The sequence below is a fragment of the Limanda limanda genome, chromosome 16 (assembly GCF_963576545.1).
Source record: "Limanda limanda chromosome 16, fLimLim1.1, whole genome shotgun sequence".
In the NCBI taxonomy this organism is placed as follows: domain Eukaryota; kingdom Metazoa; phylum Chordata; class Actinopteri; order Pleuronectiformes; family Pleuronectidae; genus Limanda; species Limanda limanda.
The window spans coordinates 22,215,633-22,276,580 of NC_083651.1; the positions used below are offsets into that span (position 1 = coordinate 22,215,633).

General features: G+C 41.2%; 7 protein-coding genes and 1 pseudogene across 8 annotated transcripts; 6 read left to right on the plus strand and 2 right to left on the minus strand.

Moving 5' to 3' along the window:
* Window positions 1-17,063: 17,063 nt before the first annotated feature.
* LOC133021828 (UDP-glucuronosyltransferase) lies at window positions 17,064-20,910 on the plus strand. The gene is made up of 5 exons (XM_061088818.1): window positions 17,064-18,050; window positions 18,895-19,026; window positions 19,291-19,378; window positions 19,537-19,756; window positions 20,019-20,910. The coding sequence occupies exons 1-5, from the start codon at window positions 17,181-17,183 to the stop codon at window positions 20,299-20,301; spliced, it is 1,593 nt and encodes a 530-aa protein (XP_060944801.1). The 5' UTR covers window positions 17,064-17,180; the 3' UTR covers window positions 20,302-20,910.
* Window positions 20,911-21,226: 316 nt separating this feature from the next.
* LOC133021829 (granzyme B-like) lies at window positions 21,227-24,691 on the plus strand. The gene is made up of 5 exons (XM_061088819.1): window positions 21,227-22,356; window positions 22,598-22,745; window positions 23,087-23,228; window positions 23,550-23,810; window positions 23,927-24,691. Exons 1-5 carry the CDS (start codon window positions 22,305-22,307, stop codon window positions 24,077-24,079), a joined length of 756 nt encoding a protein of 251 aa, XP_060944802.1. The 5' UTR covers window positions 21,227-22,304; the 3' UTR covers window positions 24,080-24,691.
* On the minus strand, window positions 24,415-26,028 carry LOC133021280 (rab-like protein 3; annotated as a pseudogene).
* A 754-nt stretch (window positions 26,029-26,782) lies between these two features.
* On the plus strand, window positions 26,783-30,645 carry LOC133021830 (granzyme B-like). Its single transcript, XM_061088820.1, has 5 exons — window positions 26,783-26,971; window positions 27,180-27,327; window positions 29,018-29,156; window positions 29,477-29,737; window positions 29,853-30,645. Exons 1-5 carry the CDS (start codon window positions 26,815-26,817, stop codon window positions 30,003-30,005), a joined length of 858 nt encoding a protein of 285 aa, XP_060944803.1. The 5' UTR covers window positions 26,783-26,814; the 3' UTR covers window positions 30,006-30,645.
* A 1,390-nt stretch (window positions 30,646-32,035) lies between these two features.
* LOC133021831 (granzyme F-like) lies at window positions 32,036-33,650 on the plus strand. The gene is made up of 3 exons (XM_061088821.1): window positions 32,036-32,161; window positions 32,482-32,742; window positions 32,858-33,650. Exons 1-3 carry the CDS (start codon window positions 32,036-32,038, stop codon window positions 33,008-33,010), a joined length of 540 nt encoding a protein of 179 aa, XP_060944804.1. The 3' UTR covers window positions 33,011-33,650.
* A 2,423-nt stretch (window positions 33,651-36,073) lies between these two features.
* On the plus strand, window positions 36,074-38,799 carry LOC133021281 (granzyme B-like). Its single transcript, XM_061088063.1, has 5 exons — window positions 36,074-36,269; window positions 36,473-36,620; window positions 37,053-37,203; window positions 37,523-37,783; window positions 37,875-38,799. The coding sequence occupies exons 1-5, from the start codon at window positions 36,218-36,220 to the stop codon at window positions 38,064-38,066; spliced, it is 804 nt and encodes a 267-aa protein (XP_060944046.1). The 5' UTR covers window positions 36,074-36,217; the 3' UTR covers window positions 38,067-38,799.
* rabl3 (RAB, member of RAS oncogene family-like 3) lies at window positions 37,825-40,992 on the minus strand. Its single transcript, XM_061088823.1, has 8 exons — window positions 40,936-40,992; window positions 40,360-40,451; window positions 39,993-40,122; window positions 39,786-39,900; window positions 39,496-39,649; window positions 39,146-39,217; window positions 38,755-38,793; window positions 37,825-38,651 (listed from the first exon to the last, which is right to left on the minus strand). Exons 1-8 carry the CDS (start codon window positions 40,979-40,981, stop codon window positions 38,595-38,597), a joined length of 705 nt encoding a protein of 234 aa, XP_060944806.1. The 5' UTR covers window positions 40,982-40,992; the 3' UTR covers window positions 37,825-38,594.
* Window positions 40,993-41,182: 190 nt separating this feature from the next.
* gtf2e1 (general transcription factor IIE, polypeptide 1, alpha) lies at window positions 41,183-51,648 on the plus strand. 2 transcript variants are annotated; one of them, XM_061088440.1, is made up of 6 exons: window positions 41,183-41,309; window positions 42,496-42,791; window positions 43,350-43,507; window positions 48,430-48,625; window positions 48,912-49,144; window positions 50,225-51,648. In XM_061088440.1, the coding sequence occupies exons 2-6, from the start codon at window positions 42,502-42,504 to the stop codon at window positions 50,677-50,679; spliced, it is 1,332 nt and encodes a 443-aa protein (XP_060944423.1). In that variant the 5' UTR covers window positions 41,183-41,309; window positions 42,496-42,501; the 3' UTR covers window positions 50,680-51,648. The 2 variants fall into 2 exon arrangements, with proteins under 2 accessions (XP_060944423.1, XP_060944424.1); XM_061088441.1 differs by having other exon boundaries at window positions 42,499-42,791.
* Window positions 51,649-60,948: the final 9,300 nt, after the last annotated feature.

The window sequence follows — 60,948 nt, forward strand, 5'->3', positions numbered from 1 at the left end:
AGGGTTTTTTACAGATATTAAGAAGAAGGTCTTATATGTCTCCAATTTGAAATAGTCTTTACCTCACATCTACATGTTCAAGCAAAACTGAATTTGCATTTTTAAATTATTTTTATGGTTTACTGTCGTTTTGTGATTTTTCAAAGATCCTCCTGACAAAATGAAGGATTGATAAAACATGCACACATGTCCCTGCTGCAGAGCGGTGAGGATTCATACCGGCTCCATCCCTGCGGCACCTGTACTGTACCTTTGATTTAATGCCGTGTAAATCTATACTATCCTCAGGTATTAGCGGCATTTCAATACTGACAGCGGCCGGGGCCACACACACACACCGAGTCCGGATGAACCGGCCTCGACATTCGTCTGTAATGAGCATTATGGAGCTGGCTGTCTGCTTGTCCCGTGGGTAGACATATCTTTTAGAAGCCTGACATAAAGGTAATTGCCACGGTGACCAGAAGTAGCCTCTAGAAAGTTATTAAGAAGCCAGTGACATCTGGCGTCTGGATCATCCGAGGAGATGCCGTTAAAATGCATTTGCGCCGAGCAGCCGGGCAACATTGCGCTCGGCTGTGATGGGTTCTGGGCCGCGGGCGAGGCTACAGTGCTGTTTTGATGGTCGACGCTGGAATCTGATGGGAGTAGCCATAACCCCCCCCCACACACACACACAAACACACACACTCATCATCTGAGATCTGCAATTCCGTTTCTTCTCCTCTTCTTCTCTGTGTACGTCTCCTGCATCGTCTCCATTATTCAGCTCCTTGTGCTAAAATAATCAGTTTTTGGAGCTTTCCATAGTTGATCATTTTTGTTCTTTCCCCAGCACATAAGGTATATGGGGATATGCGTCGGGGGGGAAATTGGTTTCAGGCATCTTTCTCACAATAAACAAAATGGGCAATTAACCTGCTCACCGGTGCAGGCAGAGCAGTTCCAATGATGCACTCCACCGTTCTTCATGGATTTATCTGTGCAAATTGACCTCACTTTGGTGGTGCAATTCATTTCTCTGCTAATTTTCTGTGTCTGAAGCTTCATTAACTTGATGCGCTTCCACGTAGTAAAAAATCTGGACGCCCCACGGAAATTACCCCGGCTTCGCCACCGCCTCCCCTAATACTTCCACTGCTCCCGAACACCTGCCATATTAGAGCAGCTCAGCCGCTCGCTGCAGCTCCAGCGTCAGACTCCGGATTGACTGCGGCTTCTTGCTTTTCGAGCACCTAACATGACAAGCTGCTCCACTCGCATTAAAACAATTCTCTGCCTGCAATCCCCCCCGCCCCACATCCTTCCCCTGCCATCCACCTGATGTTACAAGGCATATCATTTGTAATGATTCACACCCAGAGCCGGCTCCAGGAAAGAAGGCCCCGGAGGCGCATAGGCCGCACGGAGCGAGAGTCTACACGTTGCAGAAGAATAGATTGGTGCTCTGATCGCTGGAACAGCTTCACGCTCCAGAGCCATCACTTTTAATCAGAGGCTGTCCAGGGAAACACATGGCAGGCGCTCCAGCTCTGTGGTGGATCGCAACGGCAAATCCACACCAGGGGCACCTTACCAATCACAGGCTACGGTCAGGGTGTGTGGAGTGTGTGTGTGTGTGTGTGTGTGCATATAGCATATCTACTCCCCTCCAGTATAATCCTTTAGGCCATAACCACCTGACCTCTGAGAGAATGAGACCGACTACAGCCTCTAATATCTTAACACTTGTACTTAAGATCCCATATTGAAACTGTGGCTCAACTCATCATCGACATACTCGAGATTATTTCAGGTGAATAACGAGAGCAGCAGGGATCTAATCATCAGCCTTATTGTATATATTTTCTAATTGTATGTTTTGATTCAGTACATCATGTATGAATATATGCAATAATAACCTTCACAGAGAGGGTTGTGTTTTCACCCTGTTGTTGGCTGGTTTGTGTATTTGTTTGTGTGTTTGGAAGATCACACAAACACAACTAACCAGATTTCTGTGAAACCTGGTGGAAGGATGCTGTGTGTTTCAGGGAAGAATCATTAAACCTAATTATGCGTCTGGATCACTGGGCGGATTTTTTACTTTCTACAATATTTGCTAGATAGAGTGTTTTTCAACATTTTCTCATTTTTCCCCTGAACATAATTCATTGATCTTAATTTTTAAAAAGCATATTTAGGGAACTGAACTCTACATGTGTGTGTGACATTTGCCGCAGCTTGATTGAATTAACGGTGACTGTTGGGCCTTGGTCTAGTTTGTTTGTCAGCAGGATGAAGCTAAAAGCCCTGAACAAATTTCCATTAAAAATAGTGGACGGATGGGATGTGACCCTAACCCCAAAAGAACCCCCTTCAACTTTTGGCACAGATCCGGACAAGGGTGCGGATACAGAAATAAAATGTTTACTTTGTTTAACATCGTGAGATATGGTACATTTGGACATTTTGGGCACTCCACATCCATTTTGGTGTATGAGCACACACTGAATTATGATTTATCTCTCAAACTGCGGCCACGATGATTTAATGGCAGGGAAAACATTATAATGCATCAAAGGTATAATGCATAACACACGCTGTGAGGATTCTACCTATAAACGATGTGCTGCTGCACCTGATTAGTTCAGCTCCTGTTTTCATGTTGCTCAGAGTTGAGAGCTCAATGCAGCCACTTAGGAAACCAACGCTCTCACTCCACAAGGTGTGTCGTATAGTTTTATTACAATCTTATTCCAGCCTGAAAATTAAACAGCCAACAGGAAATATATAGTGTATCAATTTTTAGTAACGCTTACTTCTAAGTCCCCCTATTAAGTCTACAAATAATAAATACATGTTTTATGATACAGTATATAAGTATATAAGGTGATTTTGTTTTATGTAAAAATATACTGTTTTCTTTCAGGAATCTTGGCTATTGATGAGTTTCAAAGATTTGTCCTTGAGCAAGGCACTGTATGTCTGTCACTGTCACCAGGCTGTACATGACCTCTGACCTCTCTTATGGAGAAATATAAGGAGCAACTTTGAGTCCTGCCCAGTTACCTCTTCAGCATATTGGGATTATGCAGATCACTATGGACATATACCGACATATTGAGCTCTAATAGTCAATATAGTATCTTAAAAGTAAATGAAAGTTGTTTGAGGAGCTGTTTTTGCTATGGACTCGATATTAAAATGGACGACGCATCTAAACTTCCTCCCACTATCCAGAAATGAAGCTAAAATATCCCCGATACGAACGCTACTATCTTGCATATTTGAGGCTGTGCAGTAGCCATCAGGGGGTGTGGCACCGAGGTCCTTGACCAATCACAAGTCTCAGTCCCAGCTGTCAATCATGATGCTTCAACCAGTTTAAAAAGCATCAAATAACTAATTAGAAACAAACTTAAAGGAAATACAATAGCACATACAAGACTGTGGTGAGAACTATCCTAAATGACAGAAACCCTTTTTCAGAAAAATGTATTTGATTTTTTTTCCCATTCACTAACGTGGAGGAGGCGGGATTTAGGACCTATACAGCAGCCAGCCACCGATGGGCGATCAAGACGATTTGGCGGAGCTGTCATGTCGTCCATCTTTGTAAACAATCAGTGGTTTAGGCAAGTGTCGTGGCAAAATATCATCTGACTGCTTAAGTCGTCGTCTGAGGTTGCTCGCCTTCCATTATTAGCATAAATCATGACTCGACTCATTAGTCACGTTTCTGGCGTTCAGGTTCTTCCTGTGACTGACAATGAGGCCTCGCGACTCCTTGTTGCCCTTTAACAGACTTTCACTTGCACGCCGGTTCGAATGGACCTTCACACTGAAACATTTGGCGTCATTAGAGAGTGTTTCCCTACAGGAAGCGCGCCACTCAACTGTGCAAATCACACACAATTACCTCGTCTGCCGTGTGGAAGCTGCCAAAGCAGAAACGTGCTTCAGTGTTTCTTTATAATATTATATCATTAAACTACAGTTAGCTGCAACCTCGCTGACATGTTTTCTTTGAATTCTAATGAGTGTCAGTCTCCTGTTTCCTAACAAGAGCTCTCAAATGATCAAGTCGACTCCGTGGCCTGCCCTTTAAAACCTCGTAACATAGCAACTAGTCTCCAGTCACCTTTAAGTTTACATGTAACCACATCAGCTTTTTCTCTAACGGGGAAAAACATAAATGTCAGTGATTTTGCCAAACGTATTAAGAAAAGAAAAGTCTGAAATGTAATTCAAACCAGCTTCAGTTTAACAGGCACCTGTGTTGGATGCAGATCTCCGGCCTGATGCAGCAAACCAGTGTCATCATCACACAACACCGCACTGCTGTTGTATTATTGTTGCTGTATTAAAGCCAGAAGGGAACAGTGATCGTAGCATTTCATTATAACTTAATTTATCTATGCTCTTCACTGTGTATTATCATATTAGTCTGTAAATAATAACCTAAAACAGCAGCATTGTTTTTCTTGGGTTAGGCCAAGATATGTTTTTAGGACTACTGCTAAAATAGTTGATAGGCGCACTGCTGAGCTGCAGCATCTTTTTTAAATAAATTCTAAATGGGACCATTCATGTTCTCCCAGGGTGTTTCCTCCAAACTACACATTACCAGGAGAGACCAAACCTCCACAACAGCAGGGAATAATGGTTCAATCTACAAGAAAGAAGTTCAAAAACATATTACAATTCTTTACTTAAGCCAAAGTAGAATACCACACATTAAAACACTATTATACGTTTATACTGCAGAAATGTACCAATTTTATGATAATTATTATTACACATCATTAAGAGAGAGCTAATCAGCTATCTATAACTATAAGTCTTTCTCTCTCCCTACATATGTGTTTGTGGACACATACATATGTATGTATAAACAGGCGCATTTATTTTTATAAAATGTGTGTACATATGTATACATGTATATATAAACACAAATGTGTATGCAAATCTGTGTGTGTGTGTGTGTTCACTGTAGCCATATTTATAAATGTATAGATAATGTTAATCATTACTAATAATTATATATTTTTAAAGGTTCCATACTCAAAATCTCAAGTAGGTAACCAGTGTCTGTAGCTTTCAAATGAAAAGACTTTAGTAAAACTACTTCTACAATATTAGCAGTGCTAACATCAAATGTAAGTACTATAAAATGCAAATACTGACCAGTAGCAGAAATTTAATTCTAAAATTAAATAGACCTGTAAATTAATAATTTACACACACAACTCTGGCTCTGACAAAATAAGAATTGAAATAAAATTGAAGGTAAATTGAGAAATGTTTGTGAATATTAACAGTTGACCCAAATCCACTGAAAGAAAATGAAAAAGTTAAAATCTAAATTGTACCGCTGCCTTAACTCAGTCACAGTTAATGTGGCACCAGAGAATTTGTGAATTACCTGCTGGAGATCACAGAAATTTTATTTTTGACATACGCTGATGGCAAAGCCTGGGAGGTGAAGGTGGGATGCAAGTGAGCGCGGCTCGGTGCGACAAATTTAAATGCAGCGGTGATGTCAGGTGTTCCGAGAGTGTTAACAACGATCTCTCCCGGCAACAAGATGGAGAGCGAGCGGCGGCTGTGGGACGAGAGCCTCTCGGTAATCTGGATACTTGTGTTATCTTACCACCTGCCACATGTGACAGCAGCAAAGCCCTGAACACTTCACTTTTAGACAGGCGTTACCTTTCAACACATCATCACTTTCACAATCCCATTACATGGTCAGAGCACCATCTCCTGCACCGGCTCCTGACACCTGCAGCACACCTCAATGCGTGTGATAGCAGGGATTTAGGAGGATTATTCCACAAATCGTGTTGGACTCGGTGTAATTATCATTGGCTTGACCAGACCACCTTGTACTTTGGTATTCATGCTCATAAAACTCCTCTGCGTGGTTTGTTATTCTCAAATCAATACTGCTTTTCTTATTATATCTCGGGAAGGCATAATATAAATGTTCCTCTCGCTGTTTTTTTATTGACATTTTCCCTGTTTTTCAGATCCATGGTGCGAGTGTTTGATTCAGATTTTTATTTTCTTTTTCTTGATTTGCTCAAACACGCGTCCACTAAATTTGACAGAGAAAACATTTTTCCGCTCTCGCAGCCGACTGCGCCGCGGCTGATTTCACAGACTCAGCTCCCTTTGAAGAGGAAACACGAGTTGGAAAGACGTTGCCTCATTTTTCCTCTGAGTGGCTCTGAAGACAGTTACTTCACAAGAAATATACAAAGACAGAGGGGAGCTGACAGTGCTTTGTTAGGGCTGAAAATGACAAGCTGAAGAAAAAAACAAGAAGAGAGAGGGGCCTCAAAGCCCAGAGGCAGAGGAGGGAAAACGCAAAACTGAGAATAATCAGCGAGGAGATTTACTGTACATATTCTACAGCTGTCACATGTTTCCTTTTTACAGGAGAGCAACACAGCTCTGATTAAAGAGGTCAATCATTTCCTGCACTCTGACGTAGAAGTGGGTTTTTCCTTTTCCAAAAAGCAACCAGGTGGTTATTAAGAAGTTTATGTGTCAGAGTGTTTGGGAAAATATGAAAGGGCTCGGCTTGCAGGAACTTTGAGGTGGTGGCTTTGTGCGATTACACAGCTTATTCCTGAGTTTGGCAGTTCAAACACAAATGGAGAATTCTTCGGCTGCACGCGACAGAAACACAACAACTCTTTGCAATATTTGACAGAATAAAAGAACGCGTGATACCATGATTTTCCTCAGGCCGCACGCACAGAGACAAAGTACCTGTTGTAGAGGAGCTGCTCTCCACGTTCTGCTTTGTTGCAGCACAGCAGTAAAGAGCAGAGCAGGGAGTTAAAAGAGATGCTAAACATTGAGGTTGTGCATCAGAGGCTGCTGGATGTCTCTGACCCTGCAGAGCGGTAATGACAACGCTATAAGGGAGCAGAGCCTCCAGATCTCACGCCGCCTCGGGGCTGCGGAGAGCTCCATAAAAATTCATAGCTGTGGACCAAGATCAGGAAGACTCCACATCGTATTAAACATAATGTTTCCCGCTCCGGAGCCAGCGGAGTGGGGTGTGACTTCATGCGAGAGAGAGAGCTGCTCGGCACCTCACTCCATCCCGATGAGCTCACATCACAAGAGATGCTCGGGGAAAGTAATCATAGGTGTTTTGACTCTCATCTTTAATGGTCCACTCAGCAGCCAGATTAGGGTTATTGTCAGTGCAAAGGGCAATTGTGTCACAACTATCAATCACCAGGAGCTTCTTTTCTCTTCATTCCAAGACCTTTATCATGGATTTATTGTCAGCACGCACCGCAATTATGACTGATGATTGGGAAAAAGGGGAGGACAGGCTCCAGGGCTCGATACGGGCGACACGAGTTGGAGTGGCCGCGAGCTACATTTGAGGGATTTAACCTGCGGAAACAACAACCTTTTCCTTAAGAGCTCTGAGACAACACGCAGGCGGAGGACGGCAAATGCCACGGACAGTATTGTTTGTGAGGGATTATCTAGTCGGGCCTTGTGGCGAGAGAGATTGTGACCCCAATATGAGAACAGATACACATCAGCACCGTGTAAGCTCCGAAATGATTCCTGTGGGGGGGCAGCCCATGCATACAAGGCCCCTCTGCTCAGTCAATCCATGTTTAATCACTTCCACAGAAAAAAAAAAATGTCTCCTCTGGTCCGCCTGACATTTCCTCTCATTTTTCTCTCTCCACCCAATTTCTCCGGTGGGTTTTTGAAGACTTAAGTTCCACTCTTTTCTCTCCCTCTCTTCCTCCCTTTCTCCCTCCTTCTCTCTCCCTCTCCCGCTTTCTTACAAGGCAAATCCTGAGAGAGGTTGAGATGCGAGGACCAGGCAGAGCAGAAGGGTTGTGAAGAATATAAACACACATTTCTTTTTTCTCTCTTTTTTTTTTATTGTCCAGAGGGAAAGGAGGGATGTGGCGGTGGGGTGGGGTTTGGGGGGGGGGGGGCGGGTAAGGGGTGCAGGGGGCTGGGCGTTCGGGGTCTGTAAAAGAGACGAGGACCTTATCACAGCCCAGCAGCTCTGTAATTCGCTGCCATGATAAAGTGGCAGCGAGGAAAACCTTACAAGGCTGGCACAATCCAAAGACGGATTAGGTTTTTCTGACATAAGCTTCCTGAAAAACTAATCAATCAGCCCATGCGGCATTATCAGAAGCGTGAGATTAAAGCGGCCGCTCCTAATCCCCCCCACTGTACATTTTATTACACTTTCCCAGTGTTACTCGCCTTTAAATATACAATAAATAAATAATAATCAAAAAGAAAAAGCCAGACCTAATTGAGCGTAGGGGGGAGAGGGAGAGGGGTTAAAGAGCCCTGAGAGAGGGAATCTGTGTAGAATGTGTGTTTTGTTATGAAGACAGGGATAAAAGTGTTGTCCTTGCCAGAGCCCCCCCCACCACCACCCCCCCTTTGACTTTGCATAGAGCCTCACTGTCTCACTCCAACACTGCAGAGAAACAAACAGTGAGGGAGAAGGAAACACGAATCCTTTTGCCAGAATTTTTACGACAATGTGGCAGCTCAAAACAAATTTGCCATTTTCAAAAATTCACACTCTTGTCTCTAGTGCCGTTGATGGATGAGGAGATAACTCATGACGCGGCTGTATATGCTGCAAAATAAATAACTGTTGAAATTAATGCTAAATCCTCTGGGAAATGACTTGTAATCCCTTAAATCAGTGCACTTCAAAGTTACAGGGATGAACTCGGGGGCGAGCGGCGGATCCAGAGGACGAGACACGTACAGCTTCACCAGTAACCAGCTCAGCTTTGTCTCTTTAATGCGTCACGCCCTTCTATCAAGACCCTTCGCCTACTTCCCCTGCTCGTGTCGGACCCTGGGCGGTGTTCACAGCATCAGAGAAGGTAGCTTCTTCCAAGAGCTCTCACCCCTGTAAGAAGAGACAGTGGTGCAATGGACGTTCTCAGAGTCTTCTCACTCCTAATCCAGACAAACAAACAAAAAGAGCCCTTTTCCCTGCATGCAGTCTGTGGAGGGGAGCGTACAGAGGCAGGGCCGGACCGGCAGGGAGGAGATGGCAGAGAGTGCGGCTCTCAAAGCCATCCACATTGTTCTGCTGTCATTGCACAGAGGATAACTGCAGCAGATGTCACGAGGAAGAATGGATTCTCCCAGGATGGCTGTGACCCTCTTATTTGTCCCTGGGGTACGGCACAGATGCCGGGAGCCGGGGATGCATTTTCACCAATCTGATTCATGTCATGAGCGTATGCGTGTGGAGACGCGAGAGGGAGGAAAGCGGTTTGGTTTTCTCGGTGTTGGACGATTTGGCCTTTTTTCCCCAGAACCCGAAATGTCTGATTAAAAAACAAGGGATGTAAACCCGTCCTCATTACAGGTCTGTCGTGATGGTTCTGGTTGTCTGAGGTTCATCCTGGATTGAAACCTTGCAGTGTCTTCAAAACTTTCCTATTAAGCACACATACTAAGAAAAGAAAAAAGTTCTGTGCACATATTTCACGCTTTCTGAGTGCGCCAGTCTGGAATTCAAGCATTCTTTAAACTACGGAAGGTGAGGGAATACTGATAAGGGCCAATATGTCCCCATTCAGACTGGGGTGAGTCTGCTGGGAGGGGAGCCACCGAGGCCAATGGAAAGAGCCTCTCCGGGGACGCAGCCCGTCTCCCTCTCCTCCCTCCCTCCCTCCCTCCCTCCCTCCCTCTCTGGAGTCAGGCGCTCCCAATGGGCACAGGGCTGATTACAGCAGCAGCCGGGGCCGACAGCACTTTGCCGCTCCATCTGCACAGTTCAAGGCTATCTCTAAAGAAGCCCTCTTCGACGACAGCACAGATGTGAGGGAACTTCTTCAATCGCGTGGCATTTCCTGCTCAGGTGTGATCACGGCGAAAGAGCCTGTTAAGCGAGGATGATCCCGATAAAAAGAAAAACACATATTCAACCTTTAGATTTCCCTATACAGAGCTTGTGTTCTTTCTTTGGAGAGCTTATCCCTGCAATAAAAACAGAATTAGACTTCGGGAAAAGATTAGGTCCAGAAGCTTATGAGACAATCAGGATCTGGTGAATACTAACAGTTTCTCTCTCAGGGACACGGTTTCATCACATTTGTAGTTACAGGTTATTATAGAGGAAGCGCAGAGGCCACGGAAACCTGTGAGTGCTGCAATTTGCACGTATTGTACTCGGTCGTCACTTCATTCATTAATTAATTAATGAACATTTGTTTTCCCTCTCTACACTTAGATGTATAAATGAAAATGATCCTTTACGGGTGTCAAGGTTTTTTTTCGACATGTGAGGTTAAACCTTGTTCTTGCCTGATGGAAGGAAAGTAAATGAAAAATGATTGTTAACCACAAATGTGCACGAGATGCAGTTGAAGAAAGGAGGAGCTCGATTGTTTGGTTGAGCAATGGATGACAAACGCAAGATAATAATATATGACATTTTTTTTTAAAAACACTCACACAGTGGAAATGAACCATAAACTTTGCAAGCTTGCACATCAGTTTCTAATTTGATTGATTTTTAACCACATTAACTCAACCTCTTAAATAATAAGTGCTGCAGAATTGTTAATTATAAACTATGATCATGCTCATTAAGTAGGAAGGTGATGAAAATGTTTTTTTTATATATATATATTGTGGCTACGTGCATTATTTTTGTACCTGAGAAGGTTGAATGTCCTAAGAAAAAGTCAAAGTGTAAGAATAATAAGTCTAAGACAGTTTATATTTATTAAATAAATAAGTGCATGCTATTTTGCAAATATATTGTTTATATTCCACCAAATGAATTACAGTCAGTTGGAATTGGAATGTACTTTTTAAAATCAAATATTTCAGATAAGAAAACACATCATTAGTGGAGCTGTTAAGGTCCATTAAGATACTTGTTTTAATGAACAGATTTTACATTCAGGTCGATAAAAAAGGAAGCTTACTCCTTAATTTCTGAATTAAAATGCTGATGCATCACCTGAAATTTCAAGGCGAATCCTTTTACTTCATTATCATTTGGCACATGTGTGGTTATTGATAGATCTTGCATTGCGTAAAAAGTCTGGAAAAACCCCTTCGGATGTGTCCTGTGTTCAGTCCGCAGGGACTCGAACCCTCACCTGGTGCAGGAGAGCCAGCAGCAGCAGTGTTTGCAGGGCACTCATCTTCAAGGACTTCTCGACTTTATTCACGACGAGCGGCGCTTAAATCCTCGGTGGAAGCTTTGGAGAGGGACAGACGCACATGCCGCTGGAGCATCGCAGTGATCAACCTGCGAGAAACATTCACCACGTTAAATCGCTGCCAATACCCCCCACCCCACCCCCCTGTGGTTCTCCATTTGGGAGAGGACCCCCGGGACATTTTGGAAGAAAAATTAAACTATGAACTTTTTTCTTACCGTTTTCCAAAGGCTTAGTTGGAGGAGGCGACTGGAATCATCCCTGTTCAATCCACTTTGGGGCAAAGAGTCCTAAAATCCTCTCAGCGCGTCCCCGTCTTCCTGGGACTCTTGAGTGTCTCTCTGCAGACTCGGTCTACATTCACTGGTCTAACATGCGCGTAAAACCCCAAAACCTAAATGAACTCTGCTCAGTCCGGAGCCGTGTGTTCGATGCTGAGACGTCGACGCGCCGTGGTGAAGTGGAGACAAGTGTCTCCCGGAGTCAGGGCTGCAGTGTGTGCGCTCCCCTCAGCCAGAGTGCTTCAGTGCGCAAAATCCATCCATGCAAAGAGTCAGAGCCACAGATTTCACTGGAGAAGTCTCACTCTCTCCATCTCTGAGACAATATGCGCCTTGATGTGACTGTTATCGGCTTTTTGTTCAGCAGCACGTCCACGTTTTTCCTTTTTTTTTTCTTTAACCCTGTGAGGGACCAAACCTGAGATCTCACTTTTTCACCGTGTTGGGTGATTTGGCACTTTGACCTCCAACGTGACACCCACACGTGGCCGTGGCTGCTGCACCTTACCAGAGGGTGCTGGAGGTCTGCAGCTTTATACAGAACTTTGACACAACTCTTTTTAAATTATTGATTTCCAGTTTGGAAACACAGATTTCCAGTTTGGAAACACAGTCACATTAATGTTAGAGTCCTGCAAGTGAAAAACACCCCAGTGAGTGAGATGCATTCATTTGAGAAGCAGCTGACGCAGCAGCTCTGACCACAAAGTACAGAGAAGCAGAAAAGGTCAAACGTTGACTGAGGCTGAACAAAGGCAACATGACTTTCTACTGTGGACAAGAAGCCATCTGTGAGACTCTGCTGCCCCCATGTGGTCACAGGCAAAGGTGCCTCTTCACAGAGAAAGACCAGGGAAATGAAATGGCTAATTTGTTCATACCCAAACATTTTCTGTTTAAAGTCTGATTGTTTGCAGGACTAACCACCAGGGGACGAAATATGTTCACATTTGAGCTTTAAATGCTGAGTGACAGATGTCATAGATGCAGTTCAGTACAGGTATCAACAGTGAAACACTAGAGGAGCAGCTCAGGACACAAGTTTCAGATTAAACTGCTGAGCTGGAATCAGTTCAGAGAGCCCAGATCTCCACAGACCTTTAACTCTCAATCCCCGTATTTAACATCAAACAGCAACGAAATATAAATGTGTATAGAACTGGTTTATAACACAGAAACGTAGGTCTAAGAGTTAATATATTTGTTAACAACTGGATTCCATTTCATAAAATGATAACTAATAACAATACAGTAAAACATATTTGTAATAACATGTACAACATATTAATATAATTAATTTAATGTACATAAATGAGCGATATATAACTAGTTGTGTGTAATGAAATATGTCTTCAATGGAGTTATAGTTTTTTGACAAATGCTGATCATTAACACTTAAATGTCTCATTTTAACATTGTATTGTGTTACTATCTGCTTACAGAAGCTAAATAGAAGGACTTATAGCGAAGTGATATTTTTAGATAACCCACATACCTCAAACCATGAACAGGTACATGAAGAAGCCAAATGAGCCAATGAATGAGCATTCAGTGTTCAGATTCATATCCATCAGCTCTTATCTGGGTTTTGTGTATCATTTTTTTTTTTTTTTTTCACAAGACCTTTTATTTCCGTTTCTCAAATTTCTTTCACCATGTAGAGTTCCAGTACATTTACTTGTATAAATAAATATATAGCAGAAAGAAAAATAACGTATATATGGCTTTTACACAATATCAACTTGTTAAAGACGAATCAGCTCGCAGATAAAAGGGCTCCTTGGGTTTGAAGGTCGTCACAGCCACTTGCTGATTATGTTAAACTGCTTCACATCTATATTTAACAATCCTGAGAGAAACAATGGACATTGTTACTGAAGAGATTACACTGATATCAATATAGTGCATGGCGGATGAGAAGTCCCCCCCCCCCCCCCCCCCCCTTACTGATGCCCTTCTGTTCACCTCAAGAGAAGCAGCGTCACTGACATGGATCTTATCTATTAAGTCCAGGGAATGGATGAAATTTGGCAAACTAATAAAAACAACGGCCCTCAGGTACGACTCGGTTCCCTTTGTTCACACCGGAGCCGTTAAAAAGAGTTGGATTGTTCACGAGTGACACAACACCACCTGACTTCACTTGAGGCAAACAGTGTATCTGCAAGGCACGGCCCATTAGTTGCAAACAGCCAGGACGTGTATGACTGGCCCCACCTGGAGAACCACTGATATGAACTCTAACTACTGATATCAGATCACAAACAAACCTTCAGTAAGCGGGACTCAAACACTGTCTTAAAGTTTGACACCTTGAAATGTGACGTCCGGCCTCTGGGACGTAAGCTCCTGTAAATAAAATTGTCATTATATCAGTGGTTTTAAATGGTTTCAAACCGATGACAATAATAGTACTCAATAAGAATAATATTTATCATAACAACCAACAGTGAACATCTGCCGATATCAGCTCGGTGGTGATTTTATGAGTTTGGCACCACCCTCTGGTTGAAAGCTAAATCACTACATAGTTTTGCAGCAACATCACAAATACATTGGTTTCAAATAGTTTTCAAAAGGCAGATTTATTTTCTTTTGGAATATCTTCAGGTGTGATATGTTTCTCTTGTTTCAAGGTTTTACAAAAACCAAAAAACTTTCATTCACAATATGAAGACAAATCACAAAAATACTGAAAGTAAAAGAAGCGTGAGCTGAACACAATAGATCATGGCTTTGATGTAGGTGTGCTTGCAGGTGTCAGCTTGCCTCCAAACCAACACATATCTCAGTATAGTATCTTCCTGAATGAGGAAATGACAACGTTTCATCAGGTTGCCAACAAGCTGTCTGCATGGATTCTCAGCTTTAATGAGCACGGGTGCCTTTCATTCATATTGAGATTTGTGAGACTTTTATTACAACCTGCGTGTGAGCTGCACATGTTAACACAGTGAGGTGCTTGAAGCTGGGCAGTTAATTACTCGGGCTGTGTCTTGTGGTGATGGCGTGAACAAGCCCACATATTTAAACTACCAGTCTCTATACAAGGAATGGCATGGTCGTGGCAATTCTGCATTTCCACTTTGACAACGAGGATTGAGACACAAATCTCTTACAGTATTGACACACTAAAATGCTCAGAGCCTGGTGCACAAGGCAAAGGTTGGTTTGTAATATGCAAAACGATGGGAAGTGGTTATTTCTCTTTATACAATTGGCTCCTTCTTCCGCTGGTTGAGGTTGTTTCGAAACCAAATGTCAGGATCTTCTGATGACATCAGGGCAACAATGCCTTAGTTTAGGCAATCAAGCCAAGATTCATTCAGTTGATACAGCATGATCAAGGTTACATTGTATAAGATTCAATCATGATCAATCAAAGGGAAATTACCATGATTACATTGTGCATGATCAAAATGTTACATTTCCCTCACAGCACTCAGAGAGCATGCTCAACTAAGGCCAAACATTCCCCTCTCACTCACTGAAGCCATAAATCACAAGATTTCTATCTAGATCCGTTCCAAATTGCACGCACTCATAAATATCATTCCCCGAAACGTGTCAGATTGATTCAAATCAAGATCCATGAATTAGTCATTGAGAAATCAGCAAAAATGTTGCAAATGTCAATGAAAGGTGAAAAAAATCCTGAATCCACCCACTGATCCGTATCTGCCCATAACGCCTCCATCCACCAATTTTCATGCTAATCCATAATAGCTTTAGCATATTTCTGCTAACTTACACAGCCCACAGACACAAACATAACCTCTGTGGATGAGTTAAATATGGAGACGATAAAAAACCCTGCAGCTATTGCAAAACCTTTTCTTGCACAATTTTCTATATACACATATTACACAGGAAACATTCCAGCCACATTATTTCAGTCTTCTGTCTCCAGAAGAGAAAGATTGCAAGTACGATCAAAGCTGCTTTCTTTTCAAACTTCCCCACATCTGAGTTCCTCCCAGACCCCACACAAAACCATATTTTTCTGTCCGGTGGCAGTGACGGAGGAGGTGGCTGCTGCTGTAGAGCTGTTTTCCGCTTTGTGGCCACTTTAGGACAAGGTCGCAGGCTTTAAAGAGTAACGCTGACCTATACACACAGATACCAAGGCAGCGAGCAGCCCTCCTTCTGTATACTCAGGTGAGGAATCAGCAGAATGAAGTGGAGCGAAGGTCAATCCGGAGAGTCGCTCACATCTGACAGAAAACAGCTTGAACACACAGGTGGCCGGGGAAATTGTCCGATAGCACTTTTCTCAATGATGACATTTTCGTGTGCAGAAGCTCCTGTGTCTGGACATTGCTGAAACATGGAGTAAGCAATTTGTCACGCTGTATTGACATGAAGGACAACGTATGAGCCCAAGCACAGCCCCCCCCCCCCTTTTTCCTCCGACTTCTATGTCGGATGTTTCCAAACTGCTCTCTCATTACATTGTTGTGTTGCTTCGGGAGGCAGGACTGAGGAAAAGCAGAGGAACGTCCAGGAAAACTGGATAAACAAATCAAATTTCATGGCATTCCATTGAAAGATGTTAAGACATTTCATTCCTTCCACCAAAAAAATTTACATTTCAAACCTACGGAAAACAACGTCTGCAGCTCCCTGTTGAAATATACTTGAAAAATACTCTCTGCTGAGGAAATAGTCCCACCCCTCTCCACACACACACACACACACACACACACACACACACACACACACACACACACACACACACACACACACACACACACAAACACAACCTCATTTGCCCTTCGTCCTCATATGTCCTTTTACAATTCTTTCAACTAAATGTGTAAACACCATGTGCGTTGCCCTGGCAGGATTCCAGAGTTACTTCATTATGAAAAATAAAAACAAAAATAAAGCAGTGGCCGCACATTCCAGGTAGTTAGTAAGGTAGTTACAAGCAAGTTGTTACCGCGAGGGTGAAATTCCACACGTTGCATTGTCTGGTTTGATGTTATCATCCACCCCCCCCCCCACCCCCCACCACCTCCAAAGAGGAGGGTGTTGGTTTCATATTACGACTTGCTTCGCACGCCACGGGTCTTTTTTATGGTTACTATCAACAGCAGATAGGTTAAAGAAAAGAGCGTACGCAGCACATGAATAGGCATGCATGTGTCTGGGAGGAGGGAGGGAGTGGGAACAGCCAAGACAAACAGCGTTTCACGTAGTAGCTGCAAATGTGCACGGTCACCATGAGCTGCAGAACCGACCAGGGGATAGAGTCCAGAAAGAAAAGAGAGAGAATAATCAGAAACAAATGCAACGAAATGTACAGAAAGACTGAAAACTTCTGGTTCCATTTCTCACTGTTGGATAATCATACTGTATTTATACAATGACAAATCTGTGTTATGTCCCCTGTGAATTAAAACCCCCAGACAGAGAGAAAGACAAACCACGTCTCATAAGAGAATCATTAACTGGAGACCAGCTGAATGTTAAACTTCTGCACAAAATCCTGTGGGAATCTCCATTCTCTCTGCCTTACATAACAACCCGCCCACAACTGCAGCCTGAACTTCCTGCAGAATTTAAACACACACACTCTCACTCCCTCACACACACAGACACACACACACATACACACCCCCACATATAAAAAGCCACTGTTACCAACAGACACTAGTTGCTCTTACAGCAAGGCAGCTTGCAGGACAGAGAAGAGGCAATGAGCGGCAGGGTGTGGTTTCCAATGCTGGGGCTAGCGGCCTGGCTGTGCTTCCTCAGCCTGGGGCCTGTTGAGGGGGGGAAGGTGCTGGTTATGCCTGCGGATGGGAGCCACTGGCTCAGCTTGAAGATACTGGTGAAGGGGCTCGCCCAGAAGGGCCATGACGTCCTGGTGCTGGTGCCCGAAAGCCACCTGTTCATGGGGGAATCAGAGGACTTCAAGACTGAGGTTTACCCAGTGTCATACACCATGGATGAAATGGATGCAACCTACCGGCAGCTGAAGGACGGACTGTTCCTCAAACCACCAGATTGGACCGAATATTTTGTCAATATAATGCGATTTGTCAATTTTACCTCGATTCATTTGAGAGGTTGTGAGAGTTTGCTACAGAACCAGCCTCTAATGAGTCGGATGAAGGGCAGGGGCTTCGATATCGTGCTGACAGACCCCTTCTTTCCGTGCGGCGCCCTTGTGGGACATATCTTTTCCATTCCAGTTGTCAATTTCCTGCGCAGTCTTCCGTGTGGGCTGGATTTGAAGGTGAACAAGAGCCCCAGTCCTCTTTCATACGTTCCTGTGACATACTCTGGTCATACAAACATCATGACCTTCCCGCAGAGAGTCACAAACATGGCCCTGTCTGTTGTGGAGTCCTACTCGTGCAGCTTACTCTTTGGCCACTTTGATGAGTTGGTCAGCAAGCACCTGGGAAACGACATGGACTACGGGACTCTGCTCAGTCATGGGGCTCTCTGGCTCATCAGAAATGATTTTACTTTGGATTGGCCCACACCTCTCCTGCCGAACATGGTCTTAATCGGAGGCATCAACTGTGCAGAGAAGAAGAAGAAAGATCCCCTGCCAGCGGTGAGTGTGTAAAGAATGTCTGACAGAGTAAACAAGCATGCAGCACATCTGGTTTCACTTTTGGAGAATCACATATACGTATTTTTTCTGAAGTCTGACTAAAGCTTACATCTACAAAGAATCTGGAAAAGCTCCAACAATTGAAAGATTTGTTTAAACAACTGCTCAAATTACTCCCAGGGACGACTTTGTGCAGCGTTCAAACTTGTTTTCAGTTGCATGTCCTGCTAATTCTAATCTTCTTATCCAATGTGTCCAGCAGCAACGGGTAACAACAAACAGGCAACAGGCAAAATAAATCCCTTACTGACCAAGTTAGCCACAAATTAATGAATATTGTGGGTTGAGACCAAAATCAGAGCTAAAAGGAGAGTGATTCACCTCACAGCAACAAACACGACCCCTCATGAGTCCTTATGTTGCCACAAATCTGCATGATGTGTAAATAGGTAACTATTTGCTCACGTTATGGCCGAAATGACATTGAGAGGCGACATTATATTCCCTTTATAGGTGTTGTTTAGATTTGTCTGACCCCATGTCCCCAATTCAAGTGATGCATCTTAAAACTTGTTGGATTGACTCAAAAAAAGTGGAACCAACTTAAAAAAACACTTCGATGGGAAGCATACATATGAAGTTTTTTCAAATAAAAATGCACAAGCTATATCAACACAATTTCAACTTCAATTTGACAAAAAAACAAACAAATGTGTTTGTTAAAGTGACATCATGTGCATTGGTCTCTGGCCACTACATTACCTGTTATTAAGAACGTACGACTACCTTGGTATTTCATACATCTTTTGAGTGACTTTTTGTGTCTTCTTCCACCTCCCTGCAGGACTTGGAGGAGTTTGTCCAAGGCTCAGGAGACCATGGATTTATTGTTTTCACTCTGGGCTCGATGCTGCCCGACATGCCCGAAGAAATGGCTCAACACTTCCTGGATGCTTTTCGGAAAATTCCTCAAAGGGTAACAATAAAGCTCATAGATGAAATCACGCTTCTTAGATTCAACAACTCTCCTTAATCAGCTCTACCTTAATGATAACACTCTTTGTATGTAAAGTTTTCTAAGCACCTAGTACAAACATTTACACATTGGCCAACTCGAGATTTTTTTTGACTAGGCTCTAATCTGGTTGAACCGTAGGACTTTGTCCTACGCCTTGCCTTAATGTCAACACACTCCATATCAAAGTTTCGGGCACATCAAGAGATATTATTTATTTTGCAGGTTGTGTGGAGATTCGCCGGAGCCCCACCTAAGGGTTTACCCAAAAACGTCAAACTGATGAAGTGGCTACCCCAGAGAGATCTCCTTGGTGTGTTAACTTTTATCCAGATTGTATTTCTTTACTTTTGAAAATCATTTGATACATTTTTTGAGTTTAATTAAAAAAAAAAAAAAAGGGGTTTAAATTATTGTTTATAGTGACATATGGCATTGACCTTTAACTTTGACTTTTCCTCTGCTCCTCAGCTCATCCCAAGGCGAAACTCTTCCTCACGCATGGGGGGAGCCACAGTGTGTTTGAGGGGATCTGTAACGCTATGCCCATGCTGATGTTCCCGCTGTTTGCAGAGCAGGGAGACAACGGGCTGCGCATGGCGACCCGCGGTGTCGCAGAGACACTCTTTATCTATGAAGTGACCAGTGACACACTATTGGCTGCAATAAATAAAATCCTCCAAAATAAAAGGTAAGACAACTACATGTTAATTAGGGCAAACAACCACTTGGGTGAATATATGCTTCTCGGTGCATACACAAATGTTTCTGGTGTGCACTGTAAAATTTTGTGTGTTTATAAAAAAAAGAATAGGTCCCCTTGGGGGCTGTCATTATATCTTCACCTAGACATGAGTCGTCTGCATCACTACTTAGTTCAGTAAATAAATTGATGAATGATAGTCACAAAGTGGAGATCTAACTCTTGACTTTTTACTTCCACTCCTCCCCAGTTACAAAGAGAAGATGGTGGAGCTGTCTGAGATACACCATGACCGTCCCGTTGGGCCTCTGGACCTGGCTATCTTCTGGACCGAGTTCGTCATTAGACACAAAGGAGCAGCGCACCTGAAAATAGCTGCACACGAGCTGAACTGGGTTCAGCACCACAGCCTGGACGTCATTGGCTTCATTCTCCTCATCCTCCTGACTGTTCTGTGGGTGACACTGAAATGCTGTCTGCTCTGCACCCGCAGGTGCTGCAGGAGAGGGACTGCAAAGACCAAATCAGAGTAGTTTATTTGGTTTAAAAATGAATCTGTGATGAAGTGAATGAGAGACGTTGAATGGCGGCAGTGAGGTTTCACACTGATGGACAACATGAGTGTTTTTCTGATGTGTGTGTCTGTAAAATCTCAACCAAAGTGCCGGGACTACATGGTCTTGAAATATAATGCTGATTGATTGATTGAAGCCGACTCTACTATAAGCTTAAGACTGCTCCTGACACAGTTTGTTCTCAGGTTGTTAGGCTCCGTATTGTTGACTTCACCTGTTTTACTTCACATTTATCTGCAGGAAGGCAAAATATTTAAAAACCCAAATTACATACCACCTGCAACCCACTGTGTCAAAGCAGACATCCATCTCCTCTGCGTGGTCTACTGGTTCTTTTTGAGCACCAAGCCTAACATCCCCTGTACCTGTGAATACCAGCTCCACCAGTGTGCTGTACACTTTTCTGTCTGACTGTGTGGGAGGAACAAATAACCTTCATCAGGGAGCACTAACATGACAGTTACTTTCTGTATCAAACACTAACCTTCACCTTACATTGCTAGAATAAGTGCTGACGATATTAATTGAAACATCTTCCACTTCACAATAAAAGTTGATTGGGCTGAATTTGTTTGACCACTTGCTTCTGTATCTGGTAACAGGGATCTCTATTATTGCAATTTATAACCATCATCATAAACACTGACAGGTTTTGATTTATACACTAAAATGCTTCTATCTAGTGGACAGTAGAAATAATACAACTCTGTATCAAGCCTTTTAGCTTCCTTCTAAAACAATTTCTTCCCTTTTTGTTTTTTAGGTTAAATAACTCAAGGAAGAAAACACACATTTAGTGGTTTACAAATCTTCGGAGTCCTGTCCTTTTTTATAAACCATAAATATCAATATATATTCATGAAAGATATTATACCATATTTGTGTTAATTGACGTTCAACCCCCACCTGTTCTATTGTTGACAACTCCCTGTCTGAATATTCTGCTTCATCTCTTCCCCTTCCATCTTAAACTCACCTTATAAGGCCCTTTACCCTTATCTTAAGTTGATCAAACCTTCCTGCCCCCTGTTTATTTGACCCTTGAGGCTCTGAGACGGTAAATCCCCTCTTCTTCCTTCCTCTTTGTAATCACAGCACATGTCTGTACCCATTGATCATGCCTACATTTACATACAGCCTGATCACCGCCCTGTCCTTCACTCTGGGACGGTTTACGGTCTCAGATCCATTCAGCACCTCAGACTCACCCTGTTCTGGAAAATTGATAAAATCAGACCTCTAGAGCCAACTCTGGAACTGATGGATTCTTCTTTAACATTTTGGTTTATAAAAAAGACACTTAAGTGAGAAGGGTTACACGAACACGAAGACAAAGGACATGAAGACTAGGAGTGTGTGACCTTGTATTTTAAGGCATTCAACTCCTCACTCGAATTCTGGTCTCAGTAAATGCTTACTTATTTGCTGTAAGTAAACAACACTTTAACTTTCAAGAGCTTATATTAATGTCTTAAATAATCAATAATCCTTCACCAGGGTCCTGAAATCCACAAAGGACACCGGACAGGTCTGCTGGAGATGAGTGTCAGGTCTCCAGAGTCAAATACATCTAAACATTTAAGTCTGTCATTTCGGTTGGCGAAGAACACGGCGTAGGAGTAAGAACATTATGTTTGTGTGTGCAAGCTGGAGAGATCTTTTTGATTGTGGTTAATGTCACCACGTTTCCACTCAAGCATTAACCTCCTTCCATGAATTCCCTTCCATTAGATTCAAATAGATAAAGAATCATCAAGCATGAGTTTAAAACACTGCTTCCCAAATTAAAATCAAATAGTTACTTGACAGTTAAAGGGGGTCTCACTCTTGCAGGAAACAACACCTCTGGGCGATGTTTTTTCACACCTACTCACAGTTTCCTTTGTGCGAGTTGGAAGGTAGTGGAGGTGGGCTGTGCAGCCCCAGTCACACTGTTCAGCTTTCACCTCTGCACAGGGACAATGATTCAAACCTTCGGCATCATATTGTTCTTTCAGTTGTTCTCTTTAAATGGTAAGATGATTCAATTTCGAGATTATTCCTGGAAGAAACTTAATCATTTGCAAATAATCTATACATTCTCAGGGATCATAGCTGATTTTCACAAACCTTTTAATGTCTAAAATAATGTCTAAAATACTAAATCCTCAGCCATCAAATTATTATAGGAAGAATAAAAATGATAATAATTTGATGGCTGAGGATTCAGTATTTTGTAATATGTGTTTTAATTTGCCCACTTTCTTCATATCAGGGGCGACTGAGGCCGGCATCTTCGGTGGTAAAGTTTCGAAGCCTCATTCCAGACCCTACATGGCTTCACTCCAGTTTCAAGGACAACACTCATGTGGCGGGATCCTCGTCCGGGACGACTTTGTTCTGACATCAGCTCACTGCAAAAAGTGAGTGAATTTTGGACCAATGCTCCATCACAGATAACTTTTATTTAAAGGTACAAGTCAAAGGTGTACATAAATTATTTGATTTACAAAAGAGTTGCTGATGATTACTTTTCAAATGACAAACACACATGTTGTGTAAATCCTATTATTACATACATGCGTGTCTGTCATAATTTATGGTTTTAAATAATAAATGGAATTTGTCCTCCAGCGTTAATACCTTTTATAGTTCAATCTTACCTTAAATCTATAAAAATAAAGTGTATATAATAAAGTGTAACTATGTAATCATGATAACTTCATAATAACTTTATATAATATTTTGTCCCCTGGTTTGACAGCTCTCAGACGATGATGGTGGTGCTCGGTGCACACGACATAAGCAAGAAAGAAAAAAGTCAGCAGAATCTCAAAGTGGCAAAATACTTCACACATCCAGAGTACACATCAGGACAATCTGATTATGACATCATGCTTCTCAAGGTAAAACTGTGTAAAAATCCATAGCAAAGTTGATCTGAAGTGTTAAAACAGAAATCAGTGTCTCTGTAAAGTCCTTTTGTAGCTTTGAGCATCATGGTGCAAGTTTCATTTTGTCACCCTGTCTCATGTAGGGTTTAAGACTTTCACACATTTGCAATGAAGCAGAGGAGGATGTGGGGGTGACGCACTTTAGTTAAAAACTTCAGTGTTGCATTTAGAGGATATAAACCACTCAGGGCTACAGACACAATGTCAAGTCCGACAGAAGCTTGCATAATCTTAAAAAGGCACAATAAATAATAATGCTCCGTTTTCTTACAGTTAAAAAACAAAGCAAAACTGAACAAGTATGTGAAGCCCATTGGATTACCGAAGAAAAACGGGAAAACACCTGTTGATGTAGCATGTGTCGTTGCTGGCTGGGGCTATGTAGCATCTAACGGGCCGGCCTCACATGTACTGAGGGAAACCAAGGAGAAGATTCAAGGCCTCAAGGAATGCAAAAATATCTGGGAGGGAGTCTTCAATCCTAGTCACATGATATGCACCAAGTTTGACAAAAAGAAGGGAGGAATTTGCCAGGTAATTAAATAGAATACAAAAATAATGAAACGATACAAAATGTGTCAAATTATTTCTCTAATTCATTAAGAGCATTCTTTCCACAATCAAGTGTTTCTGTTGCCTTTTCCGTGCAGGGGGATTCTGGCGGACCGCTGATCTGCAACAGCAAACCTCAGGGTATCACAGCTTTTACTGCCAAGAATGACTGCGACAATCCCAAGTTTCCCCATGTCTTCATGAACCTACATTTCTTTCTTCCCTGGATCAAGAAAACCATGCAGGGGTAGAAGAGTGTATAACAACCACTATTCAAAGGGCAAGAAGTTATTCCTTTCTTCACTTGATTATTAACGCATCTTAATAAAGCAAAATTCGAATTAATTTAGCCTGAAAAGGGAAACTGGTACATGTGAATGTTTTGCAAAGGTATGGAAAGAAAAATCACAGATGCTTTTATTTCAACCTAACATCTTGCTGTACAGTTAAAGAATGTGCCTTTGTCCTGTCATACATTGCTCAAGCTTGTCTTTTCATTCCTGCAACTTCCTTTTTCAATAATCCTTGTGCAAGTTTTGTCAACTATGTACAAATATCTTTCTTTAACTCATCTAAAACTCTCTTGTCAGCAGCAGGTCTGAGTTATTTCTGTGTGAAAGTGTGTGTAAGACTGAATGGCGTGAGGGAGAAATGGCAGTGTAGCAGACAAGGGCAGATATCGAAAGTATCTCTGTGAGTGTGGTGGTTGTGGTGGAGAAGCCCACAATGAAGTCTGAAAACTCACCTGACTTGGATCTCTTGTGAAATATCTCTTTTCTATAACCTGTTAACAGAGTTTATGAGTTAAACCTGATGAAGAAATCCATCAATTCAACCTTATATTTTTGATGATACAAACTTGTCCAAATCAATTAAAAATGTTAAATGTAATTAAATGCTAGACACAGTTTACAAATTATGTGTTTTTAAAAGTTATTATTATTTGTCTTTGGTAAACCTTTAAACTAGGCCAAGATGATGAAGTCACAGTTGATATTTTGCAATATTTGGAACAGTAATATTCACTTCGACATTCACTTCACCAACTAATAGTATTGGTCTACCCTTAATATAAGACCATCATTTGAGCAAAGCATCATCATCACATTACTATACAGCAGCTGCACAGTATAAACAATATTGAACTTTACACACTGTGTATATTGTAAAGGAAGTTTCTATACAGCTGTGTGTTGCATTGAAGAACTCTCACCTTGTCAAAGAACCTGCTCAGCTTCACTGCATTTGATGTGCCTGCAGCCAGGTATCTGGGGTTAGTGCTGTCCTGGGAAAACAACATTACACATCAGCAACAGGCTTAGTTCAATTTGTAATGATGGCATCATTTTAAATGCCCTGCTGTCTGATGAGACTTCCACTAGGTGTCGCCAAAGTCCCTCAAATTTTCAAATTATACACAGAGATGCATTTTTTGTTTACCGAGTATTAGTTATAGTTTAACAATGTTCTTGTGAAACATTTCTGACCTATATTCAAATTCCTGAGAGCTGTTTTTTTAACACAAAGGTGATGCCAGCAAAGTAACAGATTGAACATTAGACAGGGCCTTAAGGTCAGAGCTTGTGTGAATGAATGTTAATCTACCAGATTAATCTCCTCAGCATTGAAGTCTTCGGAGAGAAAGGCTGTTCGGGTGAGAACTTCATTGTGCTTGTTGTCTGCGATCTGGTCAAACTTGGTGCCAATCAGCAGCAAAGGCACTGGGTTCTCAGCAAACTGCTCTCTATCATAGTCACTGCTGCAAGGACAGAAGAAAAGAGGGATGTCCCTCAGTGAAAACATTTACAGTTACTTATTGGTGTTTGTGTTTTCCATTTGTCAAATCATGCACCAGTATAATTCCTAGAATAATCCAGAGAATGAAAGAACATAGATTACTCGTTATGATTATTTAAGATACTTAAGACATTCGTATCTAATAAAAATTAACTTTTCCATTAATTGAGTTGTAGAAGACGGCTCTGGTGCTCTTGATGCTGCTGGCACTGCCGATAGATCCTCCGCATCCCACAGCTCAATGTAGTATATTTTCTCCTCCAGGGTTCCCTCTTTATAGTCTTGAACCTGTTGTTGAATGAAAATGTCAAATTTTAAATTACATTGAATCAGTGGCAAAGTATAGAACTGCACTTTATTTCCCACAAATATATATATATACTATCAAGTCAGTGTAATACATGTCTATACTTATACTATACCACTACTTTTGAGACCAAGTATGATTCCAACTAAATAAGGGACTAGTGTTTAAAACCCAAATTACATACCACCCCCAACCCACTGTGTCAAAGCAGACATCCATCTCCTCTGCGTGGTCTACTGGTTCTTTTTGAGCACCAAGCCTAACATCCCCTGTACCTGTGAATACCAGCTCCACCAGTGTGCTGTATGCTGGTCTGTCTGACTGTGTGGGAGGAACAACTAACCTTCATCAGGGAGCACTAACATGACAGTTACTTTCTGTATCAAACACTCACCTTTCACCTTACATCGCTAGAATAACTTCTGACGATAATAATTGAAACATTTTCCACTTCACAGTATGACTTGAATGGGCTGAATTTTTCGACCACATGCTTCTGTACCTGGTAATAGGGATTTATTTTATTGCAATTCATATTGTCCGGTCTCCAGAGTAATATACATCTGAACATTTAAGTCTGTCTTTTGAAAAAAGGTCAAATTCATTTCAGTTGACAAAGACCACGGCATAGAAGTGAGAACATTATGTTTGCATGTGAGCGAGCTGGAGAGATCTTTTTCATTGTGGTTAATGTGACCTCGTTTCCACTAAAGCATTAACCTCCTTCCATGAATGCTTTTGCATTAGATTCAAATTGATAAAGAATCATCAAGCATGAGTTTAAACAATGCTTCCTAAATTAAAATCATATAGTAACTTGACAGTTTTAACTGGTTTTGGTAAAGGGGGTCTCACTTTTGCAGGAAACAACACCTCTGGGCGATGTTTTTCACACCTACTCAGTTTCCTTTGTCAGGTTGGAAGGTAGTGGAGGTGGGCTGTGCAGCCCCAGTCACACTGTTCAGCTTTCACCTCTTCACAGGGACAATGATTCAAACCTTCGGCATCATATTGTTCTTTCAGTTCTTCTCTCTAAATGGTAAGATGATTGAATTTCTAAATCTTTGCTGGAAGAAACTTAATCATTTGCAAATAATATACATTCTAAGGGATCATAGCTGATTTTAACAAACCCTTTTAATGCCTAGATTTTTATTCATCCTAAAATAATTATGATAATAATTTGATGGCTGAGGATTCAGTATTTTGTAATCTGTGTTTTAATTTGCCCACTTTCTTCATATCAGGGGCGACTGAGGCCGGCATCTTCGGTGGTAAAGTTTCGAAGCCTCATTCCAGACCCTACATGGCTTCACTCCAGTTTCATGGACAACACTCATGTGGCGGGATCCTCGTCCGGGACGACTTTGTTCTGACTTCAGCTCACTGCAAAAAGTGAGTGAATTTTGGACCAATGCTCCATCACAGATAACTTTTAACTAGAGGTATAAGTCTACGGAGCCCCCCAGGGGACAGAGGGAAAAAAAATGATGGGTGGAAAAAAAAAAAAATAAAAACAGACTTTTGCGAGATCTCCCAAAACTTTTGCGAGATCTGTTAGGAATTTCAAACTTTTAACTATAGGTTGTGTCTGAAAGAACTCTTAACAATAAAGATAGAAGTAGTTTTAGCTATATATTAGGCATTCATACAAATGATTTTAATAATAACCTTTCCTTCCTAGGGTTTAATCTACAAATTAAGAATTAATGTTTCACTAGTTCTCATTTCTATTAAAGCGTTATTCCCTCAGATTCATAAAACTCACATAGAGTTCCAAGAGCTGTCTGATAAGTCTCGAGGTTGGAGTCACAACGATGGTCAGTCTCACAGCTGTCCTGATAGGAGAGTCCAAGAGAGTTTGTTATGGCTCATATGCAGCAGCCGAGATGACTGGAGCAAGACATTTTCTACTCAAGGCTAAATTACGAGACAACATCAGACTGTCAGGGTAGATAGAGTTGCCCTAGCAACCCGGCAGAGTAGCATAGAAGCATGACGTAGAGCGGCTCCCTGTCACTTCCTGGATTCGGTGACAAGAGGCGTGGCACTGCGGCTGGACCAATAAGGGAGATCCAAAGTGATTTGCGGTGACTCCCCTCCAAATATTCATAACCAATCACATCAAATCTACTGTTATAATTATACACGACCCCTGCTGTTCGGGGCCATTATTATCTTCCTACTGCTAACTTAATCAGCATAGGCTGTGATAATTGTCCATAGCTATGAATAACTCTTCATTGTATCTTTAAATAAAAAATTTGATTGAACCAAAATCTTGGATCGGCTTCTCTCATATTATAGGATAAACCAACACGCCTTAACAGATCCCGAGAAAGTTTTGCAAGATCTCGAGATACTTTTGCGAGATCTCGCAAAAGTTTTGCGAGACCTCGAGATACTTTTGCGAGATCCCGAGATACTTTTGCGAGATTCCGAGATACTTTTGCGAGATCCCGAGATACGGGTTGTGGGCGGGTGCCACAGAGCAGGGAAGCCGAGGCTGAGCGGCTGCGGGGACAGCCGCCTTACTCGCGGAAGTGGGCGACTGTGCATCGATACAGAGACATAACAGGATCGATCCATGTTTTCTGCTCCGTTCATTGTCTTAGCGATGTGCTGCCGCTGAATAATTATAACCAGCGCTGCTCCAGGATCAGAACAGACGCTCATTAAAAGTCTGGTCGTCCTGTGTGTGTCGGAGTCTTCCGCCTCACGTCCCTCTGTCCCGCGCTCACTTTACACTTTAACGGTAAACACCAGCACTGATCCGATCGGTCATCATCATGATATTAGGTCCATGCGTCTGTCTGTCATAATTTATGGTTTTAAATATAAATGGAATTTGTCCTCCACCGTTAATACCTTTTATAGTTTAATTTGTTTTGATGGTAGACTTCACCTTCAGTGTTTAAGTCTCTTTAATGGTTTCTTATTTGCTTTTTAAATGTTTGCCTTTTTTCATTTTTAACTTGAAGCACCTTAAATCTATATAAGTAACGTGTATTTAATAGAGTGTAACTATGTAATCATGATAAGTTCATAATAACTTAATATAATATTTTGTCCCCTGGTTTGACAGGCCTCAGACGATGATGGTGGTGCTCGGCGCACACAACATAAGCAAGGAAGAAAAAAGTCAGCAGAATCTCACAGTGGCAGCTTACTTCACACATCCAGAGTTCAATGGACAATATGATTATGACATTATGCTTCTCAAGGTAAAACTGTGTAAAAATCCATATCAAAGTTGATCTGAAGTGTTAAAACAGAAATCAGGGTCTCTGTAAAGTCCTTTTGAAGCTTTTAGCATCATGGTGCAAGTTTCATTTTGTCACCCTGCCTCATGTAGGGTTTAAGACTCTCACACATTTGCACTGAAGCAGATGAGGATGTGGGGGTGACGCACTTTACTTAAAAACCTCAGTGTTGCATTAAGAGGATATAAACCACTCAGGGCTTCAGACACAATGTCAAGTCCAACAGAAGCTTTCCTAGTCTTTAAAGGCACAATAAATAATGATGCTCTGTTTTCTTACAGTTAAAAAACAAAGCAAAACTGAACAAGTATGTGAAGCCCATTGGATTACCGAAGAAAAACGGGAAAACACCTGCCAATGTAGCATGTGTGGTTGCTGGCTGGGGCCGAACAGCAGTTAACGGGCCGGCCTCTCATGTACTGAGGGAAACCACGGAGAAGATTCAATTCCCCAAGGAATGCAAAAATATCTGGCAGAAATACTTCCATACTCTTCACATGATATGCACCAAGTTTGACAAAAAGAAAGGAGGAATTTGCCAGGTAATTAACAGAATACAACAATAATGCAACGATACAACATGTCACACATTATTTCTTTAATTCATTAAGAGCATTCTTTCCACAATCAAGTGTTTCTGTTGCCTTTTCCGTTCAGGGCGATTCTGGCGGACCGCTGATCTGCAACAGCAAACCTCAGGGTATCACAGCTTTCACTGCCGAGAATGACTGCGACAATCCCAAGTTTCCCCATGTCTTCATGAACCTACATTTCTTTCTTCCCTGGATCAAGAAAACCATGCAGGGGTAGAAGAGTGTATAACAACCACTATTCAGAGGCCAAGAAGTTATTCCTTTCTTCACTTGATTATTAACGCAGCTTAATAAAGCAAAATTCGAATTAATTTAGCCTGAAAAGGGAAACTGGTACATGTGAATGTTTTGCAAAGGTATGGAAAAAAAATCACAGATGCTTTTATTTCAACCTAACATCTTGCTGTACAGTTAAAGAATGTGCCTTCCTTTTTCAATAATCCTTGTGCAAGTTTTGTCAACTATGTACAAATTTCTTTCTTTAACTCATCTAAAAACTCTCTTGTCAGCAGCAGGTCTGAGTTATTTCTGGGTGAAAGTGTGTGTCAGACTGAATGGCGTGAGGGAGAAATGGCGGTGTAGCAGACAAGGGCAGATATCGAAAGTATCTCTGTGAGTGTGGTGGTTGTGGTGGAGAAGCCCCCCCATGCACTCTGATCAAACCCCGCAGGCCACCGCTGCAGAGCTCAAGCCTCCTCAGTCGTAGTGCAAACTTTTGAAGTTGAAGCGTTTTTTGTCAGTGAAACCTGTCATCTGCAGAGAGAGGAGACAAAATGTTTACAAGAAACAGCTCACCTTAAATGACATCTCAGTTCTTATTAAGTCCGTTTCTAAAATCAATAAAGTCTGAAAACTCACCTGACTTGGATCTCTTGTGAAATATCTCTTTTCTATGACCTGTGAACCGAGTTTTTGAGTTAACCTTGATGAAAAAAAACTCTTCATTGCATCTTTAAATAAAACATTTGATTGAACCAAAATCTTGGATCGGCTTCTCTCATATTATAGGATAAACCAACACGCCTTAACAGATCCCGAGAAAGTTTTGCAAGATCTCGAGATACTTTTGCGAGATCTCGCAAAAGTTTTGCGAGACCTCGAGATACTTTTGCGAGATCCCGAGATACTTTTGCGAGATTCCGAGATACTTTTGCGAGATCCCGAGATACGGGTTGTGGGCGGGTGCCACAGAGCAGGGAAGCCGAGGCTGAGCGGCTGCGGGGACAGCCGCCTTACTCGCGGAAGTGGGCGACTGTGCATCGATACAGAGACATAACAGGATCGATCCATGTTTTCTGCTCCGTTCATTGTCTTAGCGATGTGCTGCCGCTGAATAATTATAACCAGCGCTGCTCCAGGATCAGAACAGACGCTCATTAAAAGTCCGGTCGTCCTGTGTGTGTCGGAGTCTTCCGCCTCACGTCCCTCTGTCCCGCGCTCACTTTACACTTTAACGGTAAACACCAGCACTGATCCGATCGGTCATCATCGGATAATAACTAAAAAATACATGTGATTATCAGTTTTAGTGAAGAGGAACAGAGACAAGCATACACACACACGCACACAACCCCCCCCCCCCCTAAGTCATAAGACTGTGTGTGTGTGGGGTGTGTGTGTGTGTGTGTGTGTGTAAGGCGGCTGTCCCCGCAGCCGCTCAGCCTCGGCTTCCCTGCTCTGTGGCACCCGCCCACAACCCGTATCTCGGGATCTCGCAAAAGTATCTCGGGATCTCGCAAAAGTATCTCAAGATCTCGCAAAACTTTCTCGGGATCGAGATCTCGCAAAAGTCCGTTTTTTTTTCACCCATCATTTTTTTTCCCTCTGTCCCCTTTGGGGCTCCGTACAAGTCAGAGGTGTATATAATTAATTATTTAATTTAAAAAGGAATTGCTGGTGATTACTTTTCAAATGATAAACATACATGTTGTGTAAATCATGATATTAGGTCCATGCGTCTGTCTGTCATAATTTATGGTTTTAAATATAAATGGAATTTGTCCTCCACCGTTAATACCTTTTATAGTTTAATTTGTTTTGATGGTAGACTTCACCTTCAGTGTTTAAGTCTCTTTAATGGTTTCTTATTTGCTTTTTAAATGTTTGCCTTTTTTCATTTTTAACTTGAAGCACCTTAAATCTATATAAGTAACGTGTATTTAATAGAGTGTAACTATGTAATCATGATAAGTTCATAATAACTTAATATAATATTTTGTCCCCTGGTTTGACAGGCCTCAGACGATGATGGTGGTGCTCGGCGCACACAACATAAGCAAGGAAGAAAAAAGTCAGCAGAATCTCACAGTGGCAGCTTACTTCACACATCCAGAGTTCAATGGACAATATGATTATGACATTATGCTTCTCAAGGTAAAACTGTGTAAAAATCCATATCAAAGTTGATCTGAAGTGTTAAAACAGAAATCAGGGTCTCTGTAAAGTCCTTTTGAAGCTTTTAGCATCATGGTGCAAGTTTCATTTTGTCACCCTGCCTCATGTAGGGTTTAAGACTCTCACACATTTGCACTGAAGCAGATGAGGATGTGGGGGTGACGCACTTTACTTAAAAACCTCAGTGTTGCATTAAGAGGATATAAACCACTCAGGGCTTCAGACACAATGTCAAGTCCAACAGAAGCTTTCCTAGTCTTTAAAGGCACAATAAATAATGATGCTCTGTTTTCTTACAGTTAAAAAACAAAGCAAAACTGAACAAGTATGTGAAGCCCATTGGATTACCGAAGAAAAACGGGAAAACACCTGCCAATGTAGCATGTGTGGTTGCTGGCTGGGGCCGAACAGCAGTTAACGGGCCGGCCTCTCATGTACTGAGGGAAACCACGGAGAAGATTCAATTCCCCAAGGAATGCAAAAATATCTGGCAGAAATACTTCCATACTCTTCACATGATATGCACCAAGTTTGACAAAAAGAAAGGAGGAATTTGCCAGGTAATTAACAGAATACAACAATAATGCAACGATACAACATGTCACACATTATTTCTTTAATTCATTAAGAGCATTCTTTCCACAATCAAGTGTTTCTGTTGCCTTTTCCGTTCAGGGCGATTCTGGCGGACCGCTGATCTGCAACAGCAAACCTCAGGGTATCACAGCTTTCACTGCCGAGAATGACTGCGACAATCCCAAGTTTCCCCATGTCTTCATGAACCTACATTTCTTTCTTCCCTGGATCAAGAAAACCATGCAGGGGTAGAAGAGTGTATAACAACCACTATTCAGAGGCCAAGAAGTTATTCCTTTCTTCACTTGATTATTAACGCAGCTTAATAAAGCAAAATTCGAATTAATTTAGCCTGAAAAGGGAAACTGGTACATGTGAATGTTTTGCAAAGGTATGGAAAAAAAATCACAGATGCTTTTATTTCAACCTAACATCTTGCTGTACAGTTAAAGAATGTGCCTTCCTTTTTCAATAATCCTTGTGCAAGTTTTGTCAACTATGTACAAATTTCTTTCTTTAACTCATCTAAAAACTCTCTTGTCAGCAGCAGGTCTGAGTTATTTCTGGGTGAAAGTGTGTGTCAGACTGAATGGCGTGAGGGAGAAATGGCGGTGTAGCAGACAAGGGCAGATATCGAAAGTATCTCTGTGAGTGTGGTGGTTGTGGTGGAGAAGCCCCCCCATGCACTCTGATCAAACCCCGCAGGCCACCGCTGCAGAGCTCAAGCCTCCTCAGTCGTAGTGCAAACTTTTGAAGTTGAAGCGTTTTTTGTCAGTGAAACCTGTCATCTGCAGAGAGAGGAGACAAAATGTTTACAAGAAACAGCTCACCTTAAATGACATCTCAGTTCTTATTAAGTCCGTTTCTAAAATCAATAAAGTCTGAAAACTCACCTGACTTGGATCTCTTGTGAAATATCTCTTTTCTATGACCTGTGAACCGAGTTTTTGAGTTAACCTTGATGAAAAAAAATCAAAACCACATCAACTAAACCTTATATTTTTGATGATACAATCATGGTCAGATCAATTAAATATGAAATTAAATGTCAAACACTTTTACTTTGGTAAACCTTTAAACTAGGCCAAGATGATGAAGTCATAGTTGATATTTAATATTCACTTCGACATTCACTTCACCAACTAAAGGTATTGGTCTACCCTCAATATAACACTACATAAACATTTAACTTTACACACTGTGTATAATGTAAAGGAAGTTTCTATACAGCTGTGTGTCACATTAAAGAACTCTCACCTTGTCAAAGAACCTGCTCAGCTTCACTGCATTCGATGTGCCTGCAGCTAGGTATCTGGGGTTAGTGCAGTCCTGAGAAAACAACATTACACATCAGCAACAGGCTTAGTTCAAATTGTAATGATGGCCTCAATTTAAATGCACTGCTGTCTGCTGAGACTTCCATTAGGTGAAGCCAGCAAAGTATCAGTTTGAACATTAGACAGGGCCTTAAGGTCAGAGCTTCTGTTGGGATTTCAAACTTTTAATTAACTATAGGTTGTGTCTGACAGAATTCTAAACAAATAAAGATAGCATCATTTAAAATTATATTTGAACTCTTAACAATAAAGATAGGAATAGTTTTAGCTAGATATTAGGCATTCATACAAATGATTTTAATAATAACCTTTTCCTTCCTAGGGTTTAATCTACAAATTAAGAATGAATGTTTCACATGTTCTCATTTCTCGTTCTGTACTTAAAGCATAATTTCCTTAGCAGCATTAAACTCACATAGAGTTCCAGGAGCTGTCTGATAAAGTCCTAGAGGTCAGACAGAGTGACATTGTTGACTTAATGTTGTATGTTGGTTTGGATTCGAGGATCCGAATGTTTACAGTCAGGATTGTTTTGCTGTAGCAGAAAACATAATAATCTTTTCTCCAATTGATAATATTCTTTTGCCCGTCATGGCATCTGCTGAGTGAAGGCCTTTCTTGAAGTAAACAGGTTGCCTAGCAACTATCAGAGTAGTAGGAACGTCATTGGGAGTGTCCCTGTTCTACTTCCGTATTCCAAAAGCCAGGAGGATGGATTACGCCTGCGCACTTCCGAGGAGGAGGGACGAAGATCTACTGCTATAAAATAGACAGGCGCCGGATGTTCAGGGCGCTCTGATACATCTAATGTGTGGAAGCCCATTGCTTTGCTGTAACCTGTTCATTGCTCTCCTAAATAAATACTTGATTGAGCAAACTGAGTTCGGCTCATCTTCTCTTAAAGGATAAACGATCACGCTTTAACACTTCCTAAATTAAAATCATATAGTAACTTGACAGTTTTAACTGTTTTTGGTAAAGGGGGTCTCACTCTTGCAGGAAACAACACCTCTGGGCGATGTTTTTCACACCTACTCAGTTTCCTTTGTCAGGTTGGAAGGTAGTGGAGGTGAGCTGTGCAGCCCCAGTCACACTGTTCAGCTTTCACCTCTGCACAGGGACTGTTAGGAATTTCAACCTTTAACTATAGGTTGTGTCTGAAAGAACTCTTTATAATAAAGCTAGAGGTAGTTTTAGCTAGATATAATGCACATACAAATTAATTTAATAACCGTTGCTGTTTAGTGCCAATAATGTATCTTTTAGTTGTCCTCATAATTAACTTCTTGGATATTAAAGCATATTTTCATTAGCTGTATTCAACATCAGACAGAATTCAAGGAGCTGTCCTTTCTGGGGCAAAGTCAGTATGACATTGTTTAGTTTCGAGGATGTGAATGTTTACACATTCACAGTCAAGATTGTTTTGATGGAGCAGACACAAAATAATAGTTTCTCAAACCATAATGGCACTGACTCTTTTCATAAAGGCGGAAGGGGAGGTAGGAGCAGTGGGTCAATTACATTACCTTATACAAATCATTATTTTCAACCTTTCGGTTATCATAATTAATATTTGGAATTTTCTAATAATGTTTGTGCGTCACAAGGATGGCCAGTCTCACAGCTGTCCTGATAGGAGAGTCGAAAAGAGTTTGTTATGGTTAAGTTGGTGCAGCCGAGATGGCTGGAGCAAGACACTTTCTACTCAAGGCTGAATTACGAGACAACATCAGACTGTCAGGGTAGATAGAGTTGCCCTAGCAACCGGTAGAGTGGCGTAGGAGCATGACGGAGAGCTGCTGCTATGTCACTTCCTGGATTCGGTAACAAGAGGCGTGGGACTGCGGCTGGACCAATAAGGGAGATCCAAAGTGATTTGCGGTGACTCCCCTCCAAATATTCATAACCAATCACATCAAATCTACTGTTATAACTATACCAAACCCCTGCTGTTCGGGGCCATTTTCATCTTCCTACTGCTAACTTAATTGGCTGTGATAATTGTCCATAGCTATGAATAACTCTTCATTGCATCTTTAAATAAAACATTTGATTGAACCAAAATCTTGGATCGGCTCCTCTCATTATATAGGATAAACCAACACGCCTTAACAGGACAATGATTCAAACCTTCGGCATCATATTGTTCTTTCAGTGGTTCTCTCTAAATGGTAAGATGATTTCTAAATCTTTGCTGGAAGAAACATAATCATTTGCAAATAATATACATTCTAAGGGATCATAGCTGATTTTAACAAACCCTTTTAATGCCTAGATTTTTATTCATCCTAAAATAATTATGATAATAATTTGATGGCTGAGGATTCAGTATTTTGTAATCTGTGTTTTAATTTGCTCACTTTTTTCATATCAGGGGCGACTGAGGCCGGCATCTTCGGTGGTAAAGTTTCGAAGCCTCATTCCAGACCCTACATGGCTTCACTCCAGTTTCATGGACAACACTCATGTGGCGGGATCCTCGTCCGGGACGACTTTGTTCTGACTTCAGCTCACTGCAACGAGTGAGTGAATTTTGGACAAATGCTCCATCACAGATAACTTTTAATTAGTGGTACAAGTCAGAGGTGTACATAATTAATTATGTAATTTACAAAGGGAGTCGCTGGTGATTACTTTTCAAATGACAAACATTCATGTTGTGTAAATCATGATTTTACATACATGCGTGTGTCTGTCATTACTTTAGTTTTTAAATAATAAATGGAATTTGTCCTCCAGCGTTAATACCTTTTATGATTCAATTTGTTTTGATGGTAGACTTCACCTTAAGGGTTTTAGTCCCTTTAAATGGTTCCTTATTTGCTTTTTAATTGTTTGCCTTTTTTCATTTTTAACTTGAAGCACCTTAAATCCATATAAATATAGTGTATTATTATTCAACTATGTAATCATGATAACTTCATGATTAATTTAATATAATATTTTGTCCCCAGGTTTGACAGCTCTCAGACGATGATGATGGTGGTGCTTGGCGCACACAACATAAGCAAGAAAGAAAAAAGTCAGCAGAATCTCGAAGTGGCAAAATACTTAACACATCCAGAGTACAATGGAAAATGGGATTATGACATTATGCTTCTCAAGGTAAAATTGTGTAAAATTCCATAGCAAAGTTGATCTGAAGTGTTAAAACAGAAATCAGTGTCTCTGTAAAGTCCTTTTGTAGCTTTGAGCATCATGGTGCAAGTTTCATTTTGTCACCCTGTCTCATGTAGGGTTTAAGACTTTCACACATTTGCACCGAAGCAGATGAGGATGTGGGGGTGACGCACTTTAGTTAAAAACCTGTGTTGCATTAAGAGGATATAAACCACTCAGGGCTACAGACACAATGTCAAGTCCAACAGAAGCTTTCCTAGTCTTTAAAAGGCACACTAAATAATAATGCTCTGTTTTCTTACAGTTGAAAAACAAAGCAAAACTGAACAAGTATGTGAAGCCCATTGGATTACCGAAGAAACAAAAGAACCCCCCCCCCAATGAAGCATGTGTCGTTGCTGGCTGGGGCCGAACAGCAGTAAACGGGCCGGCCTCTCATGTACTGAGGGAAACCAAGGAGAAGATTCAATTCCCCAAGGAATGCAAAAATATCTGGAAGGGAGTCTTCAATCCTAGTCACATGATATGCACCAAGTTTGACAAAAAGAAGGGAGGAATTTGCCAGGTAATTAACAGAATACAACAATAATGCAACGATACAACATGTCACAAATTATTTCTTTAATTCATTAAAGAGCATTCTTTCCACAATCAAGTTTTCTGTTGCCTTTTCCGTTCAGGGCGATTCTGGCGGACCGCTGATCTGCAACAGCAAACCTCAGGGCATCACAGCTTTCACTGCCGAGAATGACTGCGACAATCCCAAGTTTCCCCATGTCTTCATGAACCTACATTTCTTTCTTCCCTGGATCAAGGAAACCATGCAGGGTTATGGGAATGTTATATGAGCCACTATTCAGAGGCCAAGAAGTTATCCCTTTCTTCACTTGATTATAAACGCAGCTTTATAAAGCAAAATTCAAATTAATTTAGCCTGAAAAAGGAAACTGGTACATGTGAATGTTTTGCAGAGGTATGGAACAAAAATCACAGTTGCTTTTATTAAAAAGAAGAAGAATTTGGGGTATATATTCAACCTAACATCTTGCTGTACAGTTAAAGAATGTGCCTTTGTCCTTTTATACATTGCTCACGCTTGTTTTTTCATTCCTGCAACTTCCTTTTTCATTAATCCTTGTGCAAGTTTTGTCAACTATGTACAAATTTCTTTCTTTAACTCATCTAAAAACTCTCTTGTCAGCAGCATAGGTCTGGGAAAGTGTGTGTAAGACTGAATGGCGTGAGGGAGAAATGGCAGGGGGCAGACAAGGGCAGATATCGAAAGTATCTCTGTGAGTGTGGTGGTTGTGGTGGAGAAGCCCCCCCATGCACTCTGATCAAACCCCCCAGGCCACCGCTGCAGCGGTCGAGACTCCTCAGTCATAGTGCAAACTCTTGAAGTTGAAGCGCTTTCTGTCAGTGAAACCTGTCATCTGCAGAGATGAAACAAAATGTTTACAAGAAACAGCTCACCTTAAATGACATATCAGTTCTCATTAAGTCCAATTCTAAAATCAATAAAGTCTTAAAACTCACCTGACTTGGATCTCTTGTGAAATATCTCTTTTCTATGACCTGTGAACAGAGTTTTTGAGTTAAACTTGATGAAAAAAAAATAAAAACCACATCAACTAAGCCTTATATTTTTGATGATACAATAATGTTCAGATCAATTAAATATGTAATTAAATGTCAGACAAAGTTTAAAAATTACGTGTTGGTTATTATTGTTTAACTTTGGTAAACCTTTAAACTAGGCCAAGATGATGAAGTCGTAGTTGATATTTTATTCACTTCACCAACTAAAGGTATTGGTCTGCCCTCAATATAACACCATGTACATTACAAACAATATTTAACTTTACACACTGTGTATATTTTAAAGGAAGTTTCTATACAGCTGTGTGTCACATTAAAGAACTCTCACCTTGTCAAAGAACCTGCTCAGCTTCACTGCATTCGATGTGCCTGCAGCCAGGTATCTGGGGTTAGTGCAGTCCTGAGAAAACAACATTACACATCATGCACTGCTGTCTGCTGAGACTTCCACTAGGTGTCGCCAAAGTCCCTCAAATTTTCAAATAATACACTGAGAAGCATTTTGTTAGTGACCGAGTATTAGTTAAAGTTTAACAATGTTCTTGTGAAACATTTCTGACCTATGTTCAAATGCCTGAGAGCTGTTATTCTAACACAAAGGTGAAGCCAGCAAATCATCAGATTGAACATTAGACAGGGCTTTAAGGTCAGAACTTGTGTGAATGAATGTTAACCTACCAGATTAATCTCCTCAGCATTGAAGTCTTCAGAGAGAAAGGCTGTTCGGGTGAGAACTTCATTGCGCTTGTTGTCTGCGATCTGGTCAAACTTGGTGCCAATCAGCAGCAAAGGCACTGGGTTCTCAGCAAACTGCTCTCTATCATAGTCACTGCTGCAAGGACAGAAGAAAAGAGGGATGTCCCTCAGTGAAAACATTTACAGTTACTTATTGGTATCTTAATTTTAGATCATTGTAATAGTGTCTGTGTTTTCTATACTGATAATATCAAAAACACACATCTGCTTACCCGTTTGAGACAATGACTCCTGTTGGAGACGAATCCTTATTCAAAGCTTCTAATGACCAGCGGTAAAGGTTCTGAGAGGATTTCTTATTTGTCAAATCATGCACCAGTATAATTCCTAGAATATTCCAGAAAATGAAAGAACATAGATTAATCGTTACAATTATTTAAGACACTTAAGACATTCATATCTTATTAAATTAACTTTACCATTAATTGAATTGTAGAAGACGGCTCTGGTGCTTTTGATGCTGCTGGCACTGCCGATAGATCCTCCGACATCCCACAGCTCAATGTAGTAGGTTTTCTCCTCCGGGGTTCCCTCTTTATAGTCTTGAACCTGTTTTTGAATGAAAATGTCAAACTTTAAACTACATTAATGGCTGGCAAAGCATAGAACTGCACTTTGTTTACCATAAATATATATATATATATATATATATATATATATATATATATATATATATATGTATACACTATCAAGTCAGTGTAATATAGGTCTATACTTATACTATTCAATTACTTTTGAGACCAAGTATGGTTCCAACTAAACAGTTTAGATTTGATCTCCACTTACCCGAACATCCACCGAGCAACCAACAGTCCATGATGGATTTCCCAGCACCTGATTCTGACACAGAAGATGGACCAGGGAGGATTTGCCCACACCTCCAGAAAACATGAAATATGGTTAAATGACTGATATTATTGGATGGATTTTAATATACTCAGGTTATGACTCTTCAACAGAAGAACTCACACATTCAGTGACATTGAAGACAGTGATAACAAGCCTCTAGTGACTGAATACGTCAGTGTAACACAATCGTAGTTTCAGTAGATCAGTAAATATATTTATATTTAATATACTAAACTGGCAATACATACGAGCAAATGTGTTTGGATGAACTTTAAACCATTAGTGTTTCTCTGTCTTATAGCAAACATCCTATAGTTAATGTAGCTAATGTAGCTTAGAGTTGCTTTACACAGCCACGGAAACAGACTGTTGACAAGAGTTAAGGTTGATAAAGTTAAGCTTAGAGGAGTGAGACACACGTCTTACTTCTTCCAAACCCAAGTTAACATTTTACTAAAACAAGCGAACACGTTTTTATAAGATTCTGAACTGTCAAAATGTCCCTTAACTCACCGGAATCTCCCAAAACTAAAACCTTCACTCGGTCCAGAGAAGCCATCTTTAGCCACAGCGGCGTCCCGGAAGAAAACAATGGAAAGCCCGCCTACAACCTTGAATCTGTTTGGTTGGAAAAAAATCTACCCACCACGTCTATTGGCTTTTAAATGCGTACATTCCTTATCGGCCAATAGAAATCCAGCTGATCCTTTTTTCTTTAGGGGGATTTTGGGTTTATCTTCCGGGTTGTTTCTGTGACGCCATGAAGCATGCTAGCTAGCTTCGGAAGCTGAGTTTATGTGAAACGAACGTCAGCGTGAGGACTGAACTATCGGAGAGAAGGTGCACCTGTGTGCTCACGTCCTGCTGGAACACAAAGAGAGAGCCGGGTGAGAAGCTGCGAGCTAGCTTGTTATTCTGCTAACATCACTTCCATGTTGGCTGCAAGTTAAAGTTAGCGCTATGTAGCATTAGCAAGCTGGAAGTCAGGGATAATGTCAAAATAAAACATATTGTTAAATCACAACGTCATTAGCCGAATATGGTTCCATCATCAGTAGTAGTGGTGAACTGTTATTTGTCTTTGTGTCAGTTAGCTAACGGTAAGCTAGCGATAAGTTAGCACAGTTTACAGTTAGCTTAGCTTAGCTGTCAGTGTTCTCTTTTAGAATTAACATCGTCACGTCTGAGCTTAAAGCAACTGGACAGGTTTAAAGGTTATCTTACACTTTAACAGACGGTTTGTAATTCGTACTTTGACACACTAATGATGTACTGGAGGATTCATGTGCCTCACACGTTAACCCTGGTTTTACTGTTTTAACTATTCTCGTGTCACATGAGGTAATGAAGGTGTTCGTGTTTCTTTATTTGATTTTTAGCAATTGATTTTACTTTAATTGCTTTTGTGTTCATTCATGATGTACTGTGAGGTGTCCTCGTTGGATTAGAGAGAAGCTGTGAAATAATTTCTTAGTATTATTATTATTTATACTTATTCAATTAAACAAATCCTCTTATATGAAATGATAAAGTCAAAGTGACGTTCTTAGTAGAGACGTGTTCATTTGTACCTTTAGATTTCCCCCTTATTGAAGTTTTGCTGCTTTATTTATCTCATTTACATCAACAATAACAAAAAGAAGAAACAATAATATCTCAGGATGAAGAAGCAGAGCAATAAAAGTGAAAAGACACAGACAGAGATGTGAAAAGAGTGTTTGGTGATGAGAGCTGAAGTCGATGTGCTGTAAACAAAGTCACTTGATCGTCGCAGTGGAATAATATATTACATCCTGCCTCTGCCTGCTACACCCCCCCTCACCTGAATCCTGTGGAGAATGTGTTGCTGTTGTGAATGTGTCTGAACTGAGAATCTCCCCCGCTGTGTTGTGCAATTCTCCAGAGTCCCTCAGCAGGACATGTCTGAAAGCAGCTTAACTGATTAATGTTACTTACCTATTAATATATATGTGTCTTGAGTACTCGTGCCTAAAGTTCCTGCCTGCTGCCTCAGATCTTCATACAAGACAGTTGCATTCCATCTTTATTCAGAGGTGTCGTTTCTTTCCCCAGCAGAAGATGATTGAACCAGATCTATTGACGGAGGTTCCCGCTTCACTCAAGCGGTTGGCCAAGCAGGTTGTGAGGGGTTTCTACGAGGTGGAGCATGCCTTGGCCCTGGATGTGCTCATCCGCAATCCATGCGTACGCGAGGAGGACATGCTGGAGCTTCTCAAGTTTGACCGTAAACAGCTGCGCTCGGTACTCAACACCTTGAAGGCAGACAAGGTTGTCAAGTGCCGCATGCGAGTGGAGACGGCATCTGATGGCAAGACAACGCGGCACAACTACTATTTCATCAACTACAGGTGGTTATTTTTACAACTTTTTTTAGTTCAGATAATGAGCAGTGTCTTAAACACCTCCTGCTGACAGGTGGAGTTTTATTGTGGCTGAAGGCGATGCGTCAGGAGGTGGGTGACACTCGGTATGCACCTTCCAAACCGTACTTTATTTATCTGCTCAATGTTTTGATGACCTTATACCACAACACTTTCAGAAGGCCAAGGGTACATCTGGTGCCATTGAATACTTGAAAAACTGAAAGAAACACAAACATTTGATTTACACAGTGTCTTGTCCTGTCCCCTGCATACTCCTCCTGATGCCACCTTTGGACCAAATGTTCTGGAAATGTTCCTTTTGTTGTGCACTCGTCTTACCCGATCTACTATTGCAATGAAAGGCAAACTCTGGAAATTATATGGAAAAATGGGTCTGGACCTTTTCTGGAGTTGATATCTGAAAATGGCTATGGAGTTCATCACTGTAATGTTTTATATTATATTGTCAAACACATTAAAGTAACTAAATCCTTTAACGTCAATAGGTTGCAGTCAACAACATTTGTCGATCTGATTTCACAGGGTACTGGTCAATGTGGTCAAGTATAAATTGGATCACATGCGACGGCGCATTGAGACAGATGAGCGAGACTCCACCAACCGTGCTTCCTTTCGCTGCCCTTGCTGCCTCTCCACCTTCACTGACCTAGAAGCCAACCAGCTGTTTGACCCTATGACAGGTACAGTTCTGTAGCACATCAGCGATGTTGTCCTTGTTCTTCATTAAACTGTCTTCAATCAATAGTGGCTTTCTAAACTAGTTATTTAAAAGGACATTAAAAGTGTTCACTCATGTATAAGTAGGTTAGGTGCAGCAATTCAGATCTGCAGTAGATGTATAGAAACCGATGTATCTCTTCTAAAATAGGGCTCTTGTCTTTGGGCAAGAGCCATGGCAGAGATTCTTTGACGATGTGAAAATGTTAACTGTAGTCTGCTCTTTATGTTGTATGAGGCAGTGCGCCTCTAGATGGCAGTCGAAGCTCAATTTATCTACAGTGAAATGATGTACTAACATAAATTCATTAAGTCCCTGCAGCACTTAAATGCCTCCCGCCCTTTATTTAAAATGTCACTCTCTATTACCGGCATTGTCTTTACACCACTGCATCAACATAAGGAGAAATGCAAAAGGGTGTCTACAAAACAACTTGAATTGTTTAGTTTGTATTTATTCTGTTTGTGTCCAGCAGTCATGACGGGATGATTTCCCCCTATATTTGTTATCATGTTCATGGGATGACTTGTGTAAACTGTTAGGGTTACTAGCTACTAATTATTACCATGATTTAAAAACAGGAATTAAAACAATAGTACATTATAAATCATCAAAATACTTAATAAAGCTACAGTAATCATTCCAGCACTAATCATTGCTGTGCAGTTATTGAATAATACTTAAATACTGTTTATAGATACAACACAAAGTAGCAACAGTGTATTTTCACTTTAACTAAACATTGTGCATGTTTGCCTCAACTCTGTTAACTCTGCTCATTTTGAGAGAAAATGAATTCCAGCAGGGCAAACAATATTTCAGAGTTTCCCTCACAAACAACCGTAAGGAATTCATTTTGAGAACAAGTCAACATATCAACACCTTTTGTTAGAATAGTAACTGAATTTGATGTTAGTGGAACTCACTCTGTTCCAGACATGATACAAATGACACAATGTAGGATTATCACATCCAGCCACATTATACCTCCTGAATAATGTGTACAATCTAAAAATGGCATCTTGAATACTATATGTTGAAATGTGACCACTTTGGTTAACCTCTGGGACTTGAAAATGAAATTGCTTGCCGTTGCATGCTGCAGTTCACAAGAGGTTGTTTTCCTGAAAATGTTTTTTCACGCCACAGTAATGGAGATCATTTTTTACTTTCCACTGGATAAATTGGGCTTCCTTGTCTCAGCAGAAATGGACAAACAGCCCTGAGGCTTCAGTCCCTCTTTCACTTTGCCAAAAAGTATCTTAACCAAGCTGGAGGGTTCCTTTTGTGCCTTGGTTAAAAATAATAACTTGTGACAATATGTTGGCAGTAGATCGGCCTGAGTGAGACATGCAGCGCTGCTGACAGTTTGACTGACTGTGTTCACAGAGGGCTGAGTAATATCCGGCCCATATTAGTTTATCTGCTGTTGTCCATCATCCTCACCTACAGCACTGACTCCCCCTTTGTTGCTTTCACAACTCCCCAGCTCTGTATTATACACTTTTTCTTTTCTCTCTGTCTTTGCTGAATAGCAGACTTGCATCTTGAGATCATTAGTTAGTTGACTGAACAAACCAAGGCATGACCAGCAGATTTCAGTAAGCAGTGCAATTGAATGGTAGTCCCACTGAAACCTGCAAGGCCTCTGTTGAATTACTCACAACTTTAGCAGGCAGATGCATGTGGTATTCATGTTGTCATAGAAAAGGTCATTTACAGATTAGTTTTCATGGTCTGAGAAGAAGAGATTGCCATCTGCAGCCCACACTCAGGCAGTGCTGAACGCATTTATTAAAGTGTGAGGAGTATATCAATCTAATAGCGTCCCTCTTTAATTAAAATAACAAATGTTCTGTTTATACAAATTTTCCCCTTTAAGGCTGCTAACAGGCCCCGAATATAGTATGTTAAAATATCTGTATATAAAACAAAGCTTTATACCATAATAAATATCTACTGATACTTAATTTTATGTTGGCGTGCCTGTATATAAAACTATCATCCACCCAGAAGATCCTGCTCAGTAAAATGCATGAAAATGTGCTTTGGAATGAGATGATAACTCTATAGAAGAACATTGTGCTTGTCATAAAGATAATTATTTTATATGTTTCATCCTTCCTTTAAACTCTGTTCATTCATAAACTGCATTCATTCTTTAGTCCCTCAGAATGATGCACCATGCTTACACCACCTGATCGCCCAGTGCTGTTGCTAGGATATTCAGATAGGTTGTGCCACATAAATGTTTTAAGCAAGCTTCAAATTCAAGTAAGCCTTATTGGCATGATGGATCAGAGACCTATATATATTCATATACTGGATGATGTTACAGGCAGCATAACGTTCACCACTGTGTCTCCAGACTCTTTCACGCCTGTCACATGTGCTCAGTGAGAACCAAGCTCATCTGTGAAGGGAACAGAGCGCCAGTGGCGGACCTGCCAATTCTGGTGTTCGCACATTTTAATTAATGCATGGTTGATTTATGAAATATATGATAAATCGTTTATTAAGGACTGAAATCAATTTCTAACCTCATATACTACATACAGTTTGGTAAAGCCTGGATAATTTCATCAATGTTATTATTTTAAATTAATTTAAACAGTTCTTAGTGAAAGCAAGAAAGAAAAATACAATTAAACAAAGTTTGAAGCCCAGTAAAAAACCCAGATATAATGTAAAGTAGAAGAACAGAATGTGATTTTGGATAATCTGATTACATGCTTACTGGTTTTATAGATGGATACATACAAATGGAAGAATGTGGACATATCTACCTAAGGGATGAGTCTCAAACCTCAATGCACCAGTTAACTCCTGCAAGTAAAGAAAATGCACAATAATTCTAAATAGAATAAAACATTTCAGCCAAGGAAACCACTTTCCCAGCTTACTGGTACTGTTTTTAAGCCGCTTCCTGCTGACACGTTTAACCCGCTTGCCAATTCCTCTGGACTTGTCTCTGGTTTCGACATATCTCAACCGGTATCAGATCTTGCTGTGAAGGCAGTAACCCTGCACCCTGACAGGCTGACAAAAAGAATACCTGCAGCTCACACAGTGGGAGATGGATAGACCAGTTGCTTCTGCAGGGCCAGCAACACTCAGCCTGCCCTCACAGGGATGGGACGTGACATTACTGCTCTTCCAGCTCATTCTGACCCTCTAAAGGAGAGCTGAACACCCTGCAGCTCTAAATGTTCACAATGCTCTGTGTGAATGTTGGAAGATGGACACTTGTTTACTCATTCTTTTAATATTCCTTCTTTGACATGGCCTGCGCTGTTATGATGATGGGACATTTTCTAACTCTTTGTTGCCCCAACACCACAACAATGCCCAAAGCAGGGTTTTGTAACTAGTCAATTGAGAGTCGGAGTTGGATTTTACTTTCTTTATAACTTCAACAGCAGTTTCTCAGTTTGATTACTTCCACCAAGGAGGTAATCAAGTTTTCATCAAATATTTGATTTCCATTGATTTCCCAAGGATTAATTCATGGATCTTGAGGAGGGGGTTATTGGGCCTTGGTGGAGATAAATGCTCCACTGAGGGGCCATTTTAGTTATTTATGGAGAATGAAGCTGAGGTATCACAGGATTGTTACAAAATGGTACTGTGCCATTAAAGGTTCAGTGTGTATGATTTTAGGTGAAAAGGATCTACTGGCAGAAATTGAATATAAAATAATCCTAGTGATGTTTTTCATCTAAACTGTATGATATGTCATCTGCCATATTTTTTACAGTAGCCCAGACTGGACAATCTAAACACCTTTTTGAGTTTTTACTGAAGGCTGCAGGTTCTCTCTCATGTTTGGAAGGGGAGGGTGAGGCAAGGGGTATTCACCACTAGATTCTATTCACTGAACTTTTCATAAGGTAGACAAAACCCCAATAAGTACAGCAATTTTGGACATTGTTTTATAGTGGCCCAAATTTCAACCTTCAGAGTGGCCAATAATTTCCCAATACATCGAAACACAATCCCAGCGAGTCATTTCTGTAAGAGGTTTTTGAAAAGTTGGCTTTTAATCTTCAAGGCAATGCAACGCCTTAATAGACATGTCTGTAAATTATGGGTGAGAGTCTTGCCCGGGTTCAAAATGTAATTACCTCCAAATCTGATCCAGACCCTTTAAATACCTTTTTAAATAAGAGTCCAGGGACCTGGCTCATACTTGCAGCCTTAATTAAACACACAGGCTCCACAGTCACTCACCTTAAGACTCAATTAGATTGTATCCACCCAGGGTGTGATGGCTGGTCTTAGGTAACGTACTGTTCCATGCAGATCATACATAGCACTCACTCAGTCTGCTCCCTTTGGTTTTTAACATATAAGAGACACCGAAATGTTGTAAATGTATTTCCATACTTTAAGTGTTTCTTCATCTGGATGAATTCGCTGCATTATCACTTCTGCACTGTTGATAAATTGATGGTGATTGAGAGGTTGTGCCATGAGGCTTCCAGGACCTTTCTGTTTAGATTAAGCTTTTTACCACATCTGCGTGGGTTTCTTCCAGATACTGAGGATCCTCCCACAGTTTAAAGATGTTTGATTGCTGGCTGTAAATTGCCCGCTGTAAATTGGCTCTAGGTGTGAATATGATCCTGGATGGTGGGTTGCGTTGAGATACACTTGAGAACTGTACAGGATGTCTTGCCCAGTGTCATCTGAGATTGGCTCCACCAAGCCCTCCCTTACCCGCACAATGATAATTGGTATAGATAATGGATGGATGGAGGCTGTGTCGTTGGAATTATGCTGATTTATATGGTTATAGTTATGATGATATCTGCTTTGGCCTGGTGGGCTCCCTGAACATCTCCTCCCACTCGTTTTAAACCGAGTTGCTTTCTTTACCCACAGGTACATTTCGCTGCACTTTCTGCCAGACAGAAGTAGAAGAGGATGAGTCCGTCTGTCCTGATGCCAGGACGCAGGTGGCACGCTTCAACGAGCAGATCGAACCCATCTATGTGCTGCTACGCCAGACCGAAGATGTCAACTTGTCCCACGATCTTCTGGAACCTGAGCCCGGAGAGATCCCTGCGCTCAAACAGAGGTCAGCTTTGGACAAGTCTCCCAGAAAACAACATATACAGTCCAGACAGTGGGCATCACAAGAGTCAAATCCTGAACCAGTTTTGCTTACGACAGATTTAAGTTTGTCTCTGTTAACGACAACAATTACCAAAGTGCTAATGGCTCCAATTTTGCAACGGTGCCACAATGGAATTCTATTCTATTAAGCCACAGCAGTACCTTAAATACATTATACTCTCTCAATTTTTATGTTTAATTCAACTGTTTAAGTTATTTAAAGGACATTTCCTCAATGTTTCCTACAGCCGTGAACGTGCTGCAGCAGCTGCAGGAATGACTGGCCCACACCGTGAGGCCTGGTCTACCAAAGGCTCAACCTACGGGGACATGTACACCCAGAACGTGGTTATCAACATGGAGGAGCAGGGAGACCAACAGAAACAGCCCAATGAGGGCAAGGCAGCCAAGGAGAGGCCTGTCTGGTTGACCCAGAGCACCGTGCAGGGGGCGTACAGTGAGCCCGACGTCATCAGTAACCGTAAGTTCTCTTTGCAATGTGCTGTCATTATGCTTCTGTGAATAATCTAAGAATTTTTCATAAATTTGGACTTATAACCAATGCTCCTTAACCAATTAGATTACAGGGTAATATAATGAACAAGTATCTGATGCCCCTAAAGACTAGGCAATGGAAACATGCTGGTGGGGAGGGACTGCATCAAGCCCTGTCCAGACCCACACCGTTGGTTGCTCTTCTCTGACCTTTATTGTCTTTGTAGTTGAAACAGGCTGTTACAGATCAACCCGGGTTATTGTTCCCTGCCAATGTTTTCTTTGACCGTGCTATCTTGTTTTGCATCGTTTCTCGACCCAAGGGCACGCAGATCTCAGGCCGGACCAAAATCCGGTTGAACCATTATTGCTTAATTGGAATAATGACATTTGATTAGTGCATGGCTGGGCAAGGATTGCTCATTAATAAAATCATTATTGAGGAAATGGCATGAATTAGGCCTCTCAAATGTCCTGTCTCTGAGGTGTGCCTGTGTGCATCTGCTTGTAATGACCTTGTTCCCCCTTCAGACCTTTTAAACAGACGTCACATCCGAGGGGACGTGGTTTCTAAATAAAGCTTTTATTTATCTACAATAATTAGTGATGTTCCGATTAAGGCTTTTTGGCACTGATAATAATCCGAGTCCTTCAACATTGTGTATCTTCTGATGCAGTTCAGTATATTTACTGACATATTGATTGAGACTCTTCCCTCACACTGAAATAACAACTCACACCCATTTTTTTCTCAAGCTGCTTGATCGAAAGACTCTATTAGTCTGATAAGCTTAAATTATTGATATTGATTCAATTAATGGGAGAAGGTGACTCTTGAATCTGCCATAACACAATCAGCTCGAGAGATATATCGCCCTCTTAGCTGGAAGAACTGCTGAGTCAGAGTTTGGCTGAGTACAGACGAGAGACTGTGATGTCTTGTTCCTGGCATAAATCAAAACATTGTTCAGAATGTTTAAAAGCAGCTTTAACTCAAGTTCCAGTTGAAATTTAAGGGAAGATTTCTCAGGTAAATATATATTTGTAATAATTGTTGTTTCCTCAGGTGGAGACATTGCACCGGAAGCCATCGATGGAGCAGCTGCTCATGGACTCGGTCAGGGAGATGAAAATGAGGAGGTGATGCGCGCCTTGCTCATCCATGAGAAGAGAGGTGCGGCAGCAGCCGAGAAAGGCGGAGCCAGCACCGCTGCTAAGGGACCCAAGTCCACCAAAGCTACCGGCAGCGACTCGGACAGCGACACCAGTGAATCAGACGACAACCTCCCAGCAGGTCCCCCCCCTGCAGCAGCTGCTCAGCACCGGGCCGCTGTGGAGGAGGACGACGATGAGGATGAGTTTGAGGAGGTGGGGGATGAGCCCATGGTGATGGTGGGAGGTCGGCAGTTCTCGTACCGAGAGGTGAGCCAGAGGCCAGAGCTCGTGGAGCAGATGTCTGCGCAGGAGAAAGAGGCCTACATTGAAAAGGGACAAAACCTCTTCCAGGACATGTACTTTTGAATACACACATTCCCTCATTTGAATATAAATTTTGGCTGTCAGAGTTTATATCAGAGGAAAGGTTTGTGGACACAACTCGTCAAGAATAACTAAGATGCTACTCAACCAGTATTGACTGTCAAAAGGACATGTCTTGACAGTTTTGCCTCACTTGTAGTATTCTGTCCAAAGTATTTTTTGAAAGTCACCAAACCAAAAAAGAGCAGGGCAGCTGCTCTTCAAGCAGTTTTGTTGGGCGTTTTTTTATTTTTTTTTAATGAAGCTCTAAAGTTTAACAGATTACCTTCACCTACTATGTTTCAGCTTAGTTTTTTTCAGTTTTCCTTCTCTCATGACGAAGGATAAGGAAACAAAAGCCTAGATTTCACACTTAAAGTCAATATCTTATGTGCGTTAAGCTTTGAGATTGGCTGAAATATGAGTGCAAAGCAACATGCTGCTGCCACTCCACTGTCAGTGTTAAATGAATGTTGACAAAAAGGTAAAACTGTATATAAACGATTGTCTCAAGCATTGTTGAAAAGGAGAGCGAATAAAAGATGTGGGTAAGATGTCGTACTTAACGGTCAAACAGTTGTTGTTTTTGAGCAATCTGTAGTTACACAAAAATCACTGCAGTACAGACAAACACATGTCAGTGTAATAAAGGTGTTAACTTAAGGAGGAACTGATTTCAGATTATAAAACATTTTGTACAGATATTGAGAATTTTCCAGAGCGGAAGTTTGAAAGACATTTGTCTTCTCAGATAGGAGATGAGACTGATTCATCCCTTATGTTTGTATGAAATACGAGTTTTGGAATTAATTTCTGTGCTTATGTGTCAGGATAAGACTTCATCCTCTACATGAGACCTGTCAGCAGATATAAGTTTACAGTGACACAAGATGTGTTCAACAAAAATCAATCCAGTGTTTGCTTGTACTCACTTTGTATAAAATAAACCATTTTCATTCAGTTTTCTCTTAACCTTCCATGACATGTGTGTTATTCTCTACACAGTATAATAAAATACAACTAATTTCTCACTATATTACACTATATTACACTAGTTAAGTTTCAGTACAATGGAAACAAATTAATTTACTTTTCAAATGAACTTAAGAAAATTCTGGGCATAATAAAATGTAGTTAAGTTAAGTAAATTATGCCTTTTTTTTTTTTTTAAAGGACGTACAGCTATCATGCACAATTGCTTTATTCTCTGTTTAAAATTCAAAGACATACATTACCTCTACCACAGGTGGATGTCAGAGGGATTCAAATTTGATTAAATAATTTTGTTAAATAATTTAATAATTGTCTATTATGCTCACCAAAGTTCACTTTCTAAATGAAACTGATGTCATCTTCTGACATCCTCTGCAACAAAGATTTCCATCTCTGTAATTTCATTCTGGAAATCACGCCTCTGCATGATTCCCAGTTTGCTTTTTTTTTAATCTCACACTGTTATGCTGTCGCTAGATATTAACCCAGACCTCCTTTGAAAACCCACCTTCTTCTGATTGGCTGCACCCAGCGTCGGTGAACACGCCTCCTCCACATTTTTTTATTCATTCATGCATGTTTGACTCCAAATCTCATCCTGGATATGAGAGTAATGAACATCTGCAACAAAAATTACAGCAGGACGTCTCTCTCAGGCAACCATTACCTGCTTATATGTGACATAACAGTGGATTTTGTCTTTCAATCCCAACCCATAGGTGGACATGTGGGAATTGTGCTAGAACCCCTGTGGTCAGGAGATTCAAATAATGTAATGCTATTAAACACCCCCTTTAAAAGCTAAAAGGGTTATTTGTTAATTTACTACACCTACATTAAAACCCCTTACTACAGATGTATACCCACATTTGCTCAGGAATGGAACTACCCATGTTAATAGGCAGAAACGAACACGTATTCCACATTATTTCTCTCCCCACGGTCGAATCTTCACCGTCAGACCTCCCCTGTTCCTCTGGGTCACATCCAGGATGATCATTTATTGAGGAGAACACACTCCCTCTATTCCTGAGTGTTTTTCCTAAATAAAGACTGTTTTAATGTAACCATGGTAACCTCTGGCACCGGGTCACATGCTCATAATGGGAGCAATTTCACCTCAAAGCAGAGGTATGAATATTGACGTGGGTCTGGCGTTTACAGAGCATCCTCCTTTTCAAATGAATGTTGCTCACTCAAATCAAACCTCTCCTCTTGTTTTCTCTTCAAGCAAAATGCAGCACCAGTCCCTGCCATCAGGAAGGTGTTAGTATTATGCTGAAATCTGGTCAGAATAATTTAAGAATCAAAGCTGAATAAAGGGATATAAAAGTTGCCTAAATGTGATATTTGAGGAATGTAAAAATCTATAGCCCACCCTTTACACTGCCATCATCTGCTAGACGCAGCAATATTGACAACGATCCAAAATACTAATATGAGTCAAACACGGAGGGTTTCACTGAAAGAAAACCGATACAGTGTCTGTTAAAATGACTGCACGTCTACTTGTCTGCGCATTCACACAAATGATTGAGTCCATTCCCATGCAGATTATAGCCAGATGTTAGTGGGTGTTTGTTGACCAGTGGAAACAGAGCTTCACAGAAATATCCAAATGTTCATAAATATGTATTGTTTGTTGTATCGTTCCAAATAGCAGACCTGTAATACAGTGGGGACGTCTGAGCCTCTTCTATCTCAATACTCGCACATTTATTTCAAGAGTTGATGAAGCGACCAAAATAGTAACAAAAAAAGCAAGTGAACGTTGTAATTAATGTTTGTCCACTGGCCTAAAACATGATTCCAAGCAAATGCTGCTGTTGTGTGTCTGCTGTGTAAGTAGGACCTAATGTATAATTACGGAAGTGTTTGCCAACAAGTGAGCCAAAACTATTGTCTGCCCTAGAGACCAGAGATTAATTAAAGGCAGCTTCCAGGGAATTGTTGCTAGACGGTTTTAATCTTGGCCTATTACCTCTGTACTTTACCCAACCATGCGTATACTGCACAAACCCCTGTAAAGCTGTGGATTTAAACACTTTGCATTATTCATCTTTTTAATGTGAGTTTAAGTGCAACGTTTGCAGTCATCTCAACACTAAACACACCTGGGTCTAACCCTGTGTGCACCAGGGGGGGAAAGGGGCTTGGTTTGGGCGACTTGGTGTTTCATACACTGTACATCATTTACACACCTGGCGTATTGGATTCAGGTTAAAATGTCATACTCTCCCGAGGAGCCTGGTGAGGTCGGACACCTCTCGGGCAGCTCGACAAGCCCATACACTCCTTTTAAGTTAGAGGATGGACACCTGTAGGGCAGAGTCTTAAAGGTCAGGATGAAAACAGGACCTGGCCTCATTAAAACAACCCCCGCCCTTCAGGACAGCTCAATTAAAAAGCTAACCGCACGCTGTTCCATTGATCTGCCAAGGCAAGCCCGAGGGTGGGGAGGTGGGCTGGGTTACACGGAGGATGAACAGAACTCGGTAGGGATTCCACAAAGCTGGAAAATTTAAAAACCTTTAAGGACCTTGAAGAGCAGGTGCAGCAGTGAGATGGTGGTTAATTGGTTTAAACATGGGTTTAAACCAATGGTCAGCCCCCTTCTGTCCTCGTCTTTAGTTATTTGTTGTGTTTTTGGTGTGGCGTGTAGCTGTTCTTATATGTACTGTAAGAGTGTGTGTGTGTGTGTGTGGGTGGGTGAGTGAGTGGAGACTCTCAGAGGCAGGTTGGAATGACTGATGCTTCAAGAGCTCTGCCTGGGAAGATTACATAAGGGCTGATGGATTGGAGGTGTCCCTGTCACTCCTCATCCAATAATGAGCCAAGATGAACGACTTCACGATCGACCCAGTTTGTCCGTCTGTCAATCACACACCAATTTGCCAATTTCCAGACACTTTATCGGAGAAGTCACATGACCGCGTTTAATGGTGCAAACTTCAACATGGCCGCACAGCTCTAAATATTTCAGAGACGAGCGAGGTCAGCTGAACATTTAAAACCCTCCTGGTGAAGCCTGCTGCTTGGAGGCATCACCTCCATGTGCATCGAGGAAGACACACTGTTCCAAGGCCAACACAAGGGAGGCAGCAGCAGGGCGGAGGGGGAAAATCACTCATTACTGCAAAAAGCTCCAATGCTCTTGAGTATTTGATTAATATTTCACAGCATTTATACTTTTGCGGCTGGATTCTGTTCTTCTAGTTCAATTGATTAAATAATCATGAATTTCTAAAAAGATATCAAAACTAAAGTAAGATTTTAAATATGCTGATGTTTCAGTATAATATTTTATGTGTTAATGTTTATCATTTTCACCATCTTAGTTTAGGTTTTCAGGTTTTTCAATAGCTGTGTTATATCACTCAATCAATCACTCAATCAAACTTTATTTGAACAGGACAGTTCTGTACAAAATGCTTCACACTTGACTGATGTGCCAAGAAAAAATAAATAAAAGTAACTGACAATGAAAATACCATAATTATATTATAAAGCTGTAACAATAAACAATAAACAGAAAAAAGTAGTTGAAATTAAATGAAATAATGTCCATAAACCATAATCTTAAAAACCAGGCTAAAGAGATTTTAAAGGTTGTTTCCAGTTACTTTCCAACTGATAATTACCAGAGGACCTAACAGAGAGCATACCTGACAAGGACTTTAGTATAGGAGTGATCTCTGGTCCTGGTCCAAATTCATGTGGCAAAGTTCTGAATCAGCTGTTGCCGCAGTCTAAAAACGAACTAATCTATTCTATTTGTAAAGTGCTAAATCATAATATACATTATCTCAAGGTACTTTACATAAAAATTCAAGACCTTAAAAAATTATAGAGTAACCCAACAGATCCCACAATATATGTTGTTATCCTTCTATCCATATATCCCTCTATCCATCCATCTCTCTATCTGTCTATCCTTCCATCCATCCATCCGTCCCTGGGCAGGAGAAGGATCTATTATCCGTCCAGTTGAGTGGTGGTTGTGCTGCTGCTGTCCGGGCTCGGCTCCCATCGCTGCAACCATGACAAATGTCTGTCCTTATTTAGAAGCAGTTAACCTTTTGTGGGAAGCATTTCATATCCACTCTGAAAAGAACAACCATTATTCACATCATTTATTCATGAGAGTCTCCACACTCTGTCCACACCAGCCAGGGACAGTGAAGCAGCTGTGGGGGTGCTGACACACAGTGCACGGGCCTCTTCACACCTGGTATTGACACTGACTTTAATGTGGCTAAATGACGGCTGCGTTGCACCATGGGTAATGGCAACGTGTTATGCCTTTTGTTTGGTTTTAATTCCTTATTTGACAAAAACTTATTTGGGTGAAACTTCATGATTGACAGCTGAGACTGACTCCAGGTGGTCAGGGATGTATATCTTCCTGGGATCTTGCTTTTGCTGCTTCATCCCCTTTCATTACCGTGCAGACTCTGGCTCCTGGCACGTTAGAAAGCAGTCGTCCTACCTGGGATGTTTTGGCTTCATTTTCCGAGACGTGTCCTCCATCTTTATAGAAAACTATGATAGTGGAGAATCAAATAGCAAAGGGCTCTTGGCTCAAAGGTTAGACCTAACACAGAATTCCATAAAACCCACAGACGCATGTTCAAATATCTAACACAGACAAATCCATAGCTGCACAGACCTGATCACGTGTGCACACAAACAGGTGTCAACAGATGCTTCTACAAGCAATAAAAGCGACAATATTGTCACCTTACATCTCTGGGGATTTCCCACAAGTCCTTGAAGCCTGAGGAATGTGGAGGGGCCTAATCGATGAGAACTGATGAAGCAGCTGCGTCTATTCTCCCTTTGTTTGTGGCTCCGCCTTCAAGCGCAGGGACCCCTGAGAGATGATTCGAGTGGACTATTGACCTTTGATCATTCCCTCTCTCCACGGGGAGCTGGGACTATCAGTCAGTCCTCTCATGGCTGATTAGCTTCTGAGTGATTTCCAGTCCTGCTCTATTCCTCTGCACATCAGAATCGGTGCAGTGATGGGCGGCATCCGCGACTCATCGTGAGAGGAGGACCACTTTTATTTCCACGTGTCGCTCCTTGCACGTATCGCCTGTGGCCAGACGTCCCTTTTCTTTTAAATCGGGAGAGATGAGTTCAGTCTCTTTCCTTGTAACAAGAAGTTCAACCAATCATTTGGTTGGAGAAATAGTACATTGTTTATAAGTAAAGACATGGCGTGAGATTCACGATTCAAAAACATCATCATAAAGATCATGCTAATACACTTGGGGATCCATCTTTTTCCCATACTGATAATCATAATTCCTTTTGCTGTCACTAAATGATGAAATTATTGATCATACATTGAATTTCTACTTATATATATTGTTGTTTTTATGTCCAATGCACCAACCACACCATGTCAATTTCCTGTATGTGGAAATGTACTTGGCCAATAAAAGAATTCTGATTATAATTCTGAACAGTGGGTGAAATTATTTATGATTATTATCTTACATGTAGCAGTCCCTGTCTCACCTCTCTTCAGTCTGACTCTCTCTCTGTTTTAATTATTGAATCTCTCCAGAATCATGCTCCACCTCTCCTCTAGTGGTCCTTGCTGAGTCCCCTGATCCGTCCCCCCCCCCCTCCTCTGCACTGTCAGTCCCTGCTTCTGTTATCAGCCTCTCAGAGGCCAGGTTCCAGGACCTGTTTGCCCGATTGTCTGGAGCCGGAGCCTGTTATCAGTCTGACTCCTGCCTGTCGTCCGGCCCGCCACACTCCTGCTCACTTCACGTTATCACCTGCTCGTTCTGCCTGTTGATCTTTCATTTTGTTAGCTGCCTCTGCCTAACTTCTCCTGTATTTACTTTGGTTCCCAAAAGCCAAACAGATTTGCTGTCATAGCATTATCAGCGGACAAAACTGTTGGAATTATTGGAAACTGGCATTTGCATACTCTCCTTGAATTATTCATGCAGGCGAACTGAAGTTGGACAAAGAAAGTTGCTGTGAAATGTCCCATGATCCAATTTTATTTTAATCATCTGACCAAAACTTGAGATTCACTCTTACCCCGCCATTCTATCAGTGACTCAAATTGCACAATATTATGTATTTTAAAATATGATATTAACCATGATGTGATGGATGAGAAGGACTAAGAGTCTGAATCAGGACGTGTGAAGCATCAGCTGCAGAAAATGAAATACAGGAGCTTCAACAAATAAAATAATTTGCCTGGAGCGTGTTTCTCTCTCGTCTGATGTCCCTCTGGCTTCACACCTCCTCCTCAACCCGCCTCCAGGCTCCATGGGAAACGTCCCATGAGCCCACGGCGTTGACGTCACCTCCTCATTATGTCAATGGTTGCCCAACACAGGGGCTTGTTTCTATGCCACCAAACAAAAGCCTTGTCTCTGTCTCCTGGCAAAAGGAAACTTTCAGGCCCCACAGGAAACCAACTATTCATTACCGCATGACTCATTCATCTACATGATGTGCTCACATTAACCCAGGGTTTCATCCTGATGAAAAAAAGGAGACAGAACTGGTGTGATTTGATACGGTTTTACTCCCTTTAACAGCCAAGGGATTCAACTCTCAGGTCAAAACATCTTCATTCCATTTGTCTGTGCTCAGCTAAAGGATGAATCACGATGAGTAATATTGAGATATGCTTTTACTCACTGTACGTCCAGAGTTTTATTTTGATCAGCAATTATATATACTTCTGTGAATCATTCTTCTTCATAGCTTTTAGAAAAAAAATTACAAGAAAACCTGACATTCCCCAATGATCCACAAATTGAGACCAGGTTTTTGGGGGCACATATTGTTAATAATATTAAATAATAATAATACATAACTGGCAAAGTGAAATATTTTCCAGTCACCAGTTCATCTTTTCAAGATATCTCCACAAATACTAGTACAAGATAAAACTCGTTTTGATCAGAAAATAATGTTTTCAACTGCATGTGTTTATATATTTGTTTGTTTGTCCATTAGTTGGCAGGATTACACAAAAACAAATTTAAACTACTGGACCAATTACCACAAAACCTGGTGGAAGGATGTCATATGGATGTCATATTGGACTGTGTGTGTTGCCTGTGTGTTTACTTATGAGTGGCGGGTCGGGTCACAGGTCATATGTTAAGGGTTCCTGGGGGATCCAGATTTGAGTTGGAGATCGTTATGGATAAGGGTCCGGTTCAGAGCTTTACAGGTACAAGCAGGACTGGGTTTACAAAAATGAACCCATGCAGGATTTTTAAAAGTGAGAAATTACCTTTTTGCAATTAGTGTTGTGGAAAATGTTATATACGTGTCTCGACTACTGAGAAAGGTTATGTTCTCAGGCTGAGTTTTTCTGGGTGACAGCGTTACTAAATGTCTTTGTAAGATTGAAATAGATTTTCCTCCATGATGATGGGTATCAAGCACCGGCCTCATGTTGGATACTTGCGTGTACTTTACCCACTTAAGTTAACCCTAACCCTAACCCTTTCAACAGAGCTTTAAGTGAAAGGAATCTGAGCTTGACCTGTAATAAGCCTGTGCTGCCTGCACACTTTCATATCTATACTATCGTCCATTATTTTCATACATTTCATATTCATTATCTCACATGATGTATCACACATGCTTCTGGCACACATTTGCTAACCCTTATAGGAACAAATAAAATACTGGAAGTCGAAAGGACAGACTTTCCAGTCCAAGACGATTTCACATTTTTGCTGGGCCATCTCCTGCTTTTCTTCCCCCCCGCTCGACTCCGTTTCAGAAGAGATCAGATTAAAGATAAATGATTTGTGAGGAGCTGACGAGGTAATCTGCTGGGATGCTCACACTGGATCAAGGTCACAGCTGGTTACTGCCTCCTCACTCTGTCCCCTACTGGCTCCTACAGGTTGTGAGCTCTTTGTGGGGATACAGTCAAGGTCACAGCTGTACAAATCCAATCTGTCACCCAGAATGTGACTCACTGAATACATTTTTTTCGAAGGAAATGATGAGAGGAGGATGTCAGGATTCACTAGTTGAACTTTGTGTTTGCAACTTTTCTGAAAAAAAGACAGTTTGGACTCAGAATCTCTTTATTTCCTGTTTTCATTTGAAGCCACTTTCCTTGGCTGTGTCCAAAATCACCCAATCATTCACTAACCAATCTCACAAGTCAATCAATTCAGTATCAGCATCTACAGATGGACTCACAGTACAATCACCTGAATGAAATGTACGAATGAGCAAAGGACAGAAGGGGAGCTCTGTGTTCCTACAGCCCAGAGGCCCCCTCCCATGGGTATGGTAAAGTATTTTATTACCGTCCTGCTTATCAGTGTGGAAGACCCTGGAGTCGTAAACCTACAGTTTCCCTTTTAGATAAACAACTGGTCAATCTTCATGTTGCATCACATACACCAAGTACAACATTTCCATTACACCTTCAAAAGAAAAAGAACAATGCTTTCGGCACATTTTCAGCATTGTCAGCCAGAGGAAAAATAAAAACTCTTGGATTCTGTCTGTTTTCTACTTCTCTGAAAAGGCAAAGCAGGATATTGTATGTTGGATGATATCCGGTTTTCTGTCAGAAAGTCTGTAAAGCCCAGAAAGAGCCTAAAAGGAAAACATTACCATGAAAAGGCCTTAATGTCCGTTTTCACATGGTATTGTGCAGAGAGTGGCGCCCAGCAGGATTAGATGAGCACAGCGGGGATGATCCACAGCAGACGAGGAGAGAGAAGCTGGACAGATCGATGGATCGTGTCCATCTTTGTCCTCGCTCTTATGCCGTCTGGATTTTTATTTTTGTTAAATGTGAGAAAATGGATGACATTTTCAGCTAATAGCATATCTGACTCTGTTGTATGACTCTGTATTTATAGAGAAAGTAAGTATAAACACAAGTATCAATACGTCAATGAGTTATTATGACATCCTATCGTGAAGTATAATCAAATCACAAAAGACTTTCAAATTATTTTATACCAAGCAAATCCATCAGCAAAACACTATTTCCAAAAAATAAAAGTCAACCGCAATTGGATTATTTCTTCTAATAAACTAATAATTTACAGTGGGCGGCGACCATCTGCATGCCGAAGTGTCTTTGGGCAAGATACTGAACCCTGAATGCCCCCCCCCCCCCCATAGAATAACAAAGTGCTGCAAGTAGATGCACTGTATGAATGTGTGTGTGAATGGGTGAATGTGAAACTGTACTGTAAAGCGCTTTGAGTGGTCATCATCAGACTAGAAAAGCGCTATATAAATACAAAT

Bases quoted from the DNA above. Each gene is read 5' to 3' on its own strand.
- LOC133021829 (XM_061088819.1), top strand. From the start codon at position 22,305: ATGATTCAAACCTTCGGCATCATATTGTTCTTTCAGTTGTTCTCTTTA. The intron at 22,357-22,597 runs GTAAGATGATTC...TCTTCATATCAG, and splicing joins TCAGTTGTTCTCTTTAAATG to GGGCGACTGAGGCCGGCATC. The intron at 23,229-23,549 runs GTAAAACTGTGT...GTTTTCTTACAG, and splicing joins ATGACATCATGCTTCTCAAG to TTAAAAAACAAAGCAAAACT.
- rabl3 (XM_061088823.1), bottom strand. From the start codon at position 40,981: ATGGCTTCTCTGGACCGAGTGAAGGTTTTAGTTTTGGGAGATTCCG. The intron at 39,218-39,495 runs GTAGGTTAACAT...TTGTTTTCTCAG, and splicing joins ATGCTGAGGAGATTAATCTG to GACTGCACTAACCCCAGATA. The intron at 38,652-38,754 runs GTGAGTTTTAAG...TCATCTCTGCAG, and splicing joins TCACAAGAGATCCAAGTCAG to ATGACAGGTTTCACTGACAG.
- LOC133021831 (XM_061088821.1), top strand. From the start codon at position 32,036: ATGGTGGTGCTCGGCGCACACAACATAAGCAAGGAAGAAAAAAGTCAG. The intron at 32,162-32,481 runs GTAAAACTGTGT...GTTTTCTTACAG, and splicing joins ATGACATTATGCTTCTCAAG to TTAAAAAACAAAGCAAAACT. The intron at 32,743-32,857 runs GTAATTAACAGA...TTTTCCGTTCAG, and splicing joins AGAAAGGAGGAATTTGCCAG to GGCGATTCTGGCGGACCGCT.
- LOC133021281 (XM_061088063.1), top strand. From the start codon at position 36,218: ATGATTCAAACCTTCGGCATCATATTGTTCTTTCAGTGGTTCTCTCTA. The intron at 37,204-37,522 runs GTAAAATTGTGT...GTTTTCTTACAG, and splicing joins ATGACATTATGCTTCTCAAG to TTGAAAAACAAAGCAAAACT. The intron at 37,784-37,874 runs GTAATTAACAGA...TCCACAATCAAG, and splicing joins AGAAGGGAGGAATTTGCCAG to TTTTCTGTTGCCTTTTCCGT.
- gtf2e1 (XM_061088440.1), top strand. From the start codon at position 42,502: ATGATTGAACCAGATCTATTGACGGAGGTTCCCGCTTCACTCAAGCGG. The intron at 42,792-43,349 runs GTGGTTATTTTT...CTGATTTCACAG, and splicing joins TACTATTTCATCAACTACAG to GGTACTGGTCAATGTGGTCA. The intron at 43,508-48,429 runs GTACAGTTCTGT...CTTTACCCACAG, and splicing joins GCTGTTTGACCCTATGACAG to GTACATTTCGCTGCACTTTC.
- LOC133021828 (XM_061088818.1), top strand. From the start codon at position 17,181: ATGAGCGGCAGGGTGTGGTTTCCAATGCTGGGGCTAGCGGCCTGGCTG. The intron at 19,379-19,536 runs GTGTGTTAACTT...TCTGCTCCTCAG, and splicing joins ACCCCAGAGAGATCTCCTTG to CTCATCCCAAGGCGAAACTC. The intron at 19,757-20,018 runs GTAAGACAACTA...ACTCCTCCCCAG, and splicing joins AAAATCCTCCAAAATAAAAG to TTACAAAGAGAAGATGGTGG.
- LOC133021830 (XM_061088820.1), top strand. From the start codon at position 26,815: ATGTTTTTCACACCTACTCAGTTTCCTTTGTCAGGTTGGAAGGTAGTG. The intron at 26,972-27,179 runs GTAAGATGATTG...TCTTCATATCAG, and splicing joins TCAGTTCTTCTCTCTAAATG to GGGCGACTGAGGCCGGCATC. The intron at 27,328-29,017 runs GTGAGTGAATTT...CTGGTTTGACAG, and splicing joins ACTTCAGCTCACTGCAAAAA to GCCTCAGACGATGATGGTGG.